This window comes from Aphidius gifuensis, linkage group LG4, assembly GCF_014905175.1.
Source record: "Aphidius gifuensis isolate YNYX2018 linkage group LG4, ASM1490517v1, whole genome shotgun sequence".
In the NCBI taxonomy this organism is placed as follows: domain Eukaryota; kingdom Metazoa; phylum Arthropoda; class Insecta; order Hymenoptera; family Braconidae; genus Aphidius; species Aphidius gifuensis.
In genome coordinates, this window is record NC_057791.1 from 14578616 (window position 1) to 14647808 (window position 69193).

At 27.4% G+C, this 69193-nt stretch overlaps 16 protein-coding genes and 1 pseudogene across 17 annotated transcripts in view; 8 read left to right on the forward strand and 9 right to left on the reverse strand.

Annotated features, from left to right (window-relative positions):
• Positions 1-2045: 2045 nt before the first annotated feature.
• On the reverse strand, positions 2046-2654 carry LOC122853903 (mRNA-capping enzyme-like). The gene has a single exon (XM_044154310.1). The coding sequence runs from the start codon at positions 2652-2654 to the stop codon at positions 2046-2048; it is 609 nt and encodes a 202-aa protein (XP_044010245.1).
• A 796-nt stretch (positions 2655-3450) lies between these two features.
• LOC122853904 (dynamin-like) lies at positions 3451-4879 on the forward strand. The gene is given in 8 exon segments (XM_044154311.1): positions 3451-3551; positions 3553-3594; positions 3673-3755; positions 3823-3969; positions 4036-4239; positions 4321-4513; positions 4614-4820; positions 4864-4879. Coding segments are annotated over 8 exon segments (993 nt in total).
• A 529-nt stretch (positions 4880-5408) lies between these two features.
• LOC122853905 (dynamin-3-like) lies at positions 5409-6360 on the forward strand. Its single transcript, XM_044154313.1, has 4 exons — positions 5409-5566; positions 5679-5724; positions 5801-6037; positions 6120-6360. The coding sequence occupies exons 1-4, from the start codon at positions 5409-5411 to the stop codon at positions 6243-6245; spliced, it is 567 nt and encodes a 188-aa protein (XP_044010248.1). The 3' UTR covers positions 6246-6360.
• A 1501-nt stretch (positions 6361-7861) lies between these two features.
• On the reverse strand, positions 7862-12108 carry LOC122855141 (cationic amino acid transporter 2-like). The gene is made up of 8 exons (XM_044156308.1): positions 11702-12108; positions 9756-10145; positions 9287-9680; positions 8978-9117; positions 8635-8886; positions 8405-8571; positions 8210-8318; positions 7862-8131 (listed from the first exon to the last, which is right to left on the reverse strand). The coding sequence occupies exons 1-8, from the start codon at positions 11931-11933 to the stop codon at positions 7977-7979; spliced, it is 1839 nt and encodes a 612-aa protein (XP_044012243.1). The 5' UTR covers positions 11934-12108; the 3' UTR covers positions 7862-7976.
• A 1002-nt stretch (positions 12109-13110) lies between these two features.
• On the reverse strand, positions 13111-16663 carry LOC122855143 (cationic amino acid transporter 2-like). 2 transcript variants are annotated; one of them, XM_044156310.1, is made up of 9 exons: positions 16561-16663; positions 15751-16001; positions 14997-15386; positions 14494-14890; positions 14110-14249; positions 13786-14037; positions 13527-13693; positions 13358-13466; positions 13111-13283 (listed from the first exon to the last, which is right to left on the reverse strand). In XM_044156310.1, the coding sequence occupies exons 2-9, from the start codon at positions 15971-15973 to the stop codon at positions 13189-13191; spliced, it is 1773 nt and encodes a 590-aa protein (XP_044012245.1). In that variant the 5' UTR covers positions 15974-16001; positions 16561-16663; the 3' UTR covers positions 13111-13188. The 2 variants fall into 2 exon arrangements, with proteins under 2 accessions (XP_044012245.1, XP_044012244.1); XM_044156309.1 differs by lacking the exon at positions 16561-16663 and having other exon boundaries at positions 15751-16490.
• Positions 16664-17177: 514 nt separating this feature from the next.
• LOC122855146 lies at positions 17178-18402 on the reverse strand. The gene is made up of 4 exons (XM_044156314.1): positions 18230-18402; positions 18018-18137; positions 17740-17918; positions 17178-17660 (listed from the first exon to the last, which is right to left on the reverse strand). The coding sequence occupies exons 1-4, from the start codon at positions 18279-18281 to the stop codon at positions 17580-17582; spliced, it is 432 nt and encodes a 143-aa protein (XP_044012249.1). The 5' UTR covers positions 18282-18402; the 3' UTR covers positions 17178-17579.
• Positions 18403-19115: 713 nt separating this feature from the next.
• LOC122855145 (histone acetyltransferase p300-like) lies at positions 19116-20655 on the reverse strand. Its single transcript, XM_044156313.1, has 3 exons — positions 20280-20655; positions 19324-20180; positions 19116-19209 (listed from the first exon to the last, which is right to left on the reverse strand). Exons 2-3 carry the CDS (start codon positions 20078-20080, stop codon positions 19190-19192), a joined length of 777 nt encoding a protein of 258 aa, XP_044012248.1. The 5' UTR covers positions 20081-20180; positions 20280-20655; the 3' UTR covers positions 19116-19189.
• A 1387-nt stretch (positions 20656-22042) lies between these two features.
• LOC122855147 (LYR motif-containing protein 4) lies at positions 22043-22536 on the forward strand. Its single transcript, XM_044156315.1, has 2 exons — positions 22043-22234; positions 22312-22536. Exons 1-2 carry the CDS (start codon positions 22152-22154, stop codon positions 22517-22519), a joined length of 291 nt encoding a protein of 96 aa, XP_044012250.1. The 5' UTR covers positions 22043-22151; the 3' UTR covers positions 22520-22536.
• Positions 22537-22540: 4 nt separating this feature from the next.
• LOC122855144 (dihydroorotate dehydrogenase (quinone), mitochondrial) lies at positions 22541-24593 on the forward strand. Its single transcript, XM_044156311.1, has 3 exons — positions 22541-22895; positions 22964-23251; positions 23329-24593. The coding sequence occupies exons 2-3, from the start codon at positions 22975-22977 to the stop codon at positions 24147-24149; spliced, it is 1098 nt and encodes a 365-aa protein (XP_044012246.1). The 5' UTR covers positions 22541-22895; positions 22964-22974; the 3' UTR covers positions 24150-24593.
• A 769-nt stretch (positions 24594-25362) lies between these two features.
• Positions 25363-26244, forward strand: LOC122853906 (trypsin alpha-4-like). Its single transcript, XM_044154314.1, has 3 exons — positions 25363-25734; positions 25811-26044; positions 26128-26244. The coding sequence occupies exons 1-3, from the start codon at positions 25363-25365 to the stop codon at positions 26242-26244; spliced, it is 723 nt and encodes a 240-aa protein (XP_044010249.1).
• A 217-nt stretch (positions 26245-26461) lies between these two features.
• LOC122853907 lies at positions 26462-28130 on the reverse strand. The gene is made up of 2 exons (XM_044154315.1): positions 27433-28130; positions 26462-26498 (listed from the first exon to the last, which is right to left on the reverse strand). The coding sequence occupies exons 1-2, from the start codon at positions 28128-28130 to the stop codon at positions 26462-26464; spliced, it is 735 nt and encodes a 244-aa protein (XP_044010250.1).
• Positions 28131-32494: 4364 nt separating this feature from the next.
• LOC122855148 lies at positions 32495-34351 on the forward strand (annotated as a pseudogene).
• A 3900-nt stretch (positions 34352-38251) lies between these two features.
• LOC122853908 lies at positions 38252-39222 on the forward strand. The gene is made up of 3 exons (XM_044154316.1): positions 38252-38718; positions 38855-39077; positions 39164-39222. Exons 1-3 carry the CDS (start codon positions 38698-38700, stop codon positions 39220-39222), a joined length of 303 nt encoding a protein of 100 aa, XP_044010251.1. The 5' UTR covers positions 38252-38697.
• Positions 39223-43859: 4637 nt separating this feature from the next.
• Positions 43860-49516, reverse strand: LOC122853909 (probable H/ACA ribonucleoprotein complex subunit 1). The gene is made up of 4 exons (XM_044154317.1): positions 49513-49516; positions 44814-44993; positions 44329-44495; positions 43860-44018 (listed from the first exon to the last, which is right to left on the reverse strand). Exons 1-4 carry the CDS (start codon positions 49514-49516, stop codon positions 43860-43862), a joined length of 510 nt encoding a protein of 169 aa, XP_044010252.1.
• A 756-nt stretch (positions 49517-50272) lies between these two features.
• Positions 50273-51025, reverse strand: LOC122853910 (protein roadkill-like). The gene has a single exon (XM_044154318.1). It carries the CDS (start codon positions 51023-51025, stop codon positions 50273-50275), a length of 753 nt encoding a protein of 250 aa, XP_044010253.1.
• Positions 51026-54927: 3902 nt separating this feature from the next.
• Positions 54928-57490, forward strand: LOC122853911 (trypsin alpha-4-like). The gene is made up of 5 exons (XM_044154319.1): positions 54928-54990; positions 55083-55089; positions 56634-56980; positions 57057-57290; positions 57374-57490. Exons 1-5 carry the CDS (start codon positions 54928-54930, stop codon positions 57488-57490), a joined length of 768 nt encoding a protein of 255 aa, XP_044010254.1.
• An 11694-nt stretch (positions 57491-69184) lies between these two features.
• The window catches only part of LOC122853913 (protein roadkill-like), a 1071-nt gene continuing 1062 nt past the window's right edge, over positions 69185-69193 (reverse strand). Inside the window, exon 2 of the mRNA XM_044154320.1 lies at positions 69185-69193. This exon is cut by the window's right edge and continues 326 nt beyond it. Within this exon, the coding sequence (XP_044010255.1) occupies positions 69185-69193 (9 nt within the window).

The window sequence follows — 69193 nt, forward strand, 5'->3', positions numbered from 1 at the left end:
TCTTTTAAATTTTTTAAATCACCATTATGGTCACTTGGTAAATTATCCATGTGTATCAATAAAAAATATGCCATAATAATAAACAAACAACAAGTGACACGTATTTTGGATCAATTAAATTTTCTGATATTGATTTTTGCATTGATACAAGATACAGTACTTAGACCAGATGTACATACAAGTATGGACAAGATCCAAGTTGACTATTTATAAAAATAGTCAGGCCTCTTCTTGGCTTAAATGATGATAAATCTTTTTTCGTTGGAATTCTATCTGGACGATAAATACTTTTTAATATTTCAATAGTTGTGATTTTCAATGCTAATAAATATTTATATTTTGATTATTAAATTTAATTTGGAAAAAATTTCGCAACTAAAAAAAGGAGAAGGTTTTTTAAAAAATCAGACTAATGATAAAAATGTATTTTTCAATATTTTTTTTATTACAATAGGTTGTAGATAAAAATTAAGTAAGTTATTTCAAAATGTTAATACAATATACAATGTATAAAATCAAAATTTTTTTTTTTTTAAACAAAACAACACCAATGAATATTTTTTATTTCATGACAACAACAATTGCTCAAGAACACCTACAAAAATTTCAGGATATTTTTTTTTTTGAACTTGAAATGTTTTGTTTGACATAACAGCTCGTAGATTTTTTTTCATAAATTCTAAACATTTTTCATGCAGTTTTAAGATTATATCTATCAGAACAAATAAGTATACTTCCAACATTATCAAAGTTTATCGTTTTGCCAGTTACATCTTCACAAATGGTTTTTAAACAATCAACTTGATATTTTTCAGCAACAGCAAGTAGTTCCATTGGGATTTTGTCAATATTTGGTGATTCACCAGTATAAATATAATGTAAAAATTCTTCAAAAACATCCTCATCAATATCTTCAATGACAACTTCATCTTTTTCATTTTCTTTCAATTCTTCATGATTAAACATTGCAGCAAAAACAGAACTGCGTGCTCCAAGAATGCTTTTGATATTATACATACGTCAATAATTATTAGTTATTAATTTATTATAATAGTAATTTATTACATAATAACTATTTAATTCAGTTTTAAATTTCGATCGTATGCAAAATCGAAAGAAAAACATTCTTTTAGAGTTGAAATTATTACAAATAAACCGGGCAATCGACACTGAGGGTGCTTTAAAAAAGAAATATCAAGGATTAAAAATTAAAGGATTAATTGTTGTTCAACGTCACTTGTGTAAAACTCCTTCAACAATAAAAAAAACTAAATTATAATTTTATATTCAGGAAAAAAAATTAACACAAAATATATTCATATTATATTAATTATTTATTGTTAAAAATAAAAATTATATTTTTTTTAAAAATATTTTATATTCAATTTTTTTATTGAATGCATGTTTACTATGTAAAATATACAAACTTTGCAAATTAACTGTCGCAAAAAAAAAAAAAAAAAAAAAAAAACTGAATAGGTTTATTTAACTGTAGAAAATTATTATAACTTTTAAGATGAAAATATTTTTAATAAGAATGAACGAGTAACTAAGGTAAAAAAAATTTTTCTCAGTTACATGAAAATTTTTATGACCTTTATGTTCATTCTTTTTTTTTTTGTTTTTTTTTTTAATAATAGTACTTGAATGTATTATATTTTATTGTCTAGGAATGATTGAACAAAAATGCCAGTTCAATTATTAAATGAGTTATTCTCTCAGTGATTTAAGAATCTGTTTATTTTCAATGATTATTTTTCCAATACGTTGTCGTGTAGCTGATGATTATCTGTTTCAATTTGAGCTTTGATAATTTAATGGGATGGCAGCTAGGCAAACTAATATATTTTTAAATATTTTAATTTGTTCATCAACAGCAGCAGTTGTGATGATACATCAAGAACACCAATAATAAACACTAGATTTCTATGTTTAAATTCAGTTGTACGTCGTTTAGTTGGTACTCCATTATTGTCATCATCATAATCATCATTGTTGTTATTTATTCCATTGTAATCATCATCATCATTATAATATTATCACATTCAATACTGAAAGCACCAATCTGGTTTTGTTGGTGGTGGTGGTGGTGTTTCACTTTCTTCATAACGTTTATATAATTCTTCAATATAATCTTTTTTATAAATACCAGGTGGTCTTGCTATTGCAAATTTTGTCATTGCAGCACCAAGACTATTTTCTTCAGCTTCAATCAAATAACTTATTAGTAAAAAACCAGTTCTATTAAAACCATGTGTACAATGTACACCAATTATTTCCAATGGATGATGTGATATAAATTGTTTACATACACTTACAAATTCAAGTGTTGTTTTTGCATCTGGTGTTTCACCATGTCCACGACATTGTAACTTCACGTACTTACAGCCATGTGATTCAATATCTTTTCTGTCATAAAAACGTGATGTGTTTGTCAGGTCAATCCATAAACCAAGCTTCCATTTATTTCCTTTTGCAATGTTAAATAAAAAATCAACACTAAAACGACATTCTTCAGGTACTTGATCATTAAAATATTTTGATAATGGTGTTTTAAAGGCTAGAAATTTTTTATTTATAAGACGTCCTGCTCTTCTTGGACAATTTAACCAACGATCTGGTATTGGACCTTTTCTTAATTTACCATTTGACATTGTTTTTCTATTATTTTTTTTTGCTTTCATTTATTTATTGTTGATTTTTTTTTTTTTTTTAATACTTTTTCAGTTTATTGACAGGTTAATATCATACTTGAACATATTTTACATCAACGTGAATAATTATTTTGCCTGATGTTAAAGATAAATAAAAGGCAGGATGTATCAAATTTATTTTTGTGGTTTGACACAACAGCTGATTAGATTGTAGAATTGTAGATTATTTATTTAAAATATTAAATATAAATACACTTTAATTTCTCTTCATTATTTGGCACAAATTAAAAATTATAAATTAAAATATATATTAAATTTTCACAATAAATTTATATATGTATCAAAAAGTGACTCACACAAAAAAATTATAGTAGTATTTTTTTGGACAGTAAATAAAATAGGCATGTGGCTGGATGACGAATATTTTGTTTTGTTTTTGTTCCTAGAATTGATGTGGCCATCACATTGGGGGAGAAGGAGAAAAACGGTTGGAAATCTGGAAAGATCCATGCTCCTGACGTCACCGAAACGAGAAAGGGGCACAAAGACAAAAGCACACAGCACTCAGAGCACTCAGCACCGCTTTGTACCCCCAGTTCATTTGGTTTCAGTCCTCTGCGTGCAACATCTTGTAAGTAACTTGCTTAAACTTGTTGATTTATCAAAGTAAAAAAATAAAAATCATTTATTGATAGAAAATAATTAACAATTGACAGAATTACTTTTAATATTTTAATTTTTTTATCGCATTATTTTAATTTTTTCTCCAATTGTAATTATAACAAAAAAAAACAAAATGGCAAACGATATGGAAAAGTTGATTTTCATGAATCAAATACAAGATATATTTACTAAACATGCGGTTTCAGTTAAATTTGATTTGGCCAATTGTGGTGGCTTGTGCTGGAAAAAGTTCAGTGTTGGAAAATTTTGTTGGAAAGTATGTTTGTGTTATTTATTTTTCAGTTTTTTTTTAAAACTTGAATAATTATTAAATCGATAAATATATTTTTTCCAGAGATTTTCTTCCAAAAGGTACTGGCATTGTAACACGCAGGCCACTTATTTTACAATTAATCACCAATAAATACAGTGTTGAAGGTAAATAAATATTTCGTTTTTCCTCTTTTTGTGATTGACTATTTAATTTCAATTTTTTTTTGAACAGAATATGCCGAGTTTGAACACACTAAAACTAAAAAATTTAGATTCAATGAAGTTTGTAAAGAGATTGAGGACGAAACAGACAGATCAACAGTTGGAGATAAAGGAATAAGTCCTAAACCAATAGTTTTGAAAATTTATTCACCAACTGGTAAGACATTTAATACTAATATTTTTTATAATAATTAAAAGTATAAATTATAACATTGTATTTTAGTTTTGAATTTGACATTGGTTGATTTGCCTGGATTGACAAAAGTACCAGTTCAGGGACAACCTCTTGATATTGCTGTTCAAATAAGAAAAATGGTCCTTGAGTATATAACTAAGGAAAATGCTCTTATATTGGCAGTAACTCCTGCTAATATTGATCTTGCAACTAGTGATGCTCTTGAGCTTGCAAAAGAAGTTGACCCTTTTGGTAAACATTATTATTTAAAATGTCATTTAATATATTTTTTATCGATCCTTTAATCATCAAAAAATAATAACATACTTTTAGGTTTAAGAACAATTGGAGTCATCACAAAGCTAGACATGATGGGTGAAGATAACGATGTCAGAGCTGTTTTAGAAAACAAATTGTATCCATTGCGTAGCGGATACATCGGTGTCATTAATCGTAATCAGAATGACATTGAGAATAGAAAAAGTATTGCTGATGCAATTGAGTCGGAGAAAAAATTTTTCAACACGTAATCTATTAACCTTAGAATTATGTACCCATAAATACTTTTTTTTATCAATTGTTTTCGTCAATTAATGTTTTATTTTTTTCTGTTTTTTTTTTTCCAGTCATCGAGCATACACATTTTTGGCTGATAGACTCGGGATTCATTGTCTACAACGGATACTCAATAAACAATTGACAAATCACATACGGGACACACTACCGGCATTAAAAAATGAGTTGGAAGCTGAATTGTCAAGAACTAAAGAATATTTAGGAGAAAAGGATTACCACCTTAACGAAACAGCATCAAAAATAGAATCTTTATCTGGGTCAGTATTTTATTTGATCCTTATCAGTATAATTAATTGACAGTTTAACAACTGACTGATTTTATTAATTTATTATATGTTACAGAATGCATAGAGATATTCTTGACTTGTTCAATAACGAAATTGCATTTTATGGATCTAATAAAGTCAACAACACCGCGAATGGTGGGTCCAGAATCAATCAATTGATGCATAGAACTTTTTCACTTAGTATTGCCAATGCAACACTTGCTGACGGAGATTTGAGAAAAGAAATAATGGAAACCATCCAAAATGTTCGAGGTACTTTGTTACACTCTAGATCATATTTATTAAAACATATTTAAAAATTGTTGATAATAATTTTGATAAATTATTGTTTATTTAAGGTGTAAAAAAAGGTATTTTTTTGCCAGATAAGGCATTTGAAAATGTTGCAAAGGCAAAAATTAGGAAATTAAAAGAACCAAGTACCAATTGTGTCAGTGCTGTTATCAAAGAACTTACCAATATTTTACTTTCTTGTGCTGAACATGTAAGTTATTAATTTTATTTTTTAACAATCAATTAAATAAATTACAAAAAATTAATTAATTTTTATATTTTCAGATGTCTGCATATCCGAAGTTGCGAGCAGAGACTGAAAGTATTTTAATTTCACATGTTGAAGAATGTGAAAAAAATCATAAAGAAAATCTTGATACTTCAATTCAGATTCAACTCAGTTATTTCAACAATGAAAATCCAGATTTCATTTATTTCAATAAGTAATTTTATACCTATATAAAATTAATTTTCCTTTTTGTTTTAATTATAAATATTTATATATTTCTAAATTTTAATGAATTTTTATAAACTATTTTTTTGATTTTCTATTAGGGCTGAAGAAACTGTTGTTAATCAAAATAAACCACCTCTTATCCAGGTAAAATTAATTGCTTACAATTAATTTTTTTCTCAATTATTCAATTATATAATAAATTGACTTTTGATTTGTTCAGGGAGTATCGAGAGCAAATGGAGCTTCTCCAGCTAATAATTCTCCAGCATTAATGGAAATAGTGCCTGAAATGCAAGAAGCTGAAAAATTTCGCATCATGATTGATTCATATCTAAAAATCGTTATAAAAAATATTAATGATATTGTTCCCAAAACTATTATGTATTTTATAATAGAAGATATGAAGAAGTTTGTCAAGCATGATTTGTTGGTAAAACTTCTTATTAGCAATGATAAAGTAAGCATTACAATTGTTTTTTTTTTTGTTATTATCATTCAAATCTTTTGTTTATTTTTAATAAATATTTATTTATTTCTAGTGTTCCTTGACGGAGTTATCAAAACAAGAAAAAAAAAAGCGTGATGAACTTGTTCGTATGCGTGAAGCATTAGAAGAAGCATTGGTTAAAATTGATTCAATGTCATCAATGAATTTAGTCGAGTAAAAAGTATTTGATTCAATTTAAAGCTTTACAAACTTATGCTTTATTCAGATGATTATATTTTTATATTGATACTAACTTCAATTTTTTCTATTATCGTATTCATTTTATTTAATTACTGCTGTATTCTGTCTTGAGAATAGTAATTTTTTTGTGTCTTTTAAAATTAATATTTCATCAACTAAAAGTTGTATCTAATTTTTATTTTACATTTGGATTTTTGTTTGAACAAGTCTTATTAAGTAATAAGCTCGAAAAAAAAATGTAACGTCGTTTATAAAATCATTCATTAGTGTTTTAAAAAAAAATTTTATATTCGTAAGGTTCCCATGTGTGAAGTAATAGTAATAATAATAATAATAAAAGTTTTTAATGTTACTCCTCATTTGTTTTTTTTTTTCTATTAAAATATCTATTCCCTTCTAAGCTATCATTCAACTCTGATGTATTTATTTTAATTGACTAAATATAATGCAAACCAGTAAAAGTTCATTCAAGATTATCAATTGTATCAATTGTTGTTTATGCTAAATATATTTTCTAAAGTCAACAACAAATATTAAAAACAGAACAATCAAAGTCATTTTTTTTAAATTTATTTGTTATTTCACTTCCAAATAAACTAGAAAGTCTGTCAACTTTTAAACTTTTATTTATTTATAAATACTTTTATAAAACGTTTGATATTACAAAATCATTTCGTAAATTTCTTGGGGCTATTGAACGTTTTTTAGAATTTTAAAAATTTATTTCGATCATTTATGGTAAGATTTTTTTTACCAACAAATAAGGGTATTTTTAAATAAAATAATTCATTTAAAGTTCATCAAATCAATTGATTGCGCCCATGGTAAAATATACTAAATAATATAGAGGTATATTTCTACCATGATTGCTCCTTTTTGACTTCAATACACTCAAAAAAGTCAAATCCAATGTCGACATGTATCTTGACAATGAAAATGTATTTATTTTGTTGAATAAATAATTCTATTTCGTGTAAACACTTGCAACATATTTCCCAACTTCATTATTTTTTTATATTATTTATTCAATCTTTTTTATCAAAAATATCAACTTTTAGTTTTTTTTTATATCTAACACAAGGCTTCTTACAAAAGAAAGCCAATAAGTTAAACTGTTAAACTGTAACTATAAACCAAATAAATAATTAAAAATGAAAATCTACTGAGTGTTAAAAACAAAGCTTTTATTTCACTTTGACATGTGATATGAAATCAAAATTTAATTATTCAGAGAACCTTGATTTTTTTCACCACTTGTGTATTAATCTTTACTCCAATTATTTACAGGCTGACTTGAGGAAAAAAATAATTAAAAAATAATTGATAAAAGTCAATTGGATGATACTACAAATATTTTGATTGAAGCCATAAAAATAACGAATCAATTTCAAAACGTAAAGCTGAAACAAATAATTATCTATCATAAGCAAAAGCCTTTTTCATGATTAATCATAAAAATATTCATTTAATTTTAACAATTTGCTAAAAACTTGGTTTCACGTTAATAATAAAAATAAACTCATCAATTATTTTTAAAAAATTTTATTAGAACAGAAAACGATTTGGCTTTTAATCTCAATATGCAGGTAATACATATTCAAAAATTTCTACAAAAAATATTAATGATATTGTTCTGAAAATTCACAACTGTTTATATTTTATTTATCTTTTTGTTATTTAAATTATTCTTTGACAAAATAATTTTTTTTTACTCAACAAATGATGGATTATTATATGCCATGCCATTATTTATTTCCTGTTGCACATTTCTTTTGTTATTTTGATTTTTTTCGCTTATCAAATTTGTCAATTGACTTCCACATCTGCTATTTTTAATTCCATACAAAAAATATATAACTAGACCTGAAAAATAATATTTCAAGTTAACAAACATTAGTCACAATGATAAATATAAATATTTTTTTTGTAAAATATAGTTACCTATAGATAACCATGCAGTAAACAAGTACCACACTTTAGCTTCTAGTGTCATCATGAGACTCACATTTATGAAAATACTGAAAGCTGGTAGAAATGGTACCAATGGAACCTTCGAAATAAATAATTTTAAACAATGTTAATAATTAAAGCTAAACAATACAATATTTATATAATAATTGATTTAGAAAAACTTACTGAAAATAATAGCTTTTTGTCTGATACAGGTTGACGATATATACATATTAATATCAAAACAAGAATTGATATAAAAGCAACAAGTACTCCAATTGTCGAAAAAGAACCATTAAGAATGTGTTGAGAAGAATTTATAATAAATAATGTTGTGGGTATACACGATAAAACTGTAATTAAATAAAATTCATTAATCGATTAATAAATAATTTTGTTGTTATCGAAAAACTTACTGTAAAGAAAAACAAGACTTGAAGCAATTTGACTGGTTAATTTTGTTGATCTTGTTGTATTATTGAGATTAAGCAATTGCTTGACAATATAAATAACAGTTCTAGGTTCTCTGTCATCTCGTTTTTCAAATGTCTCACATTCTTTGTATCGTAAAATTAAAACACAAGATGCAACAGTTGAGTACGCTGATAAGACTCCAAGACTCATCAGTGAAGAAAGTTGATTTAGGTTTAATATTCCAGATAAAATTCCTTCAAAAATAAATTAAAATATTAATTACAATGTTTAAAATTTAATTAAACAAATATTTGTATGTAAATATTGTTAATAATAATTATTTACCAGTTATTAAACCAGCAATCAAAGTTCCAATAACAGGGGTTTGAAATTTTGGATGAAGTTTACCCATAAACTTGAAGATGAGACCATCTGAAGCCATTGCATAAATAACACGTGGAAGTGGAAATAATGAACCAAGTAAACTAAAAATAAAAATGAAATATTTTCTATGAATTTATGATGATTTTAATTTGCTAAATAACGACAAATTATGTTTCTAATTTATGATTCACCTGACAACAGAAGTGTCCAGTGTCTAGACTCTCTTGAGATTGTATTTTAAAAATAAAGATTATATAAAAATATATTTACCTTGCACCAATTGCACACATAGATCCAGCAAATATAATATTCTTGGCCCAATATAATTGAACACTTTCAAACATAGCTGGTAATGGAGAGTCGTCATTCAGCACTCTGTAATCAACAACCAATGTCATAACACTTGATACAGCACAGTATGCCAAGAAAACAATTGTCAATGATGCAACAATTGAAATTGGAATAGATTTTTTTGGATTTCTAGCTTCTTCACTAGCAGTTGCAATACAATCAAATCCAATGAAACAATAAAAACATTTTGTAGCACCAGCAATTATTCCAACAACTCCATATGGTGCAAAACCTCCTCTTCCATATTCACAAGTTACATTATGTTTTATTACTTCAGTACATCCAGTGTCAATTTGCCAATTTGATATTTTTACTGTATAAAAAAAAGATCAATTTAATTTATATTGTTTTATTAAATAAATAAAATTATATTGTTTGTTGAACTTACCATAAATTGATCCAACAATAATGACAAATAAGACAACTCCAAGATTAACAATAGTTAAGAAATTATTAAGAAGTGAAGATTCTTTGGCACCAAAAGCAATTGCAAGTGAAAAAATTATTGTTACTGTAAAAGCAAATAAATCTGGATAGCCTCCAGTATATTCAGGATCTAATTTTTGCAATGATTCAAAGAAAGCTTTCATTTTATAATTAATAAAAGCATCAAAATTAGTACTTAGACCCTTGACAACACTTGCTGCTCCAATGACATATTCCAATATTAATATCCAACCAATTAAAAAAGCAATAAATTCACCCATTGTCACGTAACAATATGCATAAGCAGAACCAGCTCTTGGAACTCTGGCACCAAACTCTGCGTAGCATAATCCTGGAAATGAAAAAAAAACAATATTTCTATTAAAAAAAAAATAATAATGAAAAAACATAAATTACATTACTAAATTTGGTCCTGATTAATTAATTAACCAGTAAAAGTTTATTCGAGATTCTCATTTTTATTAATTCTTATCAAGGATAATTTTTGTTATCTTTTTTTTTAATTATTTGGTCATTATAGTTGATATATAGCTTTGAGATAATTGAATTTGTTGCAATGGGTTTTACTTTCAAATAGACTAGACAATCTGCCAATGAAAATAGACAGGATTTACCGACAAATAAATTGTACATAAAATTCACTTATTTTTGATAAATATAAACTATTACTAATAATTATATTTATTAATGAATGTATATAATCATTTAAGTTTTTTTTGAATGAGTTTGTTGGCGAGAGTGTGTGCAATACATGGAAAAGAGAAAAAAAAATCGAGAGAGAAAGCATATACTGTGTTGCAACATCGAGATTTCCAATCATATATGTAATACTCCGATTTTTCGTACATATTTCTAAAGGGCACAAATCTATAGAAAACATTGAAATCTAAACTGCCAACTTTAACACTAATTATCTAGATTTTAGCGCAGATGAAAATTAGGAAATAATTCCACCATTGTTGCAATAAAAAAATTGAAAAGAAAACTTTGTTAATTTTAATTGAGTAAATGTAATAAATTAACCAGTAAAAGTTCACTCAAGATTATCATTTTTATCAATTGTTATTTGAGCTAAATATATTTTCTATTGTCAACAACAAATATTAAAAACAGAACAATTAAAGTTATTTTTTAAAATTTATTTATTGTTTTACTTTCAAATAAACTAGAAAATCTGTCAACAAAAATAAACTTGAAACTTACTTTTTTATAAATATTTTTATAAAACGTTTATTATTAAAAAACCATTCTATAAATGTCTTGGAGCTATTGAGTGTTTTTATGATTTTAAAAATTTATTTCGATAGAAAAAAAAAAAAGTATAGAAAAATTTATTTACCAACAAATCACTTGTATTTTTAAATAAAATAATTCAGTTTAAGTCTATTAAATAAAGCGATGCGGATATGGCTTTCTGTGTCTTTAAACGACTCACATTACATTGACTAATTTGTGTGATAAATTTTTAAAATTGACCTTGACTGACAACAACAATTAATTAACAATAATCGAAATTTATGACATAAATAAGTCGACATTTTCATTGACTCCGAGCGAAAAAAAATCTTATAAAAAAATCGAATTGTTAACACAGAATCGAATTTATTTTTACCAATTGTCAAGTCACCCAGTTAATATCTCCTCAAAATAAATTTTAATTATCTAGATAGCAACGCCCTTTTGACTTCAATACACCGGTTCAACATTATTTTTTTTTTAATTATTTAAATAACAAAAAAAAAAAAAAAACGTTAATAAATGTATAAATAAAAATCCCTTTTTAATTTCAATATAAATTTTCTCTGATAGTTAGCCTATTTATTTTTAATGATATGATGTAATTATTATAATAAATAAATGAGTAAATATAATTTTCAATAAGCTCACCAGCAAATATTGAAGCAATTGCTGCAATTGCAAAAGAAATTATAATTGCTGGTCCTGAATCGTGGTGTGCAATTGATCCAGCAAGTACATAGATACCAACACCAAGTGTAGAACCAATCCCCAAGAAAGTTAGATCCAATGTCGATAAGCATCTTGTCAATGAAGATTCATTTGTTGAATCAATCATTTTTTTTCGTGTAAACACTTGCAATATATTCCCCAACTTCACCATTTTTTATATTATTTATTTATATACACTTTTATCAGAAAAAAAATATTTCGTTTTTTAATTTTCTTATATCTAACACGAGGCTTCTCACGAATGAAAGCCAACAGGTGACTGTAAAGTAGCCGAATAAATTTTTAAAAATGAAAATCTACCATGTCAAAACCAAAACTTTCATTTCACCTTAATGTGATTATTATTATCACGTTGACTCACAAATTCCAGATAAGAAAGATAAATAAAAAAAAAAAAATCTATTATCTATCGTTTGGAAGAATTAATATCAATACAACGAAAAACAAAATTTATACACAGCCTTGTCGATTAAATAATAAATAAATTATTTAAATTATTTAAAATAAAATAATTTAGCAATAAACAATATTATTTTATTGAATAAAAATGGCTTTAAAAAAATATATGTACATAAAATTTTAAAAAGTTGATTTGTATATTATATCTAATTTAAAACTAGTTTTTATTTAATTAATTCATAAAATCTATTTTTTATTGAAATCAAAGACAGTTATATTGAGAAAAAATATGTCATATTTTAGCTTATTCTAATTTTTTAATTAGTTATATTTTATATTTATAGAAAATAAATAAACTAGTGACTTTAGAATATTTTATCATTTTCAATTTTTTTTTCTCTTTTTGATAAAAGTATAAATAACTTTAGAGAATTTCATCATACTCTCTTCGTCACCTGGGTTTTTTTTTTTTTTGATAAAAAATTTATAAATTTCCTAGAAAAATAAAAATCAATCAATAACAATAATTAAAAAAAAAAAAAGTATCGATCAATAGAATTTGAAAGAAACAAAAAATATAATATTCCAAGCCTCTTTTTGGTGGTTAAAAAAAAAATTATTTTACTTTCAAGTATGACATTAAATGAAAAGATATTTGCAATTTATAATAAGCATTTAATTTTATAATTAATTTTAAATTAAAACATCATTGAGTTGATTTTTTTCGATTATATAAAGTGTATTATAAAATTGAGCAATAATAGGCAATTAGGCAATTAAAAAATTGAGCAATAAAAAGTCAAATCGATTTAAAAATTTGCCAATTAAATTGCTAATTGAAAAAACAAATATATCCATATTTTTTTAGTCCCTTATTTTGTCAATCTAAATCGAAAAAGTGTAAAAAAAATAAAAAATATTTCCATCAATTTATTATCAAATTTGTTTTTATTAATTAATAATGAGTTTGAACAAAAAAAAATATATATATTTATATATAAAATACATTACTTATAGTTACATGAATTATTATCATTTAATGAATTATTTTTTTTACGACTTGTACTGTGCCAAACGCCATATGAAAAATATATCGAAAGACCTGTTTAAAAAAAAAGTTAATAAAATTAAAATACAATTAAATTATTTGTTGAATAAGTTGTTTATAATTCTTACCAACTGCCAGCCATATACTGAAACTGATCCATATTTTACTTTTCAACATCATCATGAGAATCATATTAATAAAAATACTTGTTGCTGGAAGAAATGGAACAAATGGAACCTAAAAAAATAAAAGTTATATATAAAAGATATTAAAAAATGTTATGATTAATAAAATTACCGTAAATGCAAGTTGTTTTTCCGACACAGGTTGACAGTAAATAAATATCAATGTTAATATGAGACATGGTAATAAAAGTGTTAGTGATGTAATTGCCCAAGGAGAACCATTAATAATATCTTCAGAGTATCTTGCAATGACAAACGTTGCTGGAATACACAGCAATACTATAACATAAAATAAAAAAAGTATAATATAAATTAATTAAATAAATATAAAACTCGTGACAATTTAGCTTTAATTAATTTGAATAACAAACCATAAATAGAAATGAGACAGGCAGATATTTGACCAGTTAATTTAGTAGACATAGTTATTCTGTTAATATTAATAAGTTGCTTGACAATAAATATCGCTGTTCTAGGATCTCTATCAACTCTTTTTTCAAAAGCCTCACTTTCTTCGTATCTCAAAATTAGAACACAAGCTGCAACAATTGAATACGCCAATAGCGTGCCAAGGCTCATCATATCAACAAGTTGATCAAGCTCAAAAATTGCTGATAAAATTCCTAATAAAAAAAACAGATCAAATATATTAATCAAGTGTATTATTAAAATTATTAATTAAAACAAGATATTACCAGTTAGAAAACCTGCTGTTAAAGTTCCAATAAGTGGAGTTTGAAATCTTGGATGAAGTTTACCCATAAATTTAAAGATGAGACCATCTGATGCCATTGCATGAATAACACGTGGAAGTGGAAATAATGCTCCAAGTAAGCTTAAATTATTTTACACCAATTAAACAATATTATAAAATGAATATCAGTATAATTGTAAGATGAAAAAATAATTTTAGTAGCTACTTGTTAGCTTTCTTAATTTGATTAAATTAAATTGATTCTATTGATATAAATACTTTGACAAACAGTCAAAACAATTTAATTTAAATTTTATCAAATTGTTTTTTCATATTACAATGATACAGCTGTTACAAATATACAAAGAATTAATGATTTATTTACCTAGCACAAAGTGCACATATTGCTCCAAGTGATACAAGCATTTTTGCCCAACCCCAGCCAATACTATCAAACATAAATGGTAATGGAGCTTTGTCATTTTGTTGATAATATGGAATAGTAAGTGTTAAAACACTGGATACACCAAAATATGCCAAAAAAACAATAGTCAATGATGTTACAATAGCAATGGGAATTGATTTTTTAGGATTTCTAGCTTCTTCACCAGCTGTTGCAACAACATCAAATCCAATATATCCATAAAAACATCTTGCAGCACCACATATTATACCAGCAATACCAAATGGTGCAAAACCACCTTTACCTCTATTTTTACAATCATCAGAATTATCATTTGTCCCATAACATGATGATGGTAATTGCCAATTTTTAAAATTTGCTATTAATAAATAAAATTAAAATATATATTATTATTATTATTATCATGATGCTAATTAAAATTAATTGATATGACTTTAATATGATATATTTATTTATTTGCTTACCATGAATACATCCAGCACCAATGACAAATAACACGACCCCAAGGTTAATAAGGGTAAATATATTATTAACAACTGATGACTCTTTTGCACCAAAAGCAATTGCAAGTGAAAATATCATTGTTATTGTAAAAGCAAATAAATCTGGATATTTCGAGAAATGATCACCCTCAAATTGTACAATAGATTTGAAAAAATTTTGCATTTCATGATTTAATAATGCATCAACATATTCACTGAGACCCTTGACAACACTTGCTGCTCCAATGACATACTCCAATATCAATGTCCAGCCAATTAAAAATGCTATAAATTCACCAACTGTAACATAACTGTAGACATATGCTGAACCAGCTTTGGGAACTCTGGCACCAAATTCAGCATAACAAAGTCCTAAACATAAAATAAATAAATTATTATTAACTAGTAAGACAAACCAGTAATTGTAATTAGCTCTGAAGGATTGTTGTTTTATTATGTCATATTAATTTATTTTATTAAAATAATAAAAATCATTTTACTGTGTCAATACATTCAATGACAAATATAAAATTCAAATTCAAAATAAAACAATTATTTTACATTGATAGAATTTAAAAAATGAATTTGTTTTTTCTTTCTGCTTTCGTATTTAAATATTTATATTTGTTTACAAAACACAGTCATGTATTTGTTGTGAATTTAGAAAAGGAAAAAAAGAAAAATAATAAATGAAAAATTGAGTCTTGTTTGTTGATGTTTTTTAATTAAAACTTACCGGCAAATATTGAAGCAATTGCTGCAATTGCAAATGATATTATAACAGCTGGTCCAGCAGCAACTTTAGCAACAGATCCAGCAAGTACATAGACACCAACACCAAGTGTTGAGCCAATTCCCAATGCTGTTAAATCAAGAGTTGACAGACATCTTGTCAATCCTGATTCAACTGATAAATCAATCCATTTCTTCCTCGTAAAAGTTTCCAACACCTTTACCATTATCACTTTTATTATTCCTTACAATGTTCTGCAATCACTCAATGTATTACATCAGAATTTGAAAAAACAAAATTAATTTTATTTCTAACTCAAACATTCAAGCTTAAATAAAATTAAAATTAGAATTCATTTTTATTTTTATATATTTTTTTTTTCTATTTTCTTTAAATACCATCAAGTTAATTTTAAAAAATCGAATAAAAAAATAGGAACAATTAATTTAGAGTGTGTGTTTATCGTCTCGAGTTTTTAATCCAAATGAAATATAAAAGAGTTGGATTGATTCAATATTGTTGAGTAACTGAGCAGTTGATCAACTTGTCAGTTGATTCAATTGAATTGATCCTATAATTGTTTCAGGAGTCTCATAGAGACACAAATTCTTTGAATTAAAAAACACGCGCGTTATAACACATACACACTTATGAATATAATTTTATTATACATATATGTGTGTTACAATAAAAACTACATGATTAAAAAAATTCAAATTATAATTTTGATAGATTTAATAGCCGTTTGATATTAATTTTATTTTTTTATTTCACACATTGATATTATTAATATTATGATAATTTAATACTGACCTTATTTAGCACTTGTAAAATTATTAATTAATCCTTTCATCAGTTATTTTTGTTTGATAAATAATTTGTATGTTTAACACGTGCTTTGCAAATTGTGTATTGACCATGGAGGTGTATAAAACTCCATGGTATTGACCATAAATAGCCATAGCTGTCAACATATGCCAACCATTATTATTGCCAACTGAACGAAAAAATAACTTAAATTTGTATCTAATGATTTTAGTGGATTTTCAATTAATTTTAATATTTTTTTAAATAAAAATAATTTATTTACTTGTGTTTTTAATTAAACTAAAATATAAAAAATAGAAAATTTTATTATATTTTTAATCTATTTATATGTTGAATAATAATAGTATTTTGTTTTTGATTTTTTAAAATTATTATAATTTTATTCTGAGTAAAAAATATTTACTTGTTTATTTTTTTAAATATTTATTTAATTTTTATTAATAATTATTTATTGTTCAATTAAATTATTTGGGGGTAGATTCATTGTTAATTCAACTTTAGTTTTATAAAGTTGGCTACTTGGCAAATTATGATTGGGTCAAATTACAGGTGAGGATAAAAAAAAAAAAAAAGGTTGTTTTTAGTAAAGAAAAAAAAAGATGTTAATATTACAAATAAAATATATTTTTTTGAGTATTTAAATCATTAAATATTTTAATGAATCAATACATAATAATTACATAAAATAAATCTACTTTTATTAATCATTAAAAATGAAAAATAAATTATTATATTTTAATATTATTTTGTATAAAAATCGTGGACGGATTTGATTAAAAGCTAATAATAGTAATTAAAATTAATGTCTAATAATTTGGACGGATTTGTTTGTAAAATTGAAATAAAAAATAATTAAAATATTTCAAGGCAATTGTTAAGTTTGCTGACCTGTTTGGTCATGTTGATTGTTGATAAATGTGACTTGGAATATTTTTTATTTAATAATACCACTGTTATCAGTGATAAATTCAAAGGGAAATAATTTAATCCCTGGTCCATTTGAGTCAAAATAATTTGACAATATGTACAAATAACGTCACTGTTAATAAACTTGTCATTGATATGCTGAATTTACTTGCTGATGACTGTAAATAAAACAATGACAAATAAATAATTTATCTTAAAACATTAAAAAATATAAATTAAACAAGAAAATTAACTTACGAATATAAAATAATTGCAACGATCACCTCGACAACATTCTGAACATTTCCAATCGACATACCAAAGATATGTACAATCAGGCATATTTTTTTCACGTATTCTTCGACAATGTGATTCAGTTGCACATTTTTTTGATATATAATATTGTTTTTTAGCACCAACAGTCCAGTATGGAGCACCTTTTTAAAATTAATTAAAATTATGAGTCATTATTTGACAATGAACATTTTTTTGTAATGGAAAATAAGCAGCTTTAATTAATTATAAATAATACATACTTCCCCATTTAACTTCAGTCATACAAACATCTTCATCTTGTTCACATGTTTTGATACTTTGTAGACACTTGTGCTTATTATCTTCTTGATTATCACAAACATAACACTCGAGGGCGTTGCCTAAAATTAAAAAAAATTATTCAACATTTAAAAATTCATTAGGTTATTATTTTTATTAAGTACATGAAATAATTTTTTATTTAAATACTTACTTAGTGTAAAAAATAAGCCCATTAATAAAATTAAACTTATCCATTGGTTCATTTTTAAAAACAATATATAAATAATAACAAAAATAAATAACAAATTGTTGAAGAGAGACAAGTCAAGTAGTTTAACAAATGACGCTTGTGTATATTTTTTATGACAATTGACACACACACAGCACACACTAATACACAAAACGTGGGCGGGGATCATCTTCAAGGTGAATTTTCAAACAGCGAATAATGACGTTTTTTTATTTATATTTCTTTCTCTTTCTATTTCTAAAATTAGTTTGAAGTTGAAATCGACCACTGTCGAAGTGTCGACTAGGAATGTGCGATAGTCACCGATATATTTAATGACCGATATTTTTATTCGTTGAATTTTAATCTATCGTGATTTAGAAAAAAAAATAATTCAGACAAATTTAAAAAGAGTACAATTTTTCAATGATATTCTCCGAAATAGATTCATTGAAATTAATATTTGTTATTTTGATATTAAAAATAAAAAATTTATTATTCAAATATTTTCATTTTTCATAATTGTATAATCAAAATTATTATTGCTGTTTAAAAATGCATGATTTATAATTTTCAATTTAAATTAAATTTCAACATTTAATATAATTTTTTTTTTTTTAGTTTTAAAAACTTTATTTGTTATTTGAAATTACATAAAATATATTCTTCTAATTTAAACAAAACATTACTTTTTTATTTATATTTGAAAAAAATTAATCATTTTCATAACTTTACTTAAAATATCGTATAAAAAAATTGATAAAAAAATAACCACAATATATATTTAGTTTGTATTTTTGAATAATCATAATTTTTTTAAATAATATTTTTGAAAAATTTATTTAAAAAAACGCATGTGCAATTTTTCAATTATATTATTCTCTGTAATTGATTGGCTCTTGTTTGATCAGCAATCTTTTGTTCCAGTTGGTATCAAATTCTTCATGACTGCTCTGTTTTTTCTGTAAATAAAATATAATTTTTAAATAAATTTAATTCACTTCAACACAATTATTATTCTACAAATAAATATTTTATGCTGCACAATACACGTGGATTAAATGTATATTTCTTACCATGACGATAACTATATGACTCCATAACCGGTCCAATGATTTCGGTAAATACTTCTGACAATTTTGTACAATGTTTATAAACACGTGATGTCTTGTTATTATAAAGCCATGCATTATCAAACATCAACCATACATCATGAAAATATTCCGATGGAGCTCTGTATTTTCCAGCATCGAGTTTTTTTTTAATTGTTGATAAATCCATGGGTTTTTTAACAATATCAAAATAATCTGGAATGCCAAGTGCTTGTGGATCAACTGGTTGACGAAATGGTAATGATTCTGGTACAAGTCTGTATAATTTTTCAAATGATGGCATGAGTGCTTGTCTCAAACCACCAGCTGTTTTTGCATTAAGGTGAGTTAATGCTGTTTTTAATGGTAAACATACAGGACAATCAGTGTTTAGACATTGTTTCCAATGTGTTATTATTTGTCTAGATGAACTACAATGTGGCATTGAGCATTCTTTACCGTCTTCACATGTTGTCATATGTGTCAATACATTTTTCATTGTTTTACAATGTGGTAATGTACAACGCCATGATTCACCATTTGTTGCTGAACGTTCACGTATTTGACATTTATGTGCATGCAATAATAGTACAAGTTGTTGTCGAACTAATTTACGATGTTCTTGATCAGCTGGTTGTCCACTTGTTTGTCCTTGTGTTGCTTGTTGTAGACCGGGTTGACCACCAGTTGGTGCGCCAAATTGTGGTTGTGCTGAACTTGGTGTTGGTATTTGTGGAGTCATCTCACCTTCTTGATCACAAATGTTAACTTTGTTGCCCTTGGTTAAAACTGGATTGAACAGTTGAACTATACAATTTACAATGTCAAAGGTAAATTGTAGCCTACGGATGAGAGAAAAGAGTTTTTGACAAAATGGCCGTGATTAATAATGCTAATATTAACAATGCACCACTTGCAAAATTGCAATGACTTAAATATACCTATGTTATGTGGAGACCTGGAGTTATGACCAGTTTACAGTTATGAGTTATGACAGGTATGACACAGTTGACACTATGACAGTCACTCCCGCTGTCCCGAGCCCGACGGCCGACCAGAGTTGCCAACTTGCCAACCCGGGATGTTCGCAGTGGTTCGCAGGATCAAGGGCCAAGGGCCCAAGGCAGATCAAGGATGGGAGCCGGGAGGGCCAGGGAGGGCATTTGGATGGTATCGGTCAACAAGGAATCTTTTTTTCGGTTGCTTTAAAAACATTAACTAATTAAATAATTATTTACTATTTTTTAAATAATAAAAAAGTTAATTGTTCTATACATGGAGGACTGGACTCTGGAGGTCTATCCTCTATAATCGACCTTCATGCTTTGAAATTTGAATGAATAAAAAAAACTACATATGGACAGTGTTGGGTAGGTAAGATACCTTGGTATCTTACATGTGTAAGATACCATGTAAGATACCGTATCTTACATCATCGGTTTCATACATCGAGGTATCTTACATTGCGTTCCCAGCGCCTCCTACAAATAAAAAGTGGAACCTTCGTGCTACAATTTTTTTTATCCGATAAATATGTAATTATTTTATTAAATAAATAAAAATTAAAAACAATCAGTAGCTAAGGAAAGATGTAGCTAAAAAGAATTAATGTTATTTAAAAAAGAATTTCTTTGGCAACTGTAATTCCTTAGGTCCATCTTTCTTTTAACTATTAAATTTAAGTTTTTATTTATTTAAAGTAATTATTTAAATTAAAAGCAACATTAATTCCTTAAACATAATTATTTGGCAACATTCATTTCTTAGCTACATCTTTTTCTTAGCTACTACTTTTCCTCGGACATTTGTATCATTAAAAAATAAATTTACATGTATTTTATTTATGAAAAAAATCAAAAAGGTCCAAGGAAAAGCAGTAGCTAAGGAAAAATGTAACTAAGAATTAAGGTTACCGAAAGGAAATATAAATATTTAAAGCAACATTATTTCCTTGAAACATAATTTTTTGGCAACCTTAATTCCTCCAGCTACATCCTTTTCTTAGCTACTGCTTTTATGACATTTGTATTATTTGAAAAATAAATTTACATGTATTTTATTTATAAAAACCATTAAAAAGGTCAAGGAAAAGCAGTAAGCAAAATAATAGCAAAAGTGGAATTTATAGATATATTTTAAGCAACATTATTTCTTTGAAACATAATTTTTGGCAACCTTAATTCCTTAGATACATTCTTTTCTTAGCTACTGCTGCTTGGATTATTTGTATTATTTAAAATAAATTTATATGTATATTTTTGGACATTTTATTTTTTAAAAATAAAATGACATGTATATTATTTATTTAATATAAATAGAAAATGTCCGATTAAAAGCTATTAACTAAATTAACTATTATAAAATATCAAGTCTTCTTTGATAATTCCTTAAAAACTGGTTTTCCTTGATATTATATATATTTATATAACAAATAAATTACATGTACCAATATATATCGAGCATGGAACTAATTGTCGAGTCGACAGTCAATAAGAATGTTCAAAATGGCGTCAGAGGTATCTTACAGTTTCTTACAGTATCTTACAGTATCTTACTGTAAGTGTATGAAACCTCAAAAATCGACCATTTACCCATCACTGCATATGGATATGGTGAACAACAGTGAACAATGGTGAAACCGACTAAAGAAAAGAGAGCGACAGTTTTCAGATATAAATAACCAGAGGGAGACAGGAGCGAACCATCTGATTGCAAAAAAAAAAAAATAACAAAATAAATATACCTACTCACAATTTAATTAGCAATTTTATTTTATTTTAAACAAGAAAAAATTGTTAATTGAATTTATAATCATGGCAAGTGGACAAATTAAAATGCTACAACTTTATCGTAATTTAATTAGAGAAGCTAAAAATTGGAATGCCTATAATTACAGGTAATTTTCTTTATAAATTAAATCAATTTTTTTTGTTTTTGTTATAATTAAAAATAATGTTGTTTGTTTGTTTTTAGAGAATATGCATTGAGAAAAATCAGACATGAATTTCGTTTAAATCGATCAATTGAAGATGAAGAAGCAATTGCTAATTTTTATAAAAAAGGAATTGAATCACTTGAAATGATTAAAAGACAATCAACAATTGGAAGTTTATACAGCGCCAGACCATTAATTATTGAAAATCAAAATATTAATAAATCTAGTGTTAAAAAAAGTTTATAAATAAAAATTTAATGTTATATTATTTTTATTATTATTATTGATCATATTGTAACATGAAAAAGACTGATCATAAGTGTTAAATATCATTTGGATTATTATTTAATTTCTATAATTTTCAGGCTAGGTTACACAAACATGTTTTTGTGTGTTTAACATTGATAAACAAAAAGAAAAATAAAAACACAAAATTCCGGCTAATGTAAGGATTGTTAAATTAATAAATCAATACATTGTTTAAACACGTAATTAATATTGTTTATTGTTTATTTATAAAGTGATTTTTTATATTTTAATTTTATTATTTATAAACAAACTCACATAAAAAGTTGTTCAACGTAACCTAAAAACAACAATTTTGATTAACCGGTGTGTCAAGGTAAAATGACAAGATAAATTTATTTAATTATAATTTTGATGAATGATGTTTATTAAATAAAATTTCAGGCAAATAAAATATGGCTAGAAAATTAACAAGTGCAGATAAGATCAAGTCCTTGATAGCTGTGACAGCGAGTGGATTGTCATTGTTTGCAGGTATAAAGCAGCTTTATCAGTGCAAGTCAATAAAATTAGGTTTTTCACCAACTCAAAAAACTACTGATTCCATGACATTAAATACAAATATTTTTGGATTAAAATTTAATAATCCACTTGGTATGGCAGCTGGTTTTGATAAACAAGCTGAAGCTGTTGATGGCCTTAGTAAAATGGGATTTGGATTTGTTGAAATTGGTATAAATTATTTATTAAATATAGGTATATTTTTTAATTTATTAATAAAATTCACTAATAAAATTTAATTTTTTTAGGATCTGTTACTCCAGAACCACAACCAGGTAATCCAAAACCTCGAGTATTTCGTTTAGTTCAAGACAATGCAGTTATAAATAGATATGGTTTTAATAGTGATGGACATGAAGCTGTTTATCAACGTTTAATAGATCTTAAAAAAAATAAAGAATTTCAAGGAATTGTTGGTGTTAATTTGGGTAAAAATAAAACATCTGATGATCCAATAAAAGATTATGCTGATGGAATTAAAAAATTTAGTGATATTGCTGATTATTTTGTAATAAATATATCAAGTCCAAATACAGCTGGTCTTAGAAATTTACAAAATAAAAAAAATCTTGAAGAATTACTGAGTGCATTAAATAATGTGAGAGATTCAATGACAATAAAACCACCACTTTTACTTAAATTAGCACCAGATTTAACAAATGATGAAAAACAAGATATTGCTGATGTTATACAGAAAAAAAAATCAAAAGTTGATGGTTTAATATTATCAAATACAACAGTAACACGTAATAATTTAATTGATGTACAAAAAAATGAAACTGGTGGACTCAGTGGTGCACCATTGACTGATATGTCAACACATTTAATAAGTGACATGTATCAAAGAACTCAAGGTAAAATTCCAATAATTGGTGTTGGTGGTATATTTACAGGCAAAGATGCATATGATAAAATTGCTGCTGGTGCATCATTAGTACAAATTTATACATCTTATATTTATCATGGACCACCAATTGTTAATAAAATTAAAAATGAGCTAAATGATTTGATTGTGTCAAATGGATATTCATCAGTTAATGATGTTGTTGGTAAAGCAATAAACAAATAATTATTGTTTTACAAAAATGGATTAAATGTTAATTTTAAACATTTATTTTTTCGTTGAGACATATCATTTTTTTTTTTTAGATAATTATAATTTACAAATCAAATAATATTAACATAATTTCTTAATGAGGTCATTCAGTTACTATTTAATGGTTGTGTTAATATATTATTTAAATTAACATTTTCTAAATAACAAAACAGCATTAAAAAATAAAACAAATCTACTGTTAATTTTTTTAACTAGTTTTTAATTATTTTTACTTGTAAATATTTTATTTATTAAGTAAAAGTAACAAAATATAATGTTGTTATGTTTGCAAATATAATGAGAGAGTTACACTGTATCAAGTATCAACAATAAATGTATTTACTTTTTTAATTTTTGTAAAAATAAAAACTTAAATTTCATTGATTTTACAAATAAAATACGATTTTACAAATAAAAGACAAATATTTAAATTCATAATTATTTGTTATTTATTATAAATTGATTTATACAAATTTTATCTTGCGTCTTAAATTTTATATTTATCTTACAAAATAAATTAAAATATAAAAGTTTCACTCTGATCTATTAGATAAAATAAAATTTATATTGACGATTAAAATTTTTTGTTAATGATTTATTTGTCTGATTCAGTCAAATTCTAAAACATTTCTGGAAGCTTATATAAATAAGTTCATTGTAAACAAATTATTTCATGCCTGGCATTTTATTTTTCAAGAGTTTATTTACCCGGATATTTAATTGTTACGATCAAAACATTTTTATTCAAGATCATACGAAATTCTTATCACAAAAAAATAAAATACTCAACATAATTTATTAACATATTCAATGAAAATAAAATAAAACAAACTGATCAAACAAGAAAAATCATTTGCATTATCAAAACTATTTACGTCAAATAAATTCATAAAAAATAAATATAAAATATGATGAAAACTTTTAAATTAATTACCCAATAAATAACATTACAAAAAAAATATCGTTCATTCAAAATATCTAGACATTTTACTATATAAACTAGATACTTGGTCATTTTTTTTTAATTTATAAAGTATATCATTATTGAGTATAAACATATTTAAAATGAAAATTTCAATAGGATTTTTTATAATCTTTGTTGTTGTTGGTAAGTTTGAATAAAAAATATAGTCATCTGATAATTATTTTTTTTTTAATAATCCAGGTTATTATAAATAAATAACTAATGTTTTTTTCATTAGAATTGGGATTAGGAGCAGGTACACCTTATTCCTATAAACATCATCTGGTATTTGCAAGAGAACCTTCCTCTCCTATTTCAAAGTTCTCACTGCCCCCAAAAATTTTGGCTAAAAAATTTTTGGTATCAGTACGTCATAAACGTACACATATTTGTCAAGGTTCTATTGTTGCTAGTAGGCTAGTTATTGTTCCAGCTCATTGTGTTAAATGTCAATCAACTGGTGCCTTTGATACTGTTGATCTTCAAGTTTTCGGTGTACGCAGGAACAATAGAGAAATATTTGATAAACCAAATAACGTATCAAGTGTTAAATGCGTTGAAAAAAATCCATACGATAATATTGCCATGTTGTGGGTAAGAATATATTATTTTAATAAATTAATTTTGTCATCTCTATTATTAAAATTACATGTTCTTTTTATCGTTTTAGTTAAATCATCATATTGACCATGATTATTATAAAATCCTCAAATTGCCAGTAACAAATGACCTGGATGAGTCGGAAAAATACGTCGCTGGTTGGGGTTTAACTGGAAAAGAATCTAAATTACCAGAAACACTTGAAACATCAATTGTGCCAGAACATGAATGCCTCAAAGTAGTTGGTGAATTAAATTGTCAAAAATATTTTTGTACACTCAAACATAAATATGACATTTGCAAGGTAATAGCAATTTTATTTATTTATTTTTAATTTTTCAATGAAAAAATACATTATAATTTTTTTGTTTTTTATCATCCGTTTAGAATGACAATGATGCTGTACTGGTTTCTAATAACACCCTCATTGGAATTGCAACAAAAAGAGGCTGTGAAACAAATGAAGAATACAATGTTTTTATTCGCTTATCAAGATATTTGTGAATATATTAGACAGCCCAACTGACAAGCTTAAATCATCATCAAATAACCATATGGCTATTTGACCATAAAAATTTAATTTTACCTACTGACATATTTATATTTCCACAAGTGATTTTATTAATATTAATTAAAATAGAAAAAAAAAGCTATGGTTATTCCAAGAAAACCTCTGGCATCAGGTGATGAAACTGTTGATGTAAAAAGTGTCAGTTAAATATTAACTTTTATTGTTCATTTCATTTACATTATTAACACTGGTTAATAAAACAAAATAAAATAAAATATACACATTTAAAGAAGGTGTAAGATGGAGCAGTGCTAGTATAGCTATATTGGTATATTCAACAGCATGTACACTATACGCTGATTTAAAATCAGAAAGCACTAAAAAACATTCCAACAAGTACAACAGTATTCTCCACAAAAAACTGCGTATGTATATGAATAAAATTAATATTTTTAAAAAGCAAACAAATAATTTATGCTACAAAATGTTTTTATTTTTATATTTCTTCTTAAATTTTCTTTTTATATTTCTCTTTAAATCCAAATAAAACAGAATTACCTAAAAAAAGGGTGATGAGGTTTTTAAAAAAGTGAGTATATTAATACCAATTTATTATTCAATATTTTTTTTTTTTTTATTATTATATAAGAGGAATTTTAGAAAAAAATTGAGTATGATCTTTCAAAATGTTAATAAACATATAGAATTGTTTAAAATTATTATATTTTTTTTAAAATGTCAATTGTCAAAAAATTTTACAAAAAGATACCGGTTTTTGAGAAGTTGCTGCTAACAACTCTTCAAGAACATCTACAAAAGCTTCAGGATATTTATTTTTATAAATTTTGAATGTCTCATTTGACAAAATAGCTGGTAAATTTTTTTTCATGAATTTTAAACATTTTTCATTTAATATTTTAAGATTATATTTATCAGAACAAACAAGTATACTTGCAATATTATTAAAATTTATTGTTTCGCATAATATTGCTTCACAAATATTTTTAAGACAATTAACCTGATATTTTTCAGCAACATCAAGTAGTTCCATTGGCATTTTGTCAACATTTGGTGATTCATCAGTATAAATAAAATGTAAAAATTCTTCAAAAATACCTTCATCAATATCTTCAATGACAACTTCATTTGTTTTATTTTCTTTGAATTCTTCATGATTAAACATTGCAGCAAAAACAGGACTGCGTGCTTCAAGAATGCCTTTGATTGCACGAAATGATTTTTGACCCACTTTAATGGTAAAATCAGTTGATTTATCATTTAACAAAAGTTTTTCCAAGTCTGCACTCAATTGTTGTGTTGCAGTAAATTTTGAAGTGACATCAGAATTATTTGTTAGTTTCTTAGACATTTTTATTATACAACAAATTTTAAATTGAAGCTTTTGCAAAAGTTTATCATTCAATAAACCTTTCAAAGTTAGTGATCCGAAGAAATCAATACGCAAATATACTTTTTTTGAAAGTTTATCAGTAAAAATTGCTGTATAATCATCTTTAGTTTGCGTTCGGTCCCATTCTTTTTCATTAACAAAGAACTTTACACCATATTTTGTTTGTAATTGTGAAGTATCATTGAATCCACTGAATGATGTAGGTTGTAATTGCATTGGAACACATGTCATTCGACGTATTAATTTAGAATTATTTGGATCTATTTTCAAAACCCATTCGTCGTTAAAGTCCGAATAATGAGACGAAAATTTTGGTGATTTAATTTCTTTCGGGTCATATTCGACTCCATTAATTGTCCATTCATACGTAAATTCACAAGTTTCCATACCAGTAACATAATCTCGATTCGACTTCAAAAGTTTAACGGGATCTTGGGTAAACTTTTTTCTTTGAGCAACTACTGACATGATTATGTATATTATTTATAATTGGTTTTAAAACTAATTAATTTTTTTTTAGCACAATCGCATTTGCGTATTTATCTGTACAGCCTATACAGGTTAACTCAGACTAATGGGCAATGAAAACATTTAACATTTAACATGGAAACCTCGTGGCTGAGGATATAGGAGCACATTCGAGCACATGGTTCATCATCGATAAACCTTTCAATAAATTACTCGATAGTCGAAAAGTTCATACAATCGATTGTTACATATATGTTGATAATTATTAATTTTTAAGTTATTTTTATAAAATCAATTTAAAAGATTATAATTATAAACATTTTTGATTATAAAATAATATTTCTCAATATAAACAAACCCAGCATTTTGTAATTAAAAAACTGTTAATATTTTTCATATAAATTATATTTAATTTCTATAGTTTTTTTTAGTTTTAAATTTTGATCGTATCGTAAAATTGAAAGAAAACATTTCTTTTAGAGTTAATAAAATTATTACAATTAATAAAGCAATTGTTTACAATATCATTTTTATCTAATTGTATTGGCTCAATAAAACATGTTCCATTTACGTTAAACTTTGGTTTTTAAAATCGAGTGAGTAAGCATGGGTATCAAGTTTTACTTTGCATTCATTGTATTCTTAATGTACATATTCTGTGAGTATATACTTGTTGTTTTTTTTTTTTTATAATTACAATATTCATAATGAAATTATTATTGATAATTTACTAATTTTTTCATATGTATTATTAGCACCTATTATTATGGTTGAAGAAGAAATATATCAAAATGACGTGGTTGTTACAGAACGTCTCAACGGAACAAATGGTATGCTTGTGTATTGTACTGGTCCACGTGTACCATCTACATCTACATCACGACAAAATGCATTAATTTAATTTCAATAATAATTATTATTATAAACAAATTGGATTATAACCGAAAATGATGGTAAACTTTTTTTTTTTAAATAAGTTTTTAATTTTACATAATAACTTTTGTTTTGATAATAAAAATTAACATCTTGTCATTTTATATTTAAATTATATTGGCATTGATGAGTCATAATAAAATGCTCTGCGTTTTAAAATAAATAATTCACAACAGCTTAGATCAACAATATATTAGATGATGTGAAATTCAGTGCTAACAAATAAAATAGAAAAGAAAAAGCTGTAGTTAATTCAAGAGAAGCTCTGACATTTGATGATTAAACTGTTGACATAAAAAGAGTAAGTTAAATAATTATTTTCCTTGCTTACTTGATATACATTATGAACACTGGTGTATAAAATATTTTTATTATCACATCTTAGTTATTATTAAATTTTTAAATTACAATATTATCGAATTTGTCAAACGAATTGTAATCAAGTATCACATCAGCTATTACCAGGAACAATTATACCATGTATAGCAACTGAATTAGACGATGGTCAGTTGATAAAATATTTAAATTCAATATTTTTTAAACTGACACAATTAATTATGGAATAAAATATACACATTAAAAGAAGGTGCAAGTTGGAGCAGAGCTAGTTTAGCTATATACATGCATGCACCATACGTTGATTTAAAATCAGCAAACACTAAAAAACATTTCAACAAGTACAACAGTATATCAATATAATTAATATTTTTAAAATAATAAACAAATAACTTTTGTAATGAAATGATTTTTTTTAATCCAGATGAAAGCAATAAGTCACTGATGATGAGATACTATTAAAAATTGAAGTTAAAGTGAATTAAATGTTGTGCAGGAAACTGCAGGTCAATTGAAAAATGCATCGGATAGTTGGAAAAATATACATTAAACACTATAAATTTCAAATAATTGATGCTAATTTTTTTAACACTTTAAAAATTGATGTTATTTTTCATGTTTCTCAAGTTGTATATAGATGTATAATAATTATCATCAATTTTAAATATTATCATGGATACATGACCAAATGAATTTTATAACCAAATTATCAAATTAAAAAATATTTATTTTCTAAAAAAACTTAGGAGCTAAAAAAAAAGATGATAAGGTTTTAAAAAAATAAGCCTACTAATAACAAGTTATTTTTTCATTATATTTTTTTGTTTTTATTACAATAGAGGTTTTAGAAAAAATTTTAATAAGTTATTTAAAAATGTTAATACAGAATATAAAATCAAAAATTTTTTTTTTCAAACAAAACATCAATGAATATTTTTTATTTTATGATGACAATAGCAACTGACTAAGAATACCTACAAAAACATCAGGATGTTTTTTTTGACAAACTTGAAATTCCTTATTTAACAAAACAGCATGTTTATTTTTTTTCATAAATTCAAAACATTTTTTATTTGGTTTTTGAAGATTATATTTATCACAACAAACAAGTATACTTGCAATATTATCAAAATTTATTGTTTCGCATAATATTGCTTCACAAATATTTTTAAGACAATCAACCTGATATTTTTCAGCAACAGCAAGTAGTTCCATTGGCATTTTGTCAATATTTGGTGATTCACCAGTATAAATATATTGTAAAAATTCTTCAAAAACACCTTCATCAATATCTTCAATGACAACTTCATTTGTTTTATTTTCTTTGAATTCTTCATGATCAAACATTGCAGCAAAAACAGGACTACGTGCTCCAAGAATTCCTTTGATAACACGGAATGATTTTTGACCCACTTTAATGGTAACATCAGCTGATTTTTCACTTAACAAAAGTTTTTTCCAGTCGACACTCAGTTTTTGTGTTGCAATATTTTTTGGAATCACAACAGTTTTATTTGTTATTTTTTTTGACATTTTAATTATACAACAAATTTTAAATTCATGATTTCGGAAATAATCATTATCCATCACATCTTCCGAAGTTAGTCCTAAGTAATCAATACGCCAATATACTTTTTTTGAAAGATCCCAAAAATTTTTTTGTTCCATTTTTTCTTTATCAACAATTAACGTCATTTGATATTTTGTTGTTACCTTTGAGGTATCATTGGATTCATTCAATGATGTAGGTTGTAACTCTATTGAAAAACATCTCATACCACGTGCAAATCTATAAGTTGGATCTAATTCCAAAATCCATTCATCGTCAAAGTCAGAATAGTGAGATGAAAATTTTGGTGATTTAATTTCTTTCTCGTCACATTCAACGTTATTAATTGTCCATTCATATGTAAACTCACAAGTTTCTTCGCCATCAACATAATCTTGGTTTGACTTAATAAGTTTAACGGGATCTTGGTCAGCTGTTTGAGCAATTACTGACATGATTATGTATATTATTTATAATTGGTTTTTTAACTAATTAATTTTTTTTTTAGCACAATTGTATTTGCTTATTTACTGATAGGCAACGAACGTCGAACTGACAGACAATGAAAACGTCAAACGGTCAAACCACTACCACCAGTCTACCACACAAACGTATTACGTATGTAAACAGTAAAACCGCCTGTAGCTGCTGGCAGGCGGCAGCACATTCGAGCATAGTAATATCGATAAACCTTTTAGTAAATTAATCGATTCATCGAAAAATTAATTCAATCGATTGTTATATTACATATGTGTTGAAACTTGAGTTGATATAATGGATATAATTATTATTTAGCAATTTATTATAATAATAATTGAGAAAATTACAATTATAAAAATTTTTAAATATAAAATAATATTTTTAAATATAAACGAAGCATTTTGTATGCAAAATTGAAAGAAAACATTTTTTTTTAGAGTTAAGAAAATTCTCCTATTATAAAAAGTACACTTGACTGCATTTCAGGCATTTTATTCGTTTTTTTATTTTTGGCAATTATGTTATTTAAGTTGGGTCGTTTCTAGATCAAAGTCATATTACAGATTTTTATGAAGTTCTATGTATTCATATTTAATAAAGAAGTATTATTATATTCGTTAATGGAAATACGAATCATACAAAGTATAAATGTATTTATTAATACAATATATATTAATAAATTAATATTTAGATAAAGAAAAGATAGTGTAGTTACTACGTTTATCAAAAACGTCATTATATTCATTGATATTACTAAATAAAAATAATGTAAGAGTATAAAGATTGTATAAAATATATCATATAAATAAATGAACATAAGAAAGGACTCAACTAAAAAGATTTAATTATTTTATATAATTTGATCGAATTAAAAATAACAGGGCAATTGTTTGAAATATTATTATTCAATTGTGTTGACTCAATCAGGCTCAATAGAACATGTTCCATACTTCCATTCAAATTTACGCACGTTCAGCCATTTATGCCTAGATATACATAAATTGTCCGTTAGATGGCATGTAATGATTTTTACTAACCCACGTTGGTCAATGGTCGCATGCTGTATTGCTGTCACATGTTTTTTGTTTTTGTTATTATTTATTAACTTATTGATGTCTCCTGGTATTTAGATTTTACAATCAATTCAATCAGAAGAAATCAATTGTTGTTGCAATGATAATATATAGTGGTTCTAATTTTATAAAGTATCGTCTACTTCTTTCAACATTGTTTGGAAAACCAGTGACAATTAAGAACATTCAATTAAACCCTGATGAACCAGGTGCAAAAGGTAAATTATCTATTATTAATAAAAATTATTTTAATATCTGTTATATATTATGTTAATTAAATTTTTCATTTATTCCTTTACAAAATAGACTATCAAGTTAGCTTAATTAGACTACTAGACAAACTGACAAATGGTAGTCAATTTGAGCTGAATGACACTGGATCAGTGTTGACTTATATACCTGGTTTACTTATTGGAGGTGAATTAGAACATGATTGTAGTTTACAACGAGGTATTGGATATTTTTTAGAAGCTGTTATGATATTAGCACCATTTTGTAAACTTCCAATGGATATAAAATTACGTGGTGTTACAAATGACCCAACTGATCCATCAAGTTTACAAAATTAAAAGTTCTGTTCACCAATAATATTGAAAAAATTTATATTTGGTCATTGTGATGTTGACTTGACTATTAACAAACGTGGCGCTGCACCAAATGGTGGTGGTAAAGTACATTTTAAATGTCCAGTTAATAGTGGTCTTAGAACAATACAATTTGATGATTTGATGAATGTGGATTGATTCAAAGAATAAGAAGCGACCAGCAATTGCTAATCGTATGGTTGAAGCAGCAAAAGGTGTTTTACTTAATTTTATTCCTGATGTTTATACTCATACTGATCATTGTCAAGGAAATCTTGGTGGAGAATCACCAGGTAAATTGCAGGCAAGCTTTGTCTTGTTTTTTTCTTATCATTTACTAATTATTTTTAATATTTTTAAAGGATTTGGAATTAGTATTACTGCATAAACAACAGGAATAAAAAGACTATCAAAAAATAAGGAAAATAAAACTAGAGCAGTTTTTTACTGGAAAAGCATATTGTCCATCAATGGAGATAAATACATTTTCTTGTACTACAGAAGATATTGGACGACAAGCTGCAAATAGTCTTCTTGACGAAATTAACAAAGGTGGATGCATTGATTCTGTTTTTCAACCAATGATTGCATTACTCATGGCTTAGGGAGAAAAAAATGTATCAAAAGTTTCAATTGGACTACTTAGTAAATCAACGTGAGTACCAATTATCAAGTTAACATAAACACATCATTATTTAAATAATTCATCAACTAATAATTGTTTATTATTTTATTTATTTTTTAGTATTCAATTTTTAAAAGATTTAAAAGATTTCACTGGAGTTGTGTTTAAACTGGAAAGCAGCTAAAGACCCAGAAAACCAAGCCATTTTTCTTAAACATCTATCTTGCATGGATATTGGATACAATAATTTCAGCAGACGAGCGTTATAATTTCGTGGTATATAGGTATAACACTACGAAGTTATACTTCTTGGTAGTTGTTATATATAATAATTATTATATACAATTTAAATACAGTACCCATGATCTGAAGATAAAACTTCTGTTATAAAAAGTGTGAGTTGAATTGTTTATTTCGTTAAAGTTATTAACACTGGTTTTTTTATTAGCTCATCTTCTAGACTTAGTTCTTATCAAATATTTCAAATAATTGATGCTAATTTTTTTAACACACCTTAAAAAGTAATATTATTTCCTATTTTTGCTTGTTTTATGTCCATGGGCTACTAGGTGTATTTAAATATCGATGCAAGAAGCATTGCACTAAAAATTAAAACAAATTTGAGATGGAATTCCAGAATGCATGTGACACCTTGAGATTTTTTTTTTTTTTTTTCAATTTGTATTTATAATAGTTATTATAGAATTTAAATATTATCATAAAAACATGATAATAGAATTCTATAACAAAATAATAATGAATTTAAAAATAATATTTATTTTTCAAAAAAAAAAAAATAAGTGTATTGCGATGAAAATAAATTTTTTAAATATTTTTATTTATTAGAATAGTGGTTTAGAAAAAAATTTAAGTGAGTTATTCTAAAATGTTAATACGATATATAAAATCAAATTTTTTTTTTTACAAACAAAACACCAAATGAATATGTTTATTTAATGACTTACTCAAATGATTTTGCTGACAATAGCAACTCTTCAAGAATACCTACAAACACTTCTGGATATTTTTTTTTGTAAACTTGAAATGTTTTATTTGACATAACAGCTTGTAAATTTTTTTTCATAAATTCTAAACATTTTTTATTTAGTTTTTTAAGATTATATCTATCAGAACAAATAAGTATACTTGCAACATTATCGAAGTTTATCGTTTTTCCAATTACATCTTCACAAATATTTTTAAGACGATCAACCTGATATTTGTCGGCAACGGCAAGTAGTTCCATTGGTATCTTGTCAACATTTGGTGATTCATCAGTATAAATAAAATGTAAAAATTCTTCAAAAACACCTTCATCAATATCTTCAATGGCAACTTCATTTTTTTCATTTTCTTTGAATTCTTCATGATCAAACATTGCAAAAAAAACAGGACTTCGTACAGCAAGAATGCCTTTGATTGCACGAAATGATTTTTCACCCACTTTAATGGTAACATCAGCTGATTTTTTATATAACAAAAGTTTTCTCAAGTCTGCACTCAATGGTTGTGTTACAGTAAATTTTGAAGTGACATCAGAATTATTTGTTAGTTTTTTAGAAATCGTAATTGTACAACCAATTTTGTACCCATAATTTCGGAAATATTCATCATTCAATGCATCTTTCAAGGTTGGTCCGAAATGACCAATATCCCACCATACTTTTTTTGAAAGATCACTACTACAATCAACTTCTTTATTTATTATTCCTTCAACAATTTGTATTATTTTATATTTTGTTAGTAATTGTGAACTATCATTGAATCCATTGAATGATGTAGGTTGTAACTGTATTGAAACACATGTCTTTCCACTTTTCAATTTACAAGTCGGATCGATTTCTAAAACCCATTCATCGTTAAAGTCAGAATAATGAGATGAAAATTTTGGTGATTGTATTTTTTCCTGGTCATATTCGATGTCATCAATTGTCCATTCATATGTAAATTCACAAGTTTCCATACCAGTAACATAGTCTCGGTTTGACCTTAAAATTTTGATAGAATCCTGGGTAGCTGTTTTAAGAACTACTGACATGATTATGTATATTATTTATAATTGGTTTTTAAACTGATAAATTTCTTTGAGACTCAATCGTATTTTAGTATTTACATGTACAGGTTAACTCAGACTGATAGGCATTGACTGATCGGAGGAGATCGGAGCACATTATTTAGTTAACTCAGATTGGATCTCGATGGGCAATGAAAACGTCAAAACCTCATGGGCAATGGCCAATCATATATGTAATACTACTGTAGTATTACACAGTATTACATATATGTGGCCAATGGGCATAGCTGATGCACATTCGATAAACTTTTCAATAAATTATCCGATTTATCGAAAAATCTAATAGTTGATCGATATATTATATATATATACGTCAAAATGATTAGATATTAATTTATCATGATGATAATTTAGAACATTATAATTATAAACATTTTTGTTATACAATAATATTTCTCAATATAAACGAATCCAGCATTTTGTAATTAAAGAACTGTTGATAGAGAAAGAACTGTTGATATTTTTCATATAAAAACTTTATTTAATTTTTTTTGGCTTTAATTTTCGATTAAGTACAAAACATTTTTCTAGAATTATTGAAATTATCATAAATAACAGGACAATTGTTCGAAATTTATTATCTAATTGTGCTGGCTTGAGTGCATTCAAGCACATGGTTCATCATCGATAAGCCTTTTAATATATTAATCGATTAATCGAAAAATTTAAACATTCGACTGATTCTACATATACGTTGATAATTATTAATTATAGATGATAATAATTTAGAACATTATAATTAGAAACATTTTGGATTAAAAAATAATTATTCGAAATATTATCATTTAATTGTGTTGGCTCAATGAAACATGGTATTTATATATCGATAGAACAAGCATTGCACCACAAAATTAAAATTAAGAATTAATTCAAGAATGCATGAGACACCTAAAGATCTTGATATATATTTCAGAAGATAATGACAAGTTTTTTTTTTCTAACTTTGTATTTACTACTTATAATAATAGAATTTAAATATTATCATGATTACATGATAATAGAATTTTATAATAAAATAATAATGAATTAAGAAATAATATTTATTTAAAAAAAATAAACTCAATAATTAAAAAAAGGATAAAAAGGTTTTTAGAAAAATACGTGTATATTGCGATGAAATTAGATTTTTTCAATATTTTTATTTATTAGAATAGTGGTTTAGAAAAAATTTAATCAAGTTATTCTAAAATGTTAATACGATATATAAAATCAAATTTTGTTTTTTAAACAAAACACCAATGAATATATTTATTTTATAACTTAAAGGATGTAGCTGACAATAGCAACTCCTCTAAAACACTCATAAAAACTTCAGGATTTTTTTTTTTGTAAACTCTAAATGTCTCATTTGACAAAACATTTCGTAGATTTTTTTTCATAAATGTTAAACTTTTTTTATTTAGTTTTTTAAGATTATATGCATCAGAACAAACAAGTGTACTTGCAACATTATCTGAGTTTATCGTTTTGCCAATTACATCTTCACAAATATTTTTAAGGCAATCAACCTGATATTTTTCGGCAACAGCAAGTAGTTCCATTGGCATTTTGTCAACATTTGGTGTTTCATCAGTATAAATAAAATGTAAAAATTCTTCAAAAACATCTTCATCAACATCATCAATGACAACTTCATTTTTTTTATTTTCTTTGAACTCTTCATGATCAAACATTGCAGAAAAAACAGGACTGCGTGCTCCAAGAATGCCTTTGATTGCTCGAAATGATTTTTGACCTACTTTAATGGTAACATCAGCTGATTTTTCACTTAACAAAAGTTTTTTCAAGTCTTCGCGTAGTTGTGGTGCTGCATTCAATGTAGGAACTACAGCGGAATTATATATTTTTTTAGACATTGTTATTGTACAATAAAGTGTAAGTTTACCATCTTGTAAATGCGTATAAATTGCACCTGGCAAAGTATAATTATCCCATCTAATTTTTTCTTGAAATTTACTAAAAGTATGTAATTTAGATACTTCATTTTTATTATTATTTGATATTTTACATTTCGCCTTCAATTGTGAAGTATTATTAAATGATTGAAGTTGTAGATCTATCGAAATAGATAATTTGTCATAAACGGATCTATGATTTGGACATATTTTCAAAATCCATTCATCATTGAAATCAGAGTAATGAGATGAAAAAACTGGTGATTCAATCGGTCCGTTACACTCAATGAAGTTTTCAATTGTCCATTCATATCTTAATTCACAAGATTCTATACCAGTAACATAAATAACGTCTTGTATTGACATTATAAGTGTTAATTAATATTTCTTTTTAGACTAATTAAACTGTTTTTGGCAAAATCGTATTTATCCAACTTAACTCAGGCTAATCCACGATGGAAGTGTAAGAATGCAATTTTCACTATAGGCGCAACGGCAGTAAAGGCCTAAAAGCTGTGAAAGCCAACAGTCAAAAGCGGCACTCCAACTCTGTGGAGATTTAGGTAATTTATACGGAAGCCGGGTGGGGACATTCACGCTTGCTTGCCTTACTTGCCTGCTCGTCGCGCTAGCAAGCAGAGAAAGCAAGCAGGAACTAATAGAACTAATATTCTCGCGTATAATAAAGGCGTATATCATATATTTTTCATCATACATACGCCCTTATACTATTATAAATTGAGTTTATCGGCCGGGAAGGGACATTCACGGCTTCCTGCTTACTTGCTTGCTTTGCTTGCTTGCTCGCATAGGAACAAGCAGGAATGAACCGAGCAGAAAAATAATTATAATATTTTGAGGCAACAGTTCCGTCAGCTGTTACATACAATACTTATGAAATATAAATGATAACAAACCCACGTCTCATACATTGCTGTAAAATTAGTTGTTTTTTAAATTAAATATATCTATTTTTGATAAACAATGTGCATTTGAATTGTGGTAAAAAGAATAAACAATGGATTCATTAACACATTCAGTAAGTATTACAGTTATTTTCATTAAAACAAACGCATAGCCTTTTTTTTTATAATTTTTTTTCGGAATTTGCTTTATTGAATATACATAAATATAAATATTGAAACGTTACTATTTATTTATTATTACAAACGCAGCTTGCTGAAATCACAGTGCATCATGATGGTGAAGCACTTCAAGTGCCTTTGGACAAAAATAGCACTGTAAGCATGATTTCTTTGAAGTCTTTTGTTCCTGATACGATTGGGATGACATACAACAAACCTGATGGGACCTCAGCCCTTGTACCACTTGGAAATGATAAATTTTATATACCACAAGGAGTTAAAACATGTTTCATTCGTGTCAACAAAAATAACAGTATGTTCTATTTTTTTTATGTTTTACTTACTTATTTTATATCTTCAATTTCATATTCTCTTTTTCTTTTGTATTTTTTAAATTAGATTTTCATAATGGAATCAGGAATTTTAAAGGGATTCAATTAAAAACAATGCTTCCGTAAATTTAGGACTTTTTTCTTCTACTGGCAGCGCTTGTGAAGCTTTTGTATTAGAGTGGGACGGGCATATATTGTAAGTTTTTGAGTTGTTTACAATTATCCATGGATAAAACGGATAAAACCCACGTAATATACACTGAAATATAATAAAACTGGAAGGTGAACTCCTATGCTTAGCCAATGCACTGCAATGCACGGAGTGTCGCTAGAGATATGTTAATGTGCTTTCTTATGTGTATTTAATTTTTTTTCCCCTGTTTATTTTCGCACAAACGCAGTTGAATGCGCAGTCAGCAAAAATTCAGTTTGCAACAGCGTAGGACATGAAGGGCTGGATCAGCCATGTTTCAATTCTTATTTTTTTTTAATTATTTGTTCGACGCCATTGTTCTCTTTTCAAGTTTGCATGACGTGCGCATGTGCATGATCATGCGCATTAAAGTGAATAAAATTAAATACACAAAAGAAAGCACCTATCAATTTTTTAATCACGCATCATGACCGTGCATTTGCGCAAAAGCTAAAGAAGCACGTGCGTTTCTAGTTTTGTAAGTAGGTGCTTTCTTTTGGGTGTTTATTTTTTCTCCTGTTTATTTTCGCGCATGCGCAATGAAATGCGCAGTCAGCAAAAAGTCAGTTTGCAACAGCGTAAGACATGAGGGGCTGGATCAGCCATGTTTTAATTCTTATTTTTGAAAAATTATTTGTTCGACGCTACTGTTCTCTCAACAAGTTTGCATGACAGGCGCATGTGCATGATCATGCGCATTGAAGTAAAAAAATAAATACACAAAAGAAAGCACCTGCACCCGTATTCAGAGGATGTTCTCATTAGGGCGTTTTTTTTCCGATGGTGGCGCTTGTGAAGCTTTTCTATGTAAAATCTATATAAAAAGTTCACAAGCGCCGCCATCGGAAAAAAAAGCCCTAATGAGAACATCCTCTGAATACGGGTGCTGATGTGTGTAACGCACACATATATATTTTAAAAATTTTACTTGATTCCATGACTTCTGCGCAAATGCGTGGTCATGATGCGCCAACAAAAAGTTGACGAAAGAACGCATCTAGTATATATGTGTGCATTAAACACGCTTGCAAACACTTGAAAACTCACGGGCTTTAACAGCTTCTGCGCAAATGCGCGATCACGATGCGCCAACATTAAATTGACGAAAAAACAGGAGCGCTCTTTCATCAATTTTTCAAGCAGCGTTCGATCATGGTTTATTTTATATGTTCGTAGTGTCAGCACTGCTACATTATAAATTCAAATATTTGAATGGGTTTTTCTCATAGCGAGTTTTCGATTTATCTAGTTGTCTTTCTGTTGGCCCAGGAGGGCTATTCTCCATATATTTAATACTACTATATTGCGCATAGGGTATGATTTCGTTCGGATTCATTACGGTGCAGACAATCTCTCTGTCGCAGTCATACTGCTCGACAAAAATCTTTTGCGCATGAATTATTATTCGAGTCGGGGCTCGGAAACATTCGGCAAAGCACACAAATTCATTGTGTATACGTGTGAACCGAACAGAATATTCGGACATGCGCAAACAATTTTTGTCGAGGAGTATGACTGCGACAGAGAGATTGTCTGCACCGTAATGAATCCGAACAGCCCACTTATGGGAAAGCATAGGCGATGCGCAATATAGTAGTATTAAATATATGCTATTCTCTCGAATGATGTGAGTCGGCTCACTCACACGAATCGAGGTCCGTGAACGGATCAACTTGAGCGACGGAGTGAGATCCGTTCATGGAGGACAATTCGTATGAGAGTAGTCAGTTCGTCCATGAATATAAATATCCGTCTCTCATACGATTTGAGTTGAGCGCGAGACCATTGCTTGTAGTTTTTATTTTGGTTTATTGTTTATTGAATTGTTTTTTAAATGATGATAGAACTTTTCTTGCAAATTACATGCTTCAAGAATATATCCAACTAACTCTTTTATTTCTTCTTTTGAATTTATGTTTTCAAGCTTTGATCTCCAAATAGGCGTATCATATTCATCAATCAATACAACAACATTTCTGTTTGTTTTTTTGCTTAAATCTTCTATTAAAAATTGAAACTCCTGTATGACGTTTACTCCACTTAATTGTAAATGATGGTTCATGGCAATATTATTTAGAATTGCACGAAAAGAGTCTTTAAATTTTTTTAACCGATTCAATTGATAATTCTGATAAAGTTAAAAATATGACTGGATAATATTGCCAGTCGTAGTCCCCTTGACCAATAGAGTAATCTTTAAATAAATTTTTTTGTTGTACGCCTCCTTTGCATACTTCAGCTATTGTATGTAAAAAAGATGTCTTGCCACAACGATGAGGACAAACCATAATAACTTGTTTTCCAACAAAAGGAGCTAATAACATTTCAATGAATTTTGTTTTGTCAATAAGTTTTATTGATTTAATTAATTGACTAATGGCAATAGTGTCTGTTTTTATCTGAAAAATAAAAAAAAATATTGATCTAAGTGTATCAAGTTTTATTAAACTAGACCTAGTCAGATCAAGTTTGATCTGGTCAGATAAGATGTGATTTGGGCGTAGACCTAGTTTGATCTAGTCAGATAAGATTTGATCTGGGTTCAGATCAAATTAGGTCTGGCTCAGATCAAACAATTTTTCCCTGGATAAGAAAAACTAAAAGTAAAAACTTCTTTCACTATTTATCTGAATTTTTTTTATTGTTTTATTATTCAATCGTAAGACTCAACTCAAAAGTAAAAAATTAACAATCGTAGGTATAATAAAAAGTTTTTCTTAACGTACAACGCTAGTAAACTTGATGGAATGAGGATGTTATGAAATTTTGAGATTAGATAAATGAAATATTAATGCATCTTAATGTGCCCTTAGAATTATAGGTTCTGGTATTCGTTTTTTTTATATTAATTATTAAAGTCGGCCTGTTTTAGAGAGGTTATACGTGGCTCTTATGGGAGCAAATGTAACAAAATAATTTCGAACATAAACAAATGTGGTCAAATGGAGTTACAGATTTCCCAAAAACTACTGAATTATGAAAAAAAATATCAAGTTTTTTTTGATACCAATATTATTATGGCAACCCGTATTAGATTTTCTGTAATTATAAAAACTATCCACAAAAAAATGGAATTCCATTAGGTTTTTCACTGTTTATCACCATCAGTCTGACAACATAATGAACACAGTTCAGTGTTTTTTTTTTAAATACGATTATAAAACTTTTTTTTATGGAAAAATGATTTTTTATGCTATAAAATAATTATACTGATTAAAATATATATAAATAATGATTGATTTCATACAAAAAAAACTAATTGAAAATATTTTTTTTTATTTTTTTGGGGTTGTCAAGCATGAATCTTTCCTGTGTTAAAGGATAGGAGCTGGATTTAGGCCCCGCCCTCAAAAATTTTGCTAGCGTTGTACGTTAACAATAACCAATAAATGTTTTTTTCTGATCAATATCCTAGTATGGTACGTCGGGCCCGACTTAATATCGAGATAACATTGTATAAGCATAGAGGAAAATTTTTAGGTTAAACACGTTATCTTGATATTAAGTTGATTTTACCGGTAAATTTCTACCGGGTGATAAAAGAAAAAATTGTTGACAAAATGTCGTAACAAATTAAATTTTAATTGAATGATTAAATTTTTTTTTCCAGAGGTAAAACGTAAACGTAAAGAACACTGTATGGTATACTATACTGATAAACTTGAATATTTTAATAATTTATCAAAAGTACTTGTTAAATTTGAAGAATCAAATTGTCATCATAGAATGGAAATGATAATTTTTTAATTATCAACAGCTGGTGGGTATAATCACATAAGTAATATAAATAATAATAAGGTTAGTTCAAAATAACTGCAGTATACTCCATGCTATTAATATTTTAAATTATTATATAATTTGTTCAACTGATAAGTTATCAGTGATAACTCAATTGATAATAAACATAAAATGTGATTAGAGTAGATTAAAGATTTTGTGGTCCAAGCTGGTCCAATGGACATCAAACTGTAATTATGTAAAACTTACCCAACTATCAAGAAGACTCTAGTCTTCTTGCCAACTATATAAAATAATTTAACTCTAAATTCACTCTAAATCACACTAAATAAATAAAATATATTTGACATTATTGCATCTGTGACAATGAGGCAAGGTATTTGTCTATTATTTTGTTTACAGTTTACTCAATAGTATTCATTACCATTAAATTGCATATTAAATTAATTTAGCCACTATTTTAAATATATCGATTTATTGAATGTGTCGAACGTATAACGTGTATGTGTGTGTGAGCTAATGAAAATGAATGTGTCGACAGCGTCAGCCAATAGAATCACGAATAAAGCGGCGTCACATGAAGTTAGCTATTAGTACCTTGTTCTTTTTTTTATAGGATTAAATCATGATGACATAAAAAAAAATTATTTTTAAATAAATATCCTAATAATTTTAAATTAATTCCATTTGTTTATTAATTTATTTATTTTTCGATTAAGCATACGTTTTTTTTTTAAAAATATTTAAAACGTAAGATATATAAAAAAAAAAAAAACTAGGTTGAAAAACAATAACAAATCAAAAAAGCTAACATTTATTATCCGAAACATGTTTATGGAAATACCTTTATTTCAATTGCATTATTAGTACTATCAACTTCAACATGTTTACACTCATTAAATGATGATCGGCCATGTGTTCTTGATCTTTGTAAACCAAAAAAAGTATCAATTGCACCAAAACCAATTAAACGTAGATTATAATACTGTATCTATATTGCATTCAAATATTCATCTAAACTTGATGTGACAATAGAACAGAAATTGACACAATAATGACATCTGAAAAAGAAAATTATATTCAATATAATGTTATTTTTTGGTATGATTGATATTTTTAGTATCGTATAAAATCGTATTATAATAAATCAATACAAATTTCATTGAACACATTCATAATATTTGCGTAATAACATACAAGAAAAATAAAAGAGTTGTAAAAAATATAAATAAAATACCTTATGAGTCAATGACAATAACGTCATCGGTGCAAGTGATATATGGTGGTGGTGGATCGCAAACCACAACTGATGGTCCTACATGAAAAACACTAGTAGTAGGTTGAGGCTGATTAACATTTACAACTTCGCTATTATTTGTCACAACAACAGTATCCTTATCATCTTCTTCATAACATGATATTATGATACACATTATTATGCCAATCAGAACTGGGACAAAGAGAATAACTGAAACATAAAAGTCATACATATATTTAAGTAAATTAAATGACGAACTATAGTTTATATATATATATACATAGATAAACAATATTTTTTTAAATACTAAATAATAGTCTTGAATTTCGAATTTTAATTTTTTTAATAAAACTATATATTTTGCTGATAATCTAGACAACGCACAAGTACAAATAAGCTGTATATGAGTTGTAACCCCGCATGATGCTTAATATTAACATTATCAATTGGACATCATCTAGTAATTATTTTCGTAGATGCATTAATTGATTTCTTTTTTCTTTTTTTTTTCAAATAATAAATTATCACCTAAGATAGCTCCTTCCCCATTATTTGTTGATCCACTTTCTGAGTATTGTCCACCTCCAAATAAGACGAATATTGAGGGAGGTCCACTACCACGAAACCCACCACTGGAACGACCTCCTCCTCCACGGCCTCCACCTCCTCCTCCACCTCCTCCTCCACGGCCACCACCTAAATAAACACCTTAAATAAAAAAAAATTATAATTAACAGATTTATTTCTAGTAAAATCGCCCTGGTAGAAATTTACCGGTAAAATCGACTTAACATATAAATAACGTGTGTAACCGAAAATTTTTTCCTATGCTTATTTATGTTATCTCGATATTTCTACCAGGGCGCTATTTAAAATTTTTTAAATCAATAATTTATATAATTACCCGACAACTTTGTGAAAAATAATAATAATAAAAAAAGAATCTTCATTTTAAAATTTCTTGATCGTAGATTTTTCTAAACGGACGGAGTAGTAGTAGTACTATTCAATGCAATGGTTAAAACCGAATGGTCAACTCAATGTTTTGGTCACTGTTTTATATACAGAGCTACAGATGCGTGTTGATGACGTCAATGCAAAAGCGATAGACAATAGATTACATTTTTCATCGAAAACTACCAGAAAGGAAATCTGTAAACTGAGTTCCACCAAATGTGACCAGGTATACTTTTTAATGTATTTAAACAGTTACAAAACAATGGCCCAGGGGGTAACCATGAGGTGTCACGGAACTGAAATCACCTAGGTCCAGAGATTGACGTCTACGAATTTATTTATTTCGAACTCATAAGTATGAAAAAATCTTATTATTATCAAATTTTATAAATTAATTATTTTCGGTCAACTAATACAATAATTTTCCATCAAATATTAAATTTTTTTTTTAAAAAACAAAGTAAATTATGAGTAGTTTTTTATTTTTGTGGATATTTTTTAGGGGGTTTTTTAATAAGTAAATAGTTTAAAAGATTAATTTAAGGTCGAAAGTAAAGATAATTTTCCCTCGATGAATTTTTGATTTTTTGGGCTTCAATGAAAGCCTGAATAATTATCTATTTCCATGAAATATTTCACAATTTTCATGTGTGGTTTCTTGTAGATAATTGATGTCAAAGTTGGCAACTTTAGGGGTGCGTGAACCTGGCCTGCATAAGTCCTAGAAAAATTATCTAGGATACTCATTAGAAGCGTCTTAATTTGTACTAATTTGTACCGCCATTGATTTAATTTGTACCTCAAAATTAAAAGGTGGAGAAAGGGTTAAAAATCGAATTTTTTTTAGATGACTTAGGGGGGAAAAAAATTACTACAGGCGCAGAATAATTTGTACTAATTTGTACCACCAAGCCCGGAATTTGTACCTCAAGAATAACAACAAAAAAAAATTATTTACTCCAAAATGATAATATTAACAATTGCATATCTGCTTTAATTATTGGGGTACAAATTCCGTTTTAATCAGTCCAAATTAGCTTACGTTCTGCTCTTTAAAATAAAAAAATAATTATTAAAAAATATTGATTTTAACGGCGCCATGCATTTGTTAATAAAAATATTTAACTTACAGTTTTCACCTAGACAGGTTATCGAGTTTTTTAAAAAAAAAAATTTCTATTCGATGAAAAATTATTGTATTAGTTGACCGAAAATAATTAATTTATAAAATTTGATAATAATAAGATTTTTTCATATTTATGAGTTCGAAATAAATAAATTCGTAGACGTCAATCTCTGGACCTAGGTGAATTCAGTTCCGTGACACCTCATGGTTACCCCCTGGGCCATTGTTTTCTAACTGTTTAAATACATTAAAAAGTATACCTGGTCACATTTGGTGGAACTGAGTTTACCGATTTCCTTTCTGGTAGTTTTCGATGAAAAATGTAATCTATTGTCTATCGCTTTTGCATTGACGTCATCAACACGCATCTGTAGCTCTGTACATAAAACAGTGACCGAAACATTGAGTTGACCATTCGGTTTTAACCATTGCATTGAATAATACTATACTATAAAACTATACTACTCCGTCCGTTTAGAAAAATCTACGATCAAGAAATTTTAAAATGAAGATTCTTTTTTTATTATTATTATTTTTCACAAAGTTGTCTGGTAATTATACAGCGTAGCTGTAAAAACTATTTTTCTTAAAATATTGTCAACAATAACGTAATGTTCCCCACGTGCGCCATTAACCGTACATCCTGTATAAATTATTGATTTAAAAAATTTTAAATAGCGCACTGGTAGAAATATCGAGATAACATGAATAAGCATAGGAAAAAATTTTAGGTTACACACGTTATTTATATGTTATGTCGATTTTACCGGTAAATTTCTACCAGGGCGATTTTACTAGAAATAAATTTGTTCACACACCCCAACTTTAGCACACAAGGATAGGGATAAAACCCAAATTTACGCTTGTAGTTAAAAAAATTTTTGTAAAATATTGCTGTTTTTTTTTTAATTACTTTGTAGAATTTTTGAATATGGATTTGTTAAGCCCTCATCATTTTTCTCTGTGGATTTTAATAGATATTCAATTTTTAATTATTAAATTTTCTATCGTTAGCTGTTGTTCTCTTTCTTTTATTTGTCGTGTTGTCTCATATTTCTTGGCTATGGTAGATGTGTGTGCCTATCCAGATGGAACACAGACACCCACTACCAAGAACCTCCCCCCCCCGAAAATATATATATCGTGGATGGCGTATCAAGATATTTGTGAATATATATATATAGACAGCCCAAGCGACAAGTTATAATCATCATCAAACAACCATCCTGCTCGAAAATAATTTTTAAATAACACATAAAATTAAGAATCTCAACATGATATTATTTTTTATAAATTTATTTATAGAAATAAAATTGATATGAAAATGTGCTAGTTCAGATAGTAATCTGATAGTAATCTATATAGTATTGCTATTGATATATGCAACATCATGTGCACCATACGTGCGTTGATTTAAAATCAGCAAACGCTGAAAAACATTTCAACAAGTGCAACAGTATTCTTCACTAAAAACTACTTATATGTATATCGATATAATTTAAAATAATAAATGAATAATTTATGTATTAAAATGTTATTCATCTTTTCATTTTTTCAAATCTAGATAAAAGCAATGAGCCATTAAGAAATAATAATTTTCTGAAAATGATATAGGTATAGTATTGAAAATAGTATCCAAGAGGTGAGAAAAATCAACAAACAAAGGAAGTCAAAAGTGAATTAAATGTTATACTGAAAGCTGCATGTCAAGTGAGAAATACATCAGATCGTTAGAAAAATATATCAATCATTATATGTATATTTCAAATATATGATGCTAATTTTTTTAACACACCTTAAAAATTAATATTATTTTTTATTTTTTTAAGAAAATTGTCTACTGATATGGAGGTTAAACATGTTGCGTTTCAAAAGAACATGATTTTTGTGAAAAAAAAAGGATAAATTTATCAGAAAGTGTCGCTTTATATCCATGGGCTATACTAGGTGCATTTTCATAAGCAACAAGCATTGCATTACAAAATTAAAACAAATTTAAGATGTAATTTGAGAATGCATGTGACATCTTAAAATCTTGATACATATTTAGAATATAATCAGAAGTTTTTTTTTTATTTTTTCAAATTTGTATTTATAATGATTATTATAGAATTTAAATATTATTATAAATACATGATAATACAGAGTTTAACTAAATTTAGAAATAATATTTATTTTTCAAAAAAAAAACTCAATAATTAAAAGAAGGATAAGACGTTTTTAAATAAGTGTATTGCGAAAAAATTAATGTTTTCAATATTTTTATTTATTAGAATAGTGGTTTATAAACAAATTTAAGTTATTTTAAAATGTTAATACGATATATAAAGTCAAAAATTTTTTTTTCCAAACAAAACATCAATGAATATATTTATTTTATGACTTAAAGGTTTTTGCTGACATTAGCAACTCCTCTAAAACACTCATAAAAACTTCAGGATTTTTTTTTTTGTAAACTTGAAATGTCTTATTTGACATAACAGCTTGTAAATTTTTTTTCATAAATCTTAAACTTGTTTTATTTAGTTTTTTAAGATTATATGTATCAGAAAAAACAAGTCTACTTGCAACATTATCTAAGTTTATCGTTTTGCTAATTACACCTTCACAAATATTTTTAAGACGATCAACCTGATATTTTTCAGCAACAGCAAGTACACTGAGAGAAAAAGTTGCTAAAAAAAATAAAACCAACCAGCCTATCGGGATGTGATGAAACTTTTGATTCAAGGGCTTCATAATTTTGTCTCTGATACGTTAACGCGCGATGGTTCAGGGGGTAACGCACCAAAAGTATAGGTTTAGATAGGTTTAGATTAGGCAGAGGTTCGAGGCTCGGTTAGGACAAAAAAAAAAAAAAAAAACAATTAAATCTTCAAGTGTAAAATAAAATAAGTCCTGAAAAAAAAGGAAAAATAAAAAAATAATTTTTTTTTTTATTTTCATTTCTTTTAATCAAAAATAAAAACAATTTTCTATTAATTTAATCTATAACTTCCTTAAATTAAATGACTTAACCATTAAATTGAATGAAATGTCGCTCAATTTTAGCAACGTCTGTCTTGATTAGATCGCTTTTCTGCTTTAAATTGATTCAGAATTTTTTTAAATTAATCGATAATTTCCTCAAGTTAAACGACTTACCCATTGGATTGAATCAATTGTTGCTTAATTTTAGCAACTTGTGTCTTAACTAGATCGCTTTTTGTTTTAAATTGATTCATAATTTTTTTGAATTAATCCATTTTTCTTTTGTATAAAAACAATTTTCTATTAACTTAATCAATATTATCCTCAAATTAAACGACTTAACCATTAAATTAAAAGAAATGTCGCTCAATTTTAGCAACTTTCGTCTTGATTAGAACGCTTTTCTGCTTTAAATTGATTCATAATTTTTTCAAATTAATCGATAATTTCCTCAAGTTAAACGACTTACCCATTAAATTAAATGAAATGTCGCTCAATTTTAGCAACTTGTGTCTTAACTAGATCGCTTTTTGTCTTGAATTGATTCATAATTTTTTTAAATTAATTCATTTATCATTTGTATAAAAACAATTTTCTATTAATTCAATCAATATTATCCTTAAATTAAACGATTTACCCATTAAATAAAATCAAATGTCATTTAATTTTAGCAACTTTTGTTTTAACTAGACCGCTTATTCGCTTGATTTAAAGGATATTTTTGCTTCCTTTTTAGCAAAGTTTCTCTTAAATTAATTCTCTTTTCTCTTAAATAAAAAGAAAACTGTCTTAAATTAAAGCAAATAAATTGCTTTAATTAAAAAATATTATGCTCAATTTAATACATTTTTTTTTTAAATCAAAGCCTAAAACTTTCAAGCAAAATTTTGCTATATTTAAGCAACTTTTCTCTTAAATGCAGACATTTTTTTTCTCAGTGTAGTTCCATTGGCATTTTGTCAATATTTGGTGATTCACCTGTATAAATAAAATGTAGAAATTCTTCAAAAACATCTTCATCAATATCTGTAATGACAACTATGTTTTTTTTATTTTCTTTGAGATCTTGATGATCAAACATTGCAGAAAAAACAGGACTGCGTGCTCCAAGAACGCCTTTGATTGCACGAAATGATTTTCGACCTACTTCAATGGTAACATCAGCTGATTTTTCATTCAACAAAAGTTTTTTGAAGTCTTGACTTAGTTGTGGTGGTTCAATAAATGTTGAAACTACAGCGCAATCATTCGTTAATTCTTTAGACATCGTTATGGTACAACAAATTTTAAGTTTACCATCTTGTACACGCCTATAAATTGCACCTGGACTGGTTGAATTCAAAACTCTATAATTATTCCATCTGATTTTTTCTTGAAATTCACTAAAAGTATGTGACTTAGTTACTTCATTCATATCATCATTTGATATTGTACATTTTGCTCGTAATTGTGAAGTATTATTAAATGATTGAAGTTGTAGCTCTACCATAATATATGGTTTATCATCAATGAATCTATAGTATGGATATATTATTAAAATCCATTTATCGTTAAAATCAGAATAATGAGATGAAAAAATTGGTGATTCAATTAGTTCGTTACAGTCAATGAAGTTTTCAATTGTCCATTCATACCTAAATTCACAAGATTCTATACCACGAACATAAATAACGTCTTGTTTTGACATTATGGGTGTTAACTAATATTTGTTTTTAGACGAAATAAACTTTTTTTTTGGCAAAATCGTATCTGCTTGTTTGTATAATTTAACTTAAGCTAATCCACGGGGCACGGACCACGATGCAAATGAGAGTTGATTTCCACTGTAGGCTGCTATAGGCACAACGTGAAAAAAGCTGTAAAAGCTAACTGGCAAGATGGGGGGATCGAGCGTGTAGCTCGCACTTACTTAAGGCGTGTGGCCACTAGCATAGTTTTTCGAACAAGTTCTATGCCATAGTCCATTTATTACCAGAAACAACTGACTTTTTCAGTGATAACTGGGAATAATCTAGATGTTTCTGGTAATAAATGGACTATGGCATAGAACTTGGTCGAAAAACTATGCTAGTGGCCACAAGCCTTTACTCTGGTGGGCTCTCATGAAAAGAAATGTGGAAGAGACAGCTTTCCCCTATCATAAACTCTTGCTATCTAGTTGGCTTTTAGATACTTTTGGAGGGCAATTCAACTAAGGGTCCGTTCCAAAAGTCACTTAGAAGCCCGGAAGTTTAAAATTGCGATATACTAAAGCGGTATCTCCACGCTATAGAAATCTCATGCAAGTTCTTGCAGCAAGATCTTGCACGAAAAAATGGAACATGTCCCATTGGCTGCGATAGTCTTGCAAGGCTTTTTAAGGCTGATTTCCACTAAAATTCTAGTAATTATCTAGTGATGAAAGATCTTGCTGCAAGATCTTTGGTGGAAATCAGCCTATGCACTGCGCTGCTCACAATAAGGAACATGTTTTTCGATGCAAGATTTCTAGCGATGAAGATTCTACTGCTCACGGCGATCGCATAGCGCTACGGTTTTTATATACAGGTGAGATAGGTCTCAAACCATGGAGGTGAATAAGGAGTGTAAGCTTTGCTTTTTTACTGAAGCCGACATTTCGGAGTAAATGAGGGCGCTGGAATCGAACTCGAACGACAGTGTCACGTGTATTATTTTACTTACTGTTTGTTTACTTTTTGTGTTGTTTGTAGTGCAAATACTGTTAATGTCAGATTTAATCTACTTTAATTACAAATATTTTACAATAAATGGATTGAATTTAACTAATTAATAGATTAATTGTTTTTTTAGAACTTGTGTGTTAAGTCTCTTTCTTTTGTCTGATTTATGTGTCTGAAAATTAATTTTATAACGTATTATCAAATAAAAGTAAGAATAACTGTACACTATAAGAGATCATATTTTATTCTGAACAAACAAAATTAATTCTATCCTGAAAATTATGTATGACATTTTATTGATTTATTTTTTTATTTAATCGCTAAAAGGGTGTAATTAAAACCACATTAAAATTAATACTTCGTTTCAATTCAAGAAATTATAAAAAGATTCTCAAGAAATGACATCTCTCTAACAATTTGAGTAGCTGTAAGATGTCCTTTAACTTTATCGAAAAATAAAAAATTAGAATTCAGTGGAAAATTTAATTAATAAAGTCATATCATATTAATAATTAAACTGCACCTGAATGGTGAAAAAAGGTAAACATAATTGTACAGGCTAGAGTGAATAAGAATATTTTGTTCTATCTCTCTTTTTGGTCAATGGTCGATGTCAGCGCTGCAGCTGGTAGTTTTTCGAACTGACTTACTCCGAAATTTAGGCTTCAGTGACAGCCTATGCTTTAACACAGTAAAAAATCAAAGCTTACACTCCTTATTCACCTCCATGTCTCAAACTCAGGGCTCAAACTCACGACAAGCAACATTTCGCTTGTAAACATGGCCGACATAATTCTGAGCGATCTGAGCATGCGCAAATCCGTGATATAAGTCACAAGGAGGCACTGTGTTTATATGCAGTGTAAATAGTCAGCTGTCAGTAGTGCTACATGAATAAAAACCAAATAATTATAAAAACATTTGGGCATGACACCACATTACACAAAAAAAAATATATAAACAAAACCTTGAGCCAAAGTGTTCAATTAAAAAAGAATTTAAAAAATACTCCAAAATTCAATCAAAACATCAATATTGAGATAAGGTTATATTTATTTATTTTTTGAACCGTGACAATAGCACAGCTCATACTGAAATCACGGATTCGCGCATGCCCAGTAGGTCCGTAGGAACAGCGGCCATGTTTACAAGCGAAATGTTGCTTGTCGTGAGTTTGAGCCCTCACGACAAGCAACATTTTGCTTGTAAAATGGACTGAGCATGCGCAACAAGTTAGACTGTGTCAAACTTGTAAACATGGCCGTCCTAATTCTCATAAAACTAGTTATATATTCCTAGATGACGTGATTTTTATAGTAATTTGGCGTGTAGCGCATGCTCAGATCCCTCAGAATTATGTCGGCCATGTTTACAAGCGAAATGTTGCTTGTTGTGAGTTTGAGCCCATAGGGAGTAAGTCTTCCTGCACCCGTATTCACGGGGCAAAATTGTTCTCATTAGGGCTTTTTTTTCCGCTGATGGCGCTTGACAAAATTTTTTTTATATAGATTTCACATAGCTCCACAAACGCCACCATCGGAAAAAAACGCCCTAATGAGAACATCCTCTGAATACGGGTCATACGGGTGCTGGAGAGCGTTCGATAGCAGTTCAATAGCTGGCCGAGGCCAAAGAATTGGCCAATTTCTCATCATGGTTTATTCCATATGTTCGTAGTGTCAGCACTGCTATATTACAATTTCGAATATTTAAATGGAATTTTCTCATAGCAAGTTTTCGATTTATCAAGTTGTCTTTCTGTTGACCCAGGCCGAGGCCCTCGGCCAGCTATCGAACGCTCCCCAATATTTCTAGTCTTCTTGAGTATATAGTGGATATTTTGGGCAGAGGGGTACTGATAATATTTTTTATAACCATATGTAGATTCGCACAGATGCGCACCCTCTCGGGCCCAAATTTCGGTCGTCGATGGGATTTACTTTCGACCTTAACTGTAATGGTGGACGAAAAAACCGGCCCCTAGGTCAATTCGTTTCAATTTAGAATAGAACAATATGATGGCAATTATTTTAAAAGGGTAAAGAAATATAGTATAGTTTCATATTGTTTCATATGCGGGAGAAGGTTTCACCAGGGATTTTGAAATTATTCATTTTATATATTTTTTTTGTGTATACTGTGGGTTGGCAACTCTGAGGTGCGCAAAAACAGGTATCTCTAAATCTTTTTGAGAGTGGTGATGCAATGGGTGCATTCCTTCAATAAAAAATTTTTTTTCGTTTTGCAATTTCTCCCTGTAATACCGGCCAAAATTTTATAGGAAAAAGCTGTTTCTTGTAGTGGCAGTACTGGCACATGACATTATTTTTTTTGGCTTCCAATTATTAGATGGATAACTGTTCAATGCTTATATCAAACTGAAATAAATAAAAAATTGACTCGTTGTGATTGTTTGTTATCACATAGCTCGTACCACACATTATCGTAAACTGTAAAGCCTGGAATATTGCATAGAGAAATTTATCACTTTTGTCGTTGTTTCTGTTTCTAGTTTTTAGTCGGTATTACAGGGCGAAATTGCAAAACGAAAAAAAATTTTTTATTAAAGGAATGCACCCCATGTGAGGCATGGGAAACTGCAGTTGCATTGGTTGCTTAATCTTACAGGTGGTTTTTAAACAGGTTCAAACGGGTAGAGAAAAGTTGGTGAACTTAGTAAAGTTATAACTTCTATAGACATCATTTCAACCACGTGCTTAATAAAAAAAAAGGTACAGTGCTAAAAAATCATCAATTATATTCCATCAAATTATTCATATTCATTTGAGGTTTTTCTCAAATTCAATGAACCTATTATTAATTGTATGAAATAATGAATAATCAATAATATGTTGTCAATTAAATAACCCAATAATTTTTTTTTTTTTTTTATAGATTAACCCGAAATATGGAGACTGTTGCAATTGATATTCAATGGGTTGAAACATTCATGTTAGTTGCGAAAGAAGAGGTAAGTACCGCGTTGATAATGTTTTTTCAAATAGATTGACTCACCTACCAGAATAAGTAAAAATGAAATTTATCTACGTGAAACACCAACAGGACAATAGTATACTTGAACATATCGAATTGCATTTAAATCACTAATAGCTCAGTGATTGAACTTGTTAAAAATTGACCAAATTTAAAATCTCTCCATATTAAAAATACAAAAGCAGCTATTGAAGTTGCCGACGAAATTGTCAAATTGAAAAAAGACTCTAAACCATTGTTAGCGGTATATGTTTCTTTCAAAGTTAATAATGATATTTCCGAATTTTTGGATAACCCAGCATTAATGTTCCTCAGTTCTTTTGAAGAATAATACACTTTATAATGATTATTGTTTTTGTCTATATTTTTAAATGAAAGATATAAATATTTGATTTTAAATTAGGTTTAAAAAATTGTACACCTTATTGTTTTTTAAAATCTTTAAAACATATACGGTTTACTTAATTTAACTACTAATTTAACTGCTAATACTTTATCATTTATTTACAGGAAACATTCAAAAGTTTTATTACTAATAATTTATTGAAAATAATAAATAATGTTCTGATTTCAATAAATTTACGGTATCAATTTATTTTTATTCAGTTGTTATTTCTTGCCTCAAGATAATAAAAAAATATTTTGACTAGCTTTTAACTCAATAGTCTTGAAACAAAATTATTAAATTTACTTGTAATTATCTTTTTTTTTTTTTACTTCAAGTGTTTACTAATAGTGATTGGTGGGAACCAGATATTTATTATCTTAAAAAGATAAACAAAATAATATTGTAGTAAAATGATAAATCTTTTTTATTTTTTAAATTTTGTGATAGAAAAATAAAATTTATAAAGTTTACATATTAACTGTCGAAAGAATAAAAAATAAGGGAAATACGATAAAACGAATATTGAAAATTATAATTATTCTTTATTTATCATAAATTGATTTATGCATATATGTTACAAATTTTATCTTGCATTTCTTGTTAATGATTGATTTGTCCGGTTTAGTCGAAAAGCCACCATATCAAAAAAATTTTTGGAAAGTTACATAAAAACGTTCATTATAGAATAATTATTTCATAGCTGGTATTTTGTTTTTCAATAATTTATCCACCCGGATATTCCAAATGTTATGGTCAAAATATTTTTATTCAAGATCATACGAAATTCTTATCACAAAAAAAATTAAAATACTCAACATAATTTATTAACATGTTCAATGAAAATAAAATACAACAAACTGATCAAACAAGATCAAACATTGTCACAACTACTCACGTCAAATAAATTCACACCAAGTAAATATAAAATATAGAAAACATGATGAAAACTTTTAAATTAATTACCCAATAAATAACATTACAAAAAAATACTTTTCATTCAAAATATCTAGACATTTTAGTATATAAACTAGATACTTGGTCATTTTTTTTTAATTTATAAAATATCATCATTCAATAAAAACACATTTAAAATGAAAATTTTAATAGGATTTTTTATAATCTTTGTTATTGGTAAGTTTGATAGAAAAATATAGCCACCTAATAGATTTTTTTTAAATAATAATACAATTTATTATAATTTATAAATAATTGTTTTTTTTTTTTTTTATTAGAATTGGGATTAGAAGCTCGTATTAATCCTTTTAATTATCTGGTGTTTTTAAGACCTTCAATCGGAGCTCTGGAGTCGTCATTGATCACAAAACCTTTGAATAAACAATTTTTGGTATCAGTACGTCATAAGCGTACACATATTTGTCAAGGTTCTATTGTTGCTAGTAGACTAGTTATTGTTCCAGCTCACTGTGTTAAATGTCAATCAACTGGTGCCTTTGATGCTGTTGATCTACAAGTTTTCGGTGTACGCAGGAACAATAGAGAAATATTTGATAAACCAAATAACGTATCAAGTGTTAAATGCGTTGAAAAAAATCCATACGATAATATTGCCATGTTATGGGTAAGAATATATTATTTTATTAAATTAATTTTGTCATCTTTATTATTAAAAATACATATTTTTCTTATCCTTTCAGTTGAATGATCACATTGACCATGATTATTATAAAATCCTCAAACTGCCAGTAACAAATGACCTGGATGAGTCGGAAAAATACGTCGCTAGTTGGGGTTTAACTGGAAAAGAATCTAAATTACCAGAAACATTTGAAACATCAATTGTGCCAGAACATGAATGCCTCAAAGTAGTTGGTGAATTAAATTGTCAAAAATATTTTTGTACACTCAAACATAAATATGACATTTGCAAGGTAATAGCAATTTTATTTATTTATTTTTAATTTTTCAATGAAAAAATACATTATAATTTTTTTGTTTTTTATCATCCGTTTAGAATGACAATGATGCTGTACTGGTTTCTAATAACACCCTCATTGGAATTGCAACAAAAAGAGGCTGTGAAACAAATGAAGAATACAATGTTTTTATTCGCCTATCAAAATATTTGTGAATATATATATAGACAGCCTAACTGACAAGTTATAATCATCATCAAACAACCATCCTGCTCGAAAATAATTTTTAAATATAACACATAAAATTAAGAATCTCAACATGATATTTTTTTTTATTCATTGATTTAAATAGAAATAAAATTAATATGTAAATGTGCAAGTTCAGATAATATTAGTATTGCAATTGATATGCAACATCAGGTGCACCATACGTTGATTTAGAATTAGCAAACGCTGAAAAACATTTCAACAAGTGCAACAGTATTCTTCACTAAAAACAACATATGTATATCGATATAATTTAAAATAATAAATGTATAATTTATGTATTAAAAAATTATTTATCTATTCATTTTTTTAAATCCAGATGAAAGCAATGAGCCATTAAAAAATAATAACTTTCCGAAAATGATATAACATTGAAAATAGTATCCAAGAGGTGAGAAAAACTAACAAACAAGTGAAGTTAAAAGTGAATTAAATGTTATACTGAAAGCTGCATGCCAAGGATCGGATCGTTGAAAAAATATATCTATCACTATGTATGTTGCGAATAACTGATGCTAATTTTTTTAACACACCTTAAAAACTTATACTATACGGTCCATTTTTTAACGGGATTGTCCACTGATATGGAGGTTAAACTTGTTGCTTTTAAAAGAACATGATTTTTGTGAAAAAAAAGGCTAAATTTATCAGAAAGTGTTGCTTTATATCCATGGGCTACTAGGTGTATTTATATATTGATGAAACATGCAATTAAAACAAATTTGAAATGTAATTCGAGAATGCATGTGACACCTGAAGATCTTGATATATACTTTAGAAGATAATCACAAGTTTTTTTTTCTTCAATTTGTATTTATAATAGTTATTATAGAATTTAAATATTACCATGAAAACATGATAATAGAATTTAATAACAAAATAATAATGAATTTAGAAATAATATTTATTCAAAAAAGAAAACTTAATAATTAAAAAAAAGGATAATAAGGTTTTTTAAAAAATAGGTGTATTGATAAAAATTTTATTTTTTCAACATTTTCATTTATTAGAACAGTGGTTTAGAAAAAAATTAAGTAAGTTATTTCAAAATTACAATACAATTGTTACAATTGAAAACTAAGTTTTTTTTTTTTTTTTTTTAAACAAGACACCGATGAATATGTTTATTATATTACTTACTGAAATGATATTGCTGACAATAGCAAATCTTCTAAAACACACATAAAAAGTTCAGGATGTTTTTTTTTGTAAATTTTAAATGTCTCATTTGACAAAACATCTCGTAGATTTTTTTTCATAAATTTTAAACTCTTTTTATTTAGTTTTTTAAGATTATATGTATGAGAACAAACAAGTGTACTTGCAACATTATCGAAGTTTATCGTTTTACCAATTACATATTCACAAATATTTTTAAGACGATCAATCTGATATTTTTCGGCAACCACAAGTAGTTCCATTGGCATTTTGTCAACATTTGGTGATCTATCAGTATAAATAAAATGTAAAAATTCTTCAAAAACACCTTCATCAATATTTTCAATGACAATTTCATTTTCTTTGAATTCTTCATGATCAAACATTGCAGCAAAAACAGGACTACGTACTGCAAGAATGCCTTTGATTGCACGAAATGATTTTTGACCCACTTTAATGGTAACATCAGCTGATTTTTCATTAAAAAAAAGTTTTTTCCAGTCCTCGCTCAGTTGTGGTGTTGCAATATTTCGTAAAATTACATCAGAATTTTTTTTTAGTTTTTTAGACATTTTTATCATACAACAAATTTTATGTTTACCATCTCGTAAAGGTTCGCAAATATTACCTGGCAAGTTTGAACTAAAAACATAATTATTCCATCTAATTTTTTCTTGGAATTTAGTAAAAGTATATGCTTTAGTTAATTCATATTTATTATTATTTGATATTTTACATTCTGTTTGTAATTGTGAAGTATCATTAAATGATTGAAGTTGTAGCTCTACTGAAATATGTATATATTCATCAGCGGGACTATAATTTGGAATCATTTTTAAAACCCATTTATCGTTGAAATCAGAAGAATGAGATGAAAAAGTTGGTGACTCAATTGTTTTTTTACACGCAACGAAGTCTTCAATTATTGTCCATTCATATTTAAATTCACAAGATTCCTTACCAGTAATATAAATAATGTCTTGTTTTGACATTATAAGTGTTAATTAATATTTGTTTTTAGATTAAATAAACATTTTCCGTATGCAAAGTCGTATTTGCTTGTTTTTATAGATGAACTTAGGCTAATCCACGATGAAAATCAGAGACATAGCACTGTATAACACCACGTGTATATATTTTTATGTGGGCTTATGAGCCACAAGGGACCCTAGACTAAGTCTAGTAAGCATAGATATGGGCCGCCTAAAGGCGTGTGGCCGCGATCATAGTTTTTCGAACAAGTTCTATGCCATAGTCCATTTATTACCAGAAACATCTAGATTATTCCCAGTTATCACTGAAAAAGTCAGTTGTTTCTGGTAATAAATGGACTATGGCATACAATGGCATAGAACTTGTTCGAAAAACTATGCTAGTGGCCACACGCCTTAACATTCGCTTGTAATACGCACTGAGCATGCGTAACAAGTTGGGTTGTGTCGAACTTGTAAACATGGACGTCCTAATTTCCCTAAAACTAGTTATATATTCTTAGTTCACGTAATTTTCCTAGTAATTTTACGCGTAGCGCATGCTCAGATTTCTCAGAATTAGGTCAGTCATGTTTACAAGTGAAATGTTACTTGTTGTGAGTTTGAGCTTTTATTGTATTAAAATTGATTAAGATGATTAATCAGCTTAGTTTCTACGTTATCTGTCGCGTTTTTTCTTTACCTGTTCAATTGAATTTCCGTTCGATGATTGTAATGAATATATTTAAGTAATTAATAAATTTAATTGAATTAAAAGCTATAGGAAAGATGGCTAAGGAAAAGATGTTGTTAACCTGTTAACTTTTGAACAATTAATTTAGCCGAAGCCATTATATCTCTATAAATTAATAGGTAAGCAACATTAGCCATTTTTCCTATAACTTTTTATTTATCATACGATATTAAATAAATTTTAAACACATTTCCCCTCCTTTCACTCAAACGCAAAAATCGGTCTCTGCTCATAGAAAAAAATTTCCAGTTAAGGAAAAAATAAGCCCAGAAAAAAATACATGTAGTTCTATATGCCTGATGAAAATAGAAGAGTGAGATTCCTACTAGGCCCTAGGCATTAATCCAGTATGTAGACAATATATAGGCACAATCGGTAAATGGGTATTATTGGGTGCTTTCTTTTGGGTGTTTATTTTTTCCGATTTATTTTTGCGCATGTGTAGTTGAATGTGTAGTCAGCAAAAAGTCAGTTTGCAATAGCGGAGTACATGAGAGACTGGATTAGCTATGTTTTAATTCTTATTTTTCAAGAATTATTTGTTCGACGCCATTAGGTGCTTTCTTTTGTGTATTTATTTTTTTTCACTTTAGGTGCTTTCATCAATTATTTCTTCGACGCCACTGTTCTCTCTTCAAGTTCGCATGACATGCGCATTGAATTGAAAAAAAATAAATACACAAAAGAAAGCACCTTTTAATCTGCATGATCATGCGCATATTTTGCAAACATGAGGATAAAGCAGTGGTTTATTTTTTTTCACTTCGATGCGCGAGGTATTTTATGCACATGCACAAATATTGAAGCACACAAAGACAAATTGTATGCTGCATTATGTCTGTGTGAACAGCACCCGTATTCACGGGGCAAAATCGTTCTCATTAGGGCTTTTTTTTTCTGCTGATGGCGTTTGACAAAATTTTTTTTTTATATAGATTTTACATATAAAAGCTCCACAAGCGCCACCGGTGGATGAAAAAAGCCCTAAATTGTAATGCCTTGTGAATACGGCACCTGTATTCACAGGGTAAATTTTATACAATTTAGGGCTTTCTTCTGCCACTGACAGCGCTTATAAAATTTTTTTTATATAGAGCTCACACACAAAAGCTTCGCAAGCGCCGCCGATGAAGGAAAAAAGCCCTAAATTGTAATGGCCTGTGAATAAGGGTGCAGCTTTATTCCCACCCTGATTCCCACTTACAATTCTTGTTCACACAGACATATCAGCAGTCCAATTCTGCGGGCAATTTTAATGTTTACATTTTGCATCGGCCGATCAGAGCGTTCGAAAATATTGTTATGGCAATTCTATGTTAAATTTATTTCATGACAAGAGAGCTCATTTTGCCTTCATCGGCCGCAAAATGTAAACATTATAGTTGCCCTCAGAATTGGAGTGCAGGGATATTTTTTCATGTCGGATTTTCTGGCGCATTTCCTCCTCCACTTCCCTCCGACCCTTCTTTTAAGGCGTACGGCCACTAGCATAGTTTTTCGAACAAGTTCTATGCCACTGTCCATTTATTACCAGAAACATGTAGATTATTCCCAGTTATCACTGAAAAAGTCTGTTGTTTCTGGTAATAAATGGACTATGGCATAGAACTTGTTCGAAAAACTATGCTAGTGGCAACACGCCTTTATTTGCATCTTTTTTGAGCGTTTGAGCATATCTAACTAGTTGAGAAGGCCAGAAAATCCACCATGAAAGAATATCCCTACAACTTGCCTTCGTGTGCTTCAATATTCGTGCATGTGCATAAAACACCATGATCTTGCGCTCACTTCTGCTGGTTTTACTCTATGTATGTACAATGTACATTGTACATATCCATGGGAAACCCGCACCCGTATTCACGGGGCAAAATTGTTTTCATTAGGGCTTTTTTTTTCTGCTGATGGCGCTCGACAAAATTTTTTTTATATAGATTTCACATAGAAAAGCTTTACAAACGCCACCATCGGAAAAAAAGCCCTAATGAGAACATCCTCTGAATACGGGTGCTGCACTTTCGTATATTATTCCATATAAGGTGTGTTCGTTCACTATTCACACCGAGCGTATGCACGGAGCGTATGCAAGGAAGCGCTAGAGTTTTGCGGTCATTTGAAGAAACTTTAGTAACTAAAATTTACTAAAACATTCGTTATTTTCAGTCATTGTGTTTATTTTGTTAATTTAATAATTTTTTCTCAGACGCAAGAACAAATTACCAATTAATAATAATGAAAGAGAGCGAAAGAACTGGAAAAAACGAATAGCAATGAATAAATAGTAAATTTTAGTTGCTAAAGTTTCTTCAAATGACCGCAAAACGCTAGCGCTTCCTTGCATACGCTCCGTGCATACGCTCGGTGTGAAAAGTGAACGAACACACCTATAAAGTTCGATGATTTCATGTTACTAAATTATTGCAGTCACATCGATATCATTATTTTTATTTATGAATGAGGTATTTTTCATTCTCATGCACTTGTATGTTTCCAAAAATTGGGTAAATGAATAATAATAAAATTATTGTGGAAACGAATATTGTTAAAATGTTATTAGATCTTGATATTTTTATAGTTTGGGTTTTTTTTATATATTGATAAAAATTTATTTTTTAATATTGTGTTATTGTTGATTTGGAGAACATCCTCTGAATACGGGTGCTGAATACGGGTGCCGAGAATCCCCTTATAAGACGCTTCATCATCGATAAACCAGTACATAAACGGTTAATCGATTAATCAAAAACTCTATACAAACGATTGATATACGTATTATATCCCTGGTGAAAATATTTCTCCTGAATCGAAAAAAAACAAACAGCATTTTTTAAAAATAACTTTCATGTTGCCAAAGTTTTTTTATTCGATTTCTCGACGTTTCGTTTAAACTTCAAATCATAGAAAACAGCTCAGAGTTTAAAAAACTATACCATCTGGATTTTCAACAGATTTTAATTAAGGAGGTTATGCACAAATTCATTGCGGGTGTTGCGGGGCGCTTCTGACGTCACAGACAAAACTGAAATCCGACTACACTGTAAAAAAATAAAGTGAAAAGCGCCTGCGCCCCATATACAATATATGGGATTGCGGGTATGTGTGTGTGTTTGAACATGCCATACGTTGCCACATCTAATTTTTGTAAAGTTTATAATTAATTACTCATTAATTGACCGATCAACATATGAAAATTTTTCGCGCAATTAATAAAACTCGGTTTCTAGTATATGTGTGATTTTTTTCAAGACTTTTTCATCATTTTTTCTATCCAAAAAAAATGGTTGAAATCTCCATAAGAGCCAATGTTAAATATTATTTTCAATAATTAATTACAAAAAATTTAACCGATCAACATAAGAAAATAATTATACCGTTGTATTCAGAATGAAAAGATCTACTTGTGTACAAAATTTCAGAACATTCTCATTATATTTTTTAAAAAAAGAGTAATTTGTGCATAACCTCCTTAATAATATAAAGATATATATGTCTCATTCTAATTAAACAGCTGACTATTATTGACGAGTATTAGAGGATGTGAAGTACAGTTATTTTTGTTTTTGTTTTTTAAATATAAAATATAAATATATATATTATATTATAAATAAAAAAGAAAAAAAAATGATCTATAGTTAATCCGGGAGAAGCTCTGACAATCGATAATCAATTAACTGTTGATATATTAAAAATGTAAAATAAATGACAACTATTTTTCTTGTTTACTTCATTTACATTATTAATGCAAGTGTATGAAATTTTTTTTTATATTCTATCTTTGCAATCTTCTAAACTTATAGTTATTATTAAACTTTTAAATTGAAACATAATTTTTTTGTCATGATAGGAAATAGTCATTAAGTGTTACACCAACTTACCAGAAATAATTGAGCCTTCTAAAGCAACTGAATTAGATGATGGTCAGTTTATAAAATATTTCATATTATATGACATTTATATAATATTGATATTATATTACATGACAATAGAATTTTATGAAACAATAAAAATGATTTTAAAAATAATATTTATTCTTTAAAATAAACTTAGCAACTAAAAAAAGGATAATAAGGTTTCTAAGAAATAAGTCTATTAATATATTCATATAATTTATTTTTCAATATTTTTTATTTATTAATTATAATAAGCGGTTTAGAAAAAAATTAAGTAATTTATTTTAAATTGATGATGAAATATATATAAAACTAAAAGTTTTTTTTTTTTTCTAACATAAAACCAATAAATGTTTTTTATTTTCAAACGATAGCAACTGCTCAAAAACATTATAAAAAAATTGAGGATATTTATCTTTGTAAATTTTAAATACCTCATTTGACAAAATAGCTTGTAAATTTTCTTTCATAAATTTTAAACATTTCTCATTTAATTTTTTAAGATTATATGTATCAGAACAAACAAGTATACATGCAACATTATCGAAATTTATCGTTTCGCATAGTACTTCTTCACAAATATTTTTAAGGCGATCAATCTGATATCTTTCAGCAACAGCAAGTAGTTCCATTGGCATTTTGTCAACATTTGGTGTTTCATCAGTATAAATATAATGTAAAAATTCTTTAAAAATACCTTCATCAATACCTTCAATGACAACTTCATTGGTTTCATTTTCTTTGAGTTGTTCATGGTTAAACATTGCAGCAAAAACAGGACTGCGTGCTCCAAGAATGCCTTTGATTGCACGAAATGATTTTTTACCCACTTTAATAGTAACATCAGCTGATTTTTCATTGAACAAAAGTTTTTTAAGGTCTTCGCTCAGTTGTGGTGTAACATCAAGTTTTGGCATTTCATCGAAATCATTTTTTTGTTCTTTTGACATTGTTATTGTACAACAAATATTGAGTTCATCATTTTCTAAGTATCTATTTGATGGATATAACACGTCAGATGATTTCAAAACATAACAAAGTTTGTCATGATGTTCATAAAAATTATATTTTTTAGTTTGTTCATTTTCATCAACTGATATTTGACAAGTTGTAATTAATTTTGGAGTATTGAAAGCATTGAATGATTGAAGTTTTAGCTTTATTGAAACTTCCGATAGATCATGTGTAGTTGTCGACCAAGTTGGACTTACTATCAAAATCCATTTATCGTCAAAATTAGAATAATGAGATGAAAAAGTTGGTAATATAATTGTTCTTTCTGTCATCTGACGAGAGTTTTTAAGTGTCCACTTATATGTAAATTTACAAGTTTCTATACCAGTAACATAGTCTTGTTTTGACATCATAAGTTTAACGGAATCCTGAGTAACAATCACTGACATGATTATGTATATTAATTATATTTAGTTTTCAAATTGATAAATTTCTTCGAGACTTAATCGTATTTGTGTATTCACTTTAATTCACTTGTACAGGTTAACGCAGACTGAGCACTGATGAGCAATGAAAACGTGGAAACCTCGACCTCGTGACTGATCGGAGCACATTCAAGCACATGGTTTATCATCGATATAACCTATGGACAAATCAATCGATTGATCTAAAAATCTATACAATCGATCGATATATCTATACGCGTTGATATAACTACAATAATGGAAAAGTCGTAAAAAATTAATGTTTCTGAAGAACAAACAAACGCAGCATTTTTTCAAATCATAAAAAATAGTGGTGAACGAATAATCGAAAAATCTATACAACCGATTGACATACTTATTATATTTGCGGTGATAACTATCTATAGTACTTGAAAAAAATTTATTATAAAATAGAGTGAAACTAGCAGAAGATCATGAGGTACCTTATGCACATGCGCGAATATTGAAGCACACAAAGTCGGTGAAAACAGCATTTATTCCCATTTGCAATTCTTATACACACAGACATACAATTTGCCTTTGTGTAAGTTGAATAATTATTTTTCTTGTTTATTTTATTTACATTCAATTAGGAAACCAGGTGTATAAAATGTTTTTATTAGCATATCTTCTGAACTTAATTTTTATTAAATTTTTAAATTACAACATTATATGCAAAACAACTGAATCAGATGATGGACATTTTAAAAAATTTTCCAATAGAATATAAAATATTAACACGATTAATAATTAAGTAAAAAATACACTTTTCAAAGAAAGTTAATTCATACACTTGAGGAAAAAATAACGTTTTTTTTTTTACATTTGTATTTATAATAATTATTATAAAAAATAAATATATAATCATGAAAATAAAATTTATTAAAAATTAAAAACTAAAAAAAGAATAATAAGGTTTTTAAAGAAATAAGTCTTTTGATAAAATTTATTTTTCAATATTCTTTTTTTATCTATTATAATAAAAGGTTTTGAAAAAAATTAAAGTGAGTTATTTTGAATTAATAATGAAATATATAAAAATATGGGTTGTTTTTTTTTTCTAACATAACAGCAATGAATTTTTTTTTATCTTATGACAATAGCAACTGCAGAAGAACATTATTAAAAAATTGAGGATATTTATCTTTGTAAATTTTAAGTATCTCATTTGACAAAATAGCTTGTAAATTTTCTCTCATAAATTTCAAACACATTTTGTTCAGTTTTTTAAGTCTATATGTATCAGAACAAATAAGTATACTTGCAACACTATCAAAATCTATCGTTTTGCAAATTTCTTCTTCACAAATATTTTTGAGGCGATCAATCTGGTATCTTTCAGCAACAGCAAGTAGTTCCATTGACATTTTGTCAACATTTGGTGTTTCATCAGTATAAATATAATGTAAAAATTCTTCAAAAACATCTTCATCAATTTCTTCAATGACAATTTCATTTGTTTTATTTTCTTTGAATTCTTCATGATTGAACATTGCAGTAAAAACAGGACTGCGTACTGCAAGAATGCCTTTGATTGCACGAAATGATTTTTTACCCACTTTAATGGTAACATCAGCTGATTTTGCATGTAACAAAAGTTTTTTCAAGTCTTTGTTCAGTTGTGGTTTTACATTAAGTTTTGGCATTTCATTAAAAATATTATCTCGTTTCTTAGCCATTATTGTTATTGTACAAAAAATATTAAGTTCATCAGTTTGCATGTTTTTGAACAATGGATATGTCGAGTCAGTTGATTCTGGAGCATAACACATTTTCCCTTGATATCGATCGAAAATATAATCTTTAGTTTTTTTATGTCCATTAACTGATATTTCCTTATCGGTAAACAATAATTGAAAAAAATTATCATTGTATGATTGAAGTATTAAGTTTATTGTAACTTGTGACCGATCATATGTAGTTGTCGACCAAACTGGACTCACTCTCAAAACCCATTCATCGTCAAAATTAGAATAATGAGATGAAAAAGTTGGTGTTATAATTGTATCTCCAGCTGTCATCTGACGAGAGTTTTTAATTGTACACTCATATATAAATTCACAAGTTTCCTTACGAGTAACATAGTCTTTACTTGTCATCATAAGTTTAACGGAATCTTGAGTAACAATCACTGACATGATTATGTATATTAATTATATTTAGTTTCCAAACTGATAAATTTCTTCGAGACTTAATTGTATTTGTGTATTCACTTCAATTCACTTGTACAGGTTAACGCAGACTGATGAGCAATGAAAACGTGGAAACCTTGTGACTGATCAGAGCACATTCAAGCACATGGTTTATCATCGATAAACGTATGGACAAATTAATCGATTGATCTAAAAATCTATACAATCGATCGACATATCTATGTACTCGTTGATATAACTACAATAATGAAAAAATTGAAAAAATTTAATGTTTTTTAATAATATTAAACAAACGCAGCATTTTTTCAAATCATAAAAAAAAGTGGTGAACGAATAATCGAAAAATCTATACAACCGATTGACATACTTATTATATATATGCGGTGATAACTATCAATAGGTGCTTTCTTTTGGGTGGTTATTTTTTTTCCTGTTTATTTTCGCGCATGCGCAGTTAAATGCGCAGTCGGCAGAAAGTCAGATTGCAACAGCGTAGGACATAAGGAGCTGTATCAGCCATGTTTTAGTTCTTATTTTTTACGAATTATTTGTTTCGACGCCACTGCTCTTTCCTCAATTTTGCATGACATACGCATGTGCATTGAAGTGAAAAAAAAATAAACACCCAAAAGAAAGCACCTTATACTTGAAAAAAATTTATTATAAAATAGAGTGAAACCAGCAGAAGATCATGAGGTACCTTATGCACATGCGCGAATATTGAAGCACACAAAAGCAAATTGTATGTCTGTGAAAACAGCATTTATTCCAATTCGCAATTCTTATATACACAGGCATACAATTCGTCTTCGTGTAAGTCGAGTAATTATTAATTATTTTCCTTGTTTTTTTTATTTGCATTCAATTAGGAAACCAGGTGTATAAAATTATTAGCATATCTTCTAAACTTAATTTTTATTAAATTTTTAAATTACAACATTATATTTGAACAATTATGTCATAGAGGGATTATCATCGATGTTACACCAGCTTACCAGGAAACAACTGAATCAGATGATGGATATTTTAAAAAATATTCAAATAGAATATTCTATATTCTATTATGTAATTACCACGATTGATAATTAAGTAAAAAATACACGTTCAAAGAAAGTCAATTCATACACTTTAGGAGATAATTACGTTTTTTTTTTACATTTGTATTTATAATAATTATTATAAAATATAAATATATAGTCATGACAATAGAATTTCATAACACAATGATAATGTCTTTTGATAAAATTTATTTTTTACAACACCAATGAATTTTTTTTATCTTATGACAA

What these genes read in the sequence shown, in the direction of transcription:
- LOC122853909 (XM_044154317.1), bottom strand. An exon ending in TGGGGAAGGAGCTATCTTAG is followed by an intron (nt 44,496 to 44,813) that starts GTGATAATTTAT and finishes TTTATGTTTCAG; the next exon opens with TTATTCTCTTTGTCCCAGTT. An exon ending in ATGTAGGACCATCAGTTGTG is followed by an intron (nt 44,019 to 44,328) that starts GTTTGCGATCCA and finishes AATGCAATATAG; the next exon opens with ATACAGTATTATAATCTACG.
- LOC122855143 (XM_044156310.1), bottom strand. Translation starts at nt 15,973, where the DNA reads ATGGTAAAGGTGTTGGAAACTTTTACGAGGAAGAAATGGATTGATTTA. An exon ending in AACAGCAGGTTTTCTAACTG is followed by an intron (nt 14,038 to 14,109) that starts GTAATATCTTGT and finishes TTTTTTTATTAG; the next exon opens with GAATTTTATCAGCAATTTTT. An exon ending in CAGTATATGGCTGGCAGTTG is followed by an intron (nt 13,284 to 13,357) that starts GTAAGAATTATA and finishes TTTTTTAAACAG; the next exon opens with GTCTTTCGATATATTTTTCA.
- LOC122855145 (XM_044156313.1), bottom strand. Translation starts at nt 20,080, where the DNA reads ATGACTCCACAAATACCAACACCAAGTTCAGCACAACCACAATTTGGC. An exon ending in GTCATATAGTTATCGTCATG is followed by an intron (nt 19,210 to 19,323) that starts GTAAGAAATATA and finishes TTTTATTTACAG; the next exon opens with AAAAAACAGAGCAGTCATGA.
- LOC122853907 (XM_044154315.1), bottom strand. Translation starts at nt 28,130, where the DNA reads ATGTCAGTAGTTGCTCAAAGAAAAAAGTTTACCCAAGATCCCGTTAAA. An exon ending in AGTCCTGTTTTTGCTGCAAT is followed by an intron (nt 26,499 to 27,432) that starts GTTTAATCATGA and finishes TTTATTAACCAG; the next exon opens with TGTTAATAATGTAAATGAAA.
- LOC122853905 (XM_044154313.1), top strand. Translation starts at nt 5,409, where the DNA reads ATGTCTGCATATCCGAAGTTGCGAGCAGAGACTGAAAGTATTTTAATT. An exon ending in GATTTCATTTATTTCAATAA is followed by an intron (nt 5,567 to 5,678) that starts GTAATTTTATAC and finishes ATTTTCTATTAG; the next exon opens with GGCTGAAGAAACTGTTGTTA. An exon ending in TTCTTATTAGCAATGATAAA is followed by an intron (nt 6,038 to 6,119) that starts GTAAGCATTACA and finishes ATTTATTTCTAG; the next exon opens with TGTTCCTTGACGGAGTTATC.
- LOC122853903 (XM_044154310.1), bottom strand. Translation starts at nt 2,654, where the DNA reads ATGTCAAATGGTAAATTAAGAAAAGGTCCAATACCAGATCGTTGGTTA.
- LOC122853908 (XM_044154316.1), top strand. Translation starts at nt 38,698, where the DNA reads ATGGATTCATTAACACATTCA. An exon ending in TGGATTCATTAACACATTCA is followed by an intron (nt 38,719 to 38,854) that starts GTAAGTATTACA and finishes TTACAAACGCAG; the next exon opens with CTTGCTGAAATCACAGTGCA. An exon ending in TCGTGTCAACAAAAATAACA is followed by an intron (nt 39,078 to 39,163) that starts GTATGTTCTATT and finishes TTTTTAAATTAG; the next exon opens with ATTTTCATAATGGAATCAGG.
- LOC122855147 (XM_044156315.1), top strand. Translation starts at nt 22,152, where the DNA reads ATGGCAAGTGGACAAATTAAAATGCTACAACTTTATCGTAATTTAATT. An exon ending in TGGAATGCCTATAATTACAG is followed by an intron (nt 22,235 to 22,311) that starts GTAATTTTCTTT and finishes GTTTGTTTTTAG; the next exon opens with AGAATATGCATTGAGAAAAA.
- LOC122853911 (XM_044154319.1), top strand. Translation starts at nt 54,928, where the DNA reads ATGGAGACTGTTGCAATTGATATTCAATGGGTTGAAACATTCATGTTA. An exon ending in ATAATATTGCCATGTTATGG is followed by an intron (nt 56,981 to 57,056) that starts GTAAGAATATAT and finishes TTATCCTTTCAG; the next exon opens with TTGAATGATCACATTGACCA. An exon ending in ATAAATATGACATTTGCAAG is followed by an intron (nt 57,291 to 57,373) that starts GTAATAGCAATT and finishes TCATCCGTTTAG; the next exon opens with AATGACAATGATGCTGTACT.
- LOC122853906 (XM_044154314.1), top strand. Translation starts at nt 25,363, where the DNA reads ATGTTTTTTTCATTAGAATTGGGATTAGGAGCAGGTACACCTTATTCC. An exon ending in ATAATATTGCCATGTTGTGG is followed by an intron (nt 25,735 to 25,810) that starts GTAAGAATATAT and finishes TTATCGTTTTAG; the next exon opens with TTAAATCATCATATTGACCA. An exon ending in ATAAATATGACATTTGCAAG is followed by an intron (nt 26,045 to 26,127) that starts GTAATAGCAATT and finishes TCATCCGTTTAG; the next exon opens with AATGACAATGATGCTGTACT.
- LOC122855144 (XM_044156311.1), top strand. Translation starts at nt 22,975, where the DNA reads ATGGCTAGAAAATTAACAAGTGCAGATAAGATCAAGTCCTTGATAGCT. An exon ending in ATTTGGATTTGTTGAAATTG is followed by an intron (nt 23,252 to 23,328) that starts GTATAAATTATT and finishes TAATTTTTTTAG; the next exon opens with GATCTGTTACTCCAGAACCA.
- LOC122855146 (XM_044156314.1), bottom strand. Translation starts at nt 18,281, where the DNA reads ATGAACCAATGGATAAGTTTAATTTTATTAATGGGCTTATTTTTTACA. An exon ending in GGGCTTATTTTTTACACTAA is followed by an intron (nt 18,138 to 18,229) that starts GTAAGTATTTAA and finishes TTTTAATTTTAG; the next exon opens with GCAACGCCCTCGAGTGTTAT. An exon ending in GTTGCAATTATTTTATATTC is followed by an intron (nt 17,661 to 17,739) that starts GTAAGTTAATTT and finishes TTTTATTTACAG; the next exon opens with TCATCAGCAAGTAAATTCAG.
- LOC122853910 (XM_044154318.1), bottom strand. Translation starts at nt 51,025, where the DNA reads ATGTCAAAACAAGACGTTATTTATGTTCGTGGTATAGAATCTTGTGAA.
- LOC122855141 (XM_044156308.1), bottom strand. Translation starts at nt 11,933, where the DNA reads ATGGTGAAGTTGGGGAATATATTGCAAGTGTTTACACGAAAAAAAATG. An exon ending in ATGTGTGCAATTGGTGCAAG is followed by an intron (nt 9,118 to 9,286) that starts GTAAATATATTT and finishes TTTTATTTTTAG; the next exon opens with TTTACTTGGTTCATTATTTC. An exon ending in GATTGCTGGTTTAATAACTG is followed by an intron (nt 8,887 to 8,977) that starts GTAAATAATTAT and finishes TTATTTTTGAAG; the next exon opens with GAATTTTATCTGGAATATTA.